The 71,162-nt window shown below is 52.7% G+C and overlaps 1 long non-coding RNA gene across 16 annotated transcripts; it reads right to left on the bottom strand.

Annotated features, from left to right (window-relative positions):
* Nucleotides 1-23,409: 23,409 nt before the first annotated feature.
* Nucleotides 23,410-52,899, bottom strand: LOC123635866. 16 transcript variants are annotated; one of them, XR_006734226.1, is made up of 10 exons: nucleotides 52,868-52,899; nucleotides 51,649-51,866; nucleotides 45,963-46,174; nucleotides 45,410-45,447; nucleotides 37,631-39,489; nucleotides 37,235-37,529; nucleotides 27,691-27,873; nucleotides 26,597-27,539; nucleotides 26,351-26,442; nucleotides 23,410-25,642 (listed from the first exon to the last, which is right to left on the bottom strand). It is a non-coding gene; the product is annotated as an uncharacterized LOC123635866 (long non-coding RNA). The 16 variants fall into 16 exon arrangements; XR_006734223.1 differs by lacking the exon at nucleotides 52,868-52,899 and adding an exon at nucleotides 46,861-46,976 and having other exon boundaries at nucleotides 45,963-46,162; nucleotides 51,649-52,069; XR_006734224.1 differs by lacking the exon at nucleotides 52,868-52,899 and having other exon boundaries at nucleotides 51,649-52,069.
* Nucleotides 52,900-71,162: the final 18,263 nt, after the last annotated feature.

The raw sequence follows: 71,162 nt of genomic DNA, 5'->3' as shown, positions 1-71,162 counted from the left end.
CGTGTTTGACTCAATAAAGATTGGAAGACACTAGGTCTAGTCCATGGATACCCGGGGAAAACCTGGGGATCATTCCCAGTCCCTCTGTGGGGCAGAGCAGGAACTAGACTCCAGGTTTCCTGACACCTAAGCCTGATCTCTGTTCAAGTTTCAGAGGCAAAACTAGCTTCTCCTCTTGGAACCAACAATGAATCATGTCACATAAGGGTGGCCACATGCCCTTTCTCAAACTTCAGCGATACCAGTTAATCAGGAGTGATGCTCACAGTGACAGCCATGGTGCCGGGATCAGCCCTTCTCTTCTCGCCGCCCCATCCCCACAGTGATGATCCATGTGGTAGAATAGCTGAGCAACTCCCCACGGTGATGATCCACGTGGTAGAATAGCTGAGCGACTCCCCACGGTGATGATCCACGTGGTAGAATAGCTGAGCGACTCTGCAGAGCTCCTGGTGGCAGGTAGGGCCCTCCGAGGACTGTTGCGCATTCCCTGTAATGACGTTCATTAGTCTGTCTGACATCAACATGTCCTCAGGTTAATATGTTGCACTTAATGAGGCATTTATTTTCACTTAGAAAACTCCTGGAGAAGCATGTTTGCTCCTGATGAGCTGAGCTGATGAATAGATTAATACCAGACTTGAAATAGTTGATTAAGAAAATGAATCTCACTGGTTTCTCCATCAGATACAGGCTGCACCTAAATTGCTTTGTGTTAAACTGCTCATGTCTTAGGGAGAGAAGTGGGAAGAAAACTGCGCTTGGCTCTGGGATTTGTCCTCCGAGTGCCTGTTTCCCTCCCCCACCCCCACCCCACCCCACGATCTGAGGATATGGAAATGCCAAGGACCAGCAGGTGGTGAGGGGAGAAAAGAGAGTCTGTGATTAAGCAGCCGGAGAGTCCGGAACATGGAGAAGCCTCACGTGGTGGCAGAAGCCACAGTGATGGTTTGACACAGCTGGGAGTCCGTGGCTCGTCTCCATCATTTGACAGCTCTGCAGGGTTCCCTGCTGTAGCCCCGTGCCCAGCACCTAGTGAGCACCCAGTAGGCATTTGTGGAACGGGTGAAACAGATGCTCAGCCAACGGTGGCTCTTACTCTTAGTCACAGAGCCACATGCTGTCGAGAGGGAGAAAATGCCTGATGTTCCAGACACATCTGACAGGTGAGCCAGTGTTCAGTGACTCCTGGCCCCAAAGCCAAAGATGACCCCAAAACCAACTTCCTTTGGTGACTTAAACAGTAGCTACTCCCACGTCACTCTCCCCATGGTCACTTAGGGCCACCACGAGCCAGGAGCGATGCCAGCCAGTGTGCACCCTCCTCCCTCCTGGGAGTGGGCTGCCAGGCCAGGCCAATTCAGTTGGCTGCCTCTGCCCCAAACGCAGAGAAAACAGATGGGATCATCACCCTTTCTGTCCCCACCCTCCCTGCCCATGAAGCACAATTCCCTCTGAGGGCAACTCCAACCCGGATGGAAACAACAGAATGTGTGTGTGGTTGGTGGCGAGGGGCGGAGGTAATCTGCAGAGGAAAAATCGTGGGCTTTAAACAAAACAGGGAAGTTTTCATATCTCAGTCCTGCCACTTGCCAACTGTATTAGTTGTCTTTCGCTGCATCACCAATCACCCCAAATTTCACAGCTTAAACCACACCCACTTAGCACCTCACAGCTTCTGCAGGTGAGAATTTGGGAGGCAGCTTAGCTGGCTTCTCTGCCTGGGATTTCACATGGCTGAAGTCAAGGTGTCCTCCAGGCTCTGGTCTCATTTGTAGGCTCAACTAGAGAAGGATCTGCTTCCACGTTTCTTTAGGTTGTCAGAATTAGTTTCCATATGGTTGTAAAATGCATGGCAGCTTCTTCCAAACCAGCAGTGAGGAGAGAGTCTACAGCCTCCATCGTCTGGCCTGTAGACCTTTTTTAAAAGGCTCACCTGATTAGACCTGGCCCACCCAGTATGACCTCCCTTTTGATTGACTTAAAGTCAACCAATTAAGAGCTTCAATTCTATCTGCAAAATCCCTTCACTTTGACCATATTCTATTAGTAAAGCAAATTACACACCCTGTCCACACTGAAGGAGAAGGCATTCTGCAAGGCCATGGGCCGATAGAGGTTATGTTGGAATCCTGCCACCACACCAACCAAGAGGCCGGGGGCAAGGCTCTGCCTCTGAGGCTCCATATCCTTAGTCATAGGTGGTGGTAACATTGCTTTCTTTAGGGCTTGTGAAATAATTAAATGGAATCACATATATAAACGGGTAGCACAACACAGAAGACGCTCACAGAGAGTGTGTTAAATTGAAAGGTGAAGGAGGTGATGTCACTGGGACTGTCTGGAATTTAACTTTCTGCTCTCCAGTTTCCAACTGCTGCCTATGTGTTCTCTGATTCCATCTGGTTCCAATCTCCCAGATCTTAACTCTGGAATTCTCCTGCCTTCCTGTCTTAGTCCATTTGTGCTGCTATATAAAAAACAAAATACCTGAGACTGGGTAATTTACAAATGATAGAAATTTATTTTTCACAGTTTTGGGGGCTGAAAGTCCAAGATCAAGGCACCAGCAGGTTCGGTGTCTGTCGAGAGCCCTGGTCTCTGTCCCCAGGGTGGCACCTGGTTGCTGCGTCCTCACGTGGCGGAAGGCAGAGGGCAGGAGGGGTCTCACGTAGCTCCCCCCGGCCCCTTTGTGAGGCACTAACTCATTCACGAACGTGGAGCCCTCACGACTTAGTCACTTCCCCAAAGGCCCCACCTCTTAGGGCACCGCAATAGAGATTCCTGTTTCCAGGTGAATTTTGGAGGGGACATATTCAAAGCACAGCACTTCCTTTCCCAGGCCGCCCACATTCCTAGTGGTCGCCCTGCTCGCTGAATCTGCTCCACTGGGGTCCTCACAGTCAGCCCATCTGAGATCCTGGGCAATAACCTCTCTGTGGCTCCTGGATGCTCCTCTTACCTCATCTACCCAGCACCTGCTGCGCGAAGGCCCCGCCAGTTCTCCCCACACCCTGGAAAGCCAGCCTGGTTATCCCCCAGCTCCGCGGACGGAGACGGCAGGGCTCATCTCTGATGCTGCACCTCCTCCACCTGGGACGGACGTGGCCTCAGGCCCTCCCCAGGAAGGATCAACCCCATCAGGCCACCCAACCACCACCTGGAGAATCCTGTAGACCTCTGTGCTACTGTCCTGTCTCCCAAGGTGCCTGCCATCTCTGGTTTCCAAGACTCTGGGGGGAGAGGCGGGGCAGGATTAGGGGAGGAGAAGACAGTGGAGGGAGTGGCAAGAGGATTGATTGTAGCAGGGAGGGAGAAATTTCCAGAAGCCAACTGTATCCTCTTCCCCTAGGCCTTAAATGCCCTGGGGCAGGGCGGGTCCCTGGGTCTCTTCAGCACGGTTGGCAGTGTCCACAGAGCCTTTGGCTCTGCAGCCAGTTTGCGTGTCCTGGCTTTTATGATGCGAGGGCCAGTAGACTCATCGGGGGTTACCTTGTGTAGCAGTCACACTCCTCTTACGGGTAAAGAAATCCCAGGAGAGTTGCAGTGAGAAGGGACTAGAAGTGGATCTGCTGTGTGACCTTGAATCACCTCCCTTCTCTGGGTCACAGCTCTAAATCCTATGACGCTAGGACGCCTGGTTCGAGAGGAGTGATGCAGTATCTATGAGCAACGCAGCCCAAATGTGAGCCTGCACAGGGAAGGACCAAACGGGCTGCGAGCCTCGTGACCTGCAGTTGTATTTATGCTTCCAAGCACTTCACCCTCCTGCTCTCCCGCATGGCAGCAGTTTGGCAAACGACTAACCCACGTGTGGCTGGGTGGACAGACACCAAACTAATGAAAGGGATTTTATTAAGAGCTTCTTTACTGAGGGCCTCGTGAAGCATCGAAAAGTCTTCCAAGTTGAGGAAGTAGCTCCTGGACCCAGAGAAGGTTTTAGAGGAGAAGTTTTCACACCTGTTCCACCCGTCCCCTTTCATCCTACAAACGAGATTTCTATTTTTCTATCCTTTGGATTTTTCCCTTTTTCTGCTTTCTCTTGGGTGAATTGATCCCTTATCATTATTCCCTTTAATCTAGTCTTACTTGTATTTTTTGTAGTTTCTGTAGGGTTTACAATATACATTCTTAATTAGAGTTCACCTTTGAATATTATACCTCTTCATGTGTAGTATAAGGGACTTAAATTATAATCCCAATTTCTCCCTCCCATTCTTTGTATTGTTGTTGTCATATATTACATTTTTATATATTCTATAAATACAATTTTGCTTTAAATAATTACTTTTTAGGGCAGTTAAAATAAGCAAGAAATGTACTTACTATGTTTAGTAATGTACTTACTGTGTTTCCTTGTGTAGATCCAAGATTCTGTTTAGTATCATATTCCTCGCGCTTGAAGAACTCCTTTTAACATTTCTTACAGAGTAGCTCTGCTGACAACACATTTCTTCATCTTTGTTTGCCTGAGAAAGTTTTTGTTTCCACCTCATTTTTGAAACCTATTTCTCCTGGGGTTTAGAATTCTGGGTTGACAGTCTTTTGTTTTTCTTTCAACACATCAAAGATGTCGCTGTGCTGTCTTCTGGCTGCATGGCTTGTGATGAGACGTCTACTGTGATCCGTTTCTTTGTTTCTCTCTGTGTAATGTTCCTTCTTTTCTCTGTCTGCCTTCGAGATGTCTCCTTTGCCCTTTTTCTCCAGTGGTTTAAATATGACGCACCCAGGTGTGTGTGCCCAGGTGTGTGTGCAGGTGGGCGGAGGGGCATTTCTTCTGCCTCGTGGTCTTTGAGCGTCTTGGCTATGTGGTGTTTTGTGTCACTAACTTTGGGAAATTCTTGGTGATTGTTTGTTCACATGCTTTTTCTGCCTCTCTCCGTCTCCTCTCCTTCTGCAGCTCCAATGACACCCGTATGAGACTGTTGGATGTCATCCCACTGCTCTTGGATACTCTCTGTCACTTTTTGTTTGTTTCTTTTCCTTCGCTGTGTTCTTACTGTGTTTCTGTTCGGGTCTTTTCTACCCATCCAGCTTCGCGTTTGCTGACGGGTCCTTTCCGTGCTGTTCAAGTCTGCTGAGGAGCCTGGGGGAGGCATTTTTCATCTGGTCTTGCATGGCGTCCTTTAACATATTAATCGTAGTTAGTTTAAGTTCCCTGTGGGGTAGTTCTAGCATGAGCGTGACGTCTGCGTCTGGCTCTGACGATCCCTGTGCGCCTCACGTGCCTCACGGTGCTTCTGTGGCGAGCTGGACCCTTTGGCTGGGACAGCAGGGACTGAGGAAAACGGATCTTATGCCTGGAATTGGACACGCCCTTCCTTCTGCTCAGCCCGTGGTGGTGGGATGGAGTCACTCAGTCGGAAGCTGGGTGTGAGATCTGTTTCTGCCACAGTGACCCTGGGTGCAGCACGGGCGTCACATCCTGCGGCAAGACCCGGGTTCAGGCAGAGGCTGGCTTGCCGACACCACGACTGCCACGTGCTGTGGGCCTGGCCTCGAACCAGGCCTCAGAGAGGGTCTTACACACTCGCTCCTCTCTGTCCCTCTCCCTGCGTCACTGTGGACTCGCTTGTTTCATGAAGCGTGTTGGCTTGGTGCTGGGAGTGCATTTGCTGTTGCTCTGGTGAGTTTTATTCTCTGTCTTAGTCAAGCGGTTTCCCTGCATCTCAGGGTGTGGCCTTCTCGATTCTCCTGTCCCTCCCCCGGTGCAGCTCTAGGCCCCGTCAGTGTTCCCTTCCCCTCCCCTGGGACGAAGGACCCCCTCTTCCCTGCCCCCAGCTGAAAGGGGCTTCCGCCAGTGCCTCGGGGACACTCACTCCCCTTTCCAACCTAGATCAAGGGGAGAAAGGTCTGGGCAGAATTTCTCTGCAACTCCGCAGTGTCTGAACTGCAACAGACACTTAGGACTCCTTTTGACCTTTCCCGCGAGCGCCCCCGGGGTTCCAGAAAGAGCTTTAGAGTCAGTGCAGACTCCCTGATTTCTACGGCTTCCCACCGTCCAGCCATTCTGCACTGGGCCTTCGCCAGCTTCTTCATTCCTCTATTCTAGCTGAACTCTTCTCGTCCCCCCAGGTGAGGGGCTGCCTCTCTCCTTTCTCCCTGCAGGCTCCTGTCCCTTCTTAGATTTGGGGCCAGTTGTTTGTTCCTTGGCCTTAGCTCTTTGATGGGTTCAAAGAAAAAAAATCATGAATTGAAAGTCAGTTCTTCATTTAAGGGTGAGCATGTGTCTTTTAGGGCCGAGGGAATGTGTAACTTCAGGCAATGTAGAGCCTCGTTTTTATATCCTTTTCAGCCAGTGTCTGCAGAAGTCCTGTCCCCACGAGTCACCGGGGCTCCCCTCAGAGGAGCCAGGGCTCCCAGGCCTGGGCCAGCTCCCCAGCAGAGTGGCCCCATGGGAAGGACCGATAGCAGGAGGCCTGGGCTGGAGTCCAGCTCCGGCCTTGACTCACCATTGACCTTGGGCGACCCCCTGCCCAAGCTGGGCTGCCATTTCCTCTGTTTATTATTATTATTATTATTATTATTATTATTATTATTATTATTATTATTATTTCAATGTAGTCAGTTACTTCTAGGAACCAAAAATAACTGAATCCATTTGTTCAGTTAAATCACAGCTGAACCTTCCTCTGTGCTCATAGCTGCAGCAGCTCTCACCTGCCTGGAAGTAGCACACGATTCATTCCAAGAACCCAGCCAAAGCCCCACTGGGCACCAGGCCCTGTGACGGGTGTGGGGATACAGGATAGGTAATGATCCCACCAAGTGACACCCTGTGGGCATCATGGGGAAGGGAGGCACAGAGTGACGTCCACGGCACGGTGGGAAGAAGGCCCAGGCAGGGTCAGCACAGGGCCCCACAGGGACCCAGGAATCTGTCCATTTAGGGTGTTCCGGGAGCTCCCCGGGAGCCTGGGCACACCCTACCCACTCTGTGGCCTCAAGACCCCCCACCACTTACCTCCTGCCGGGCCTGGGGAGAACCATCCAGTCCCTGGGCCTGTCACCTGCTCTGTGAAATCCATGTCTCAGCTCAAATGCCGCCTCCTGCAAGAGGCTTTCCCAGGCTCCCCACCCGGAAGTGGCCACACAGTCCTGCTTTACTCTCTTCACTGCACCTGTCACTCCTTGATATCATATAATTTATCTGTTTCATTGCTTTTTATCTGTATGCTCTTGATCCCGTCCACACCAAATGTGAACCTTTTATCCACTCATGCAGTAAGTATTTACATACTAGGGACGGGTGTTTGTCAGGGAATGAAGAGACAGACCAAGGTCACTGCCCATGCAGAGCTCACAGTCTCGAGGTGGCGGCCAGTAAACAAGGCAGAGAAAGTCTATAGACGATGCCAGAGAGCAGCCAGTGCGGAGGGTGCACACTCGGCAGCAAGGGGGGATGAGGGGGGTCAGAAGGTTGGGGTGCAGTTCTCTACGGGTGGTCAGGAAAGGCCTCCCTGAGCAGGACTCACTTGGGGACAGCCCCTAAGAGCTCAGGCCATGAGCCATGGGGACACGTGGGGAGGACAGCACAGGCGGTGGGAGCCACAAGTGCAGAGGCCTGGAGAGGGGATGAGGGTCAACAGGGAGGCTCGAGGGGCTGAAGCAGAGCAAGGGGGGCTGAGAAGGTGAGGTCAGAGGGGCCATGGGGGTTCTGGAGATCAGTAAAGAACTTGGCTTTAATCTGGGGAAGGTGGGAGCCATGGAGGGTGTGAGCAGAGGAAGGCAGGGGTGGCTTCTCCTGCTGCTCAGTGGAGAGGAGACCGCAGGGGCAAGATGGGATCGGGGAGCTGGCTGGGCGGCTCCTGCAAGGATCCAGGCAGTGGGTGACGGTGGGTGGAGTCAGGGTGGAGCCTGAGGGTTAGAGATGACCCTGACAAAGCACCTGAGCACCTGGCGCACAGTAGGCCCTCAGGAGATGGTAACTGGACGATCAGTATATGGAGGGTCCTGGGAAACCTGAATCGGAATCCCACGCCGGCCGTCCCTGAATTCATCTCTCGAGGAGATGGAAAGGGCAGGATTATGTAAGTGATAAAATGCTAACATTTCACGTGTTCCCTACAAGCTGAAATTACACACATTCAGATATTTTTTAAGGAGAAGGTAACCTTTAAAAGCTATTTTCTTTTTCATGGTTAAAAATATATATAAAGAAGGTTAGGCAGCAAACTATGTCTGTGATAGCTTGAGTTTTCTCAAATCAAACCCCTTCTTCCGGTAATACATTCATCTGACGGGACTCTGAACTAGAAGTAATCCCACATCCGTAGGGAGGACAGATCACGTGTTTTCTTTTGGAGAGAAACTGATAGCTGCTTTAGTTTTTTAAAATATGGCTTTTAAGCAGTGGAGGTACTTCTAAAAAGAAAACAAACAAACAAAAACGCAGCCTTAGGGCAAATTAGCCTCCAGCTGTGGAAATCCAGGCTTCCTGCCTTTTGATCTTGGTGAGAGGAACCCACCAAGAACCTAAGGCGAGGCCACAGGAGACCCAGGGTCCCAGAGGCAGAGGTGTGTGAAGCAGGGACACCCTGCTGGGTGGGGGTCAGGCTCTGCCACAACTGCCTTGGACACCATGCACCCATTGTCTCTCTTCTGTGACTCAGTTTCCCCAATGTATAAAACAAAGGGGTTGGACTAGTCACACTCTAAGGTTCCTTCCAGGGTTAAATTTTTAAATTAGTCAGAAGTTCGAGGACAATAAATGAGGGACAGTGAAGGGAAGCGTAATGTTGGTGAGTTTGGGATTATTTAATTTAAGGAACAAAAGTGAGGAAAAACACCATCCTGACTCTTTTACAGTGAAATGAGAATGACTAACTCCAATATATGCAAAAGGTCAGAGTTTGTTAAACATCCTCCTATCCATTGTTTCATTTCATTTCATCCTTCCCTCTATCCTAGGAGGCAGATATTGTCACCCAACTCATAAATGCAGCACCCCAGACTCAGAGAGGGACAAGACCTGTAGAGGTCACCTGCCAGAACTGGGACTGTAGGTGTCCTGGCTCCAGATGACATGTTCTCTCCCTACGGCAAATACCTCAGTTCACGGGGAGAGCGAGTGGCCCAGGGGCAGGTCTGTGGGCAAAGGTGGGTCTCACACAACGGAACTGTCCATTGGGAAAACTGTCAGTATGTGCTAGAGCTGAACTTGCGCATAACCTTTACCCAGCAACTCCACTGCTAGGCGTGTGCCCCACATGAACACATCCCTCTGGTCACCGAAAGAATGGGCATAGCAGTACTGTCCATTACGGCCCACAGCTGCCAAGTATCCAAATTCCACCTGGAGTTGAATGGATAAATGGTTGCGTGTTCATACAAGAGAACACTGCCCACCAGTCAGAACAAACAATACACGGCTCAATGCAACAAGCTGGGTACGTCTCAGGAACACAGGGGTGCTCAAAGGGACCACGCGTGCAGGAGCACAGGCAGCGGGAGTCCATTTGCTCAGACACCTGGAACAGGTGCAGGCGGGCTTCGCTGTAGAGTCAGGGCTGGTTCCCCACAGAGCGGCAGGGACCGAGGAGGGTACAAGGACGGTTGTTTGCAAACTTCTTTAGTTCTGCAATTGTGATTTGTGTGCTTTTCTTTTTACATACTATGTTAGACTATAATAAAAAGTTTATAAAAAGGGCCTTTGTTATTAAATGCCCAGAATGTGCTGGAGGGAAGGTGTGAAATCACATAGGACCAGACACACCCAATCCACACTGTCACCACCACATCACACGTGAGTGTTGAATGAATGAATGAATGAATGAATGAATGAATTAGCAAGTGTGTAAACTGGTAGATACACAAGTGAACAAAAGCTGACGATGAACGCCCGAATGGGGTGATCAGTAAAGGAGCACAGCCAGGAGTGAGCGAATGGATGAACCAGTGACATAAAGGGTGACAGAATGAATCCCTGGTGACAGTGACTGAGGAACTGAGTGCACTGAAGGAAGACAGGAGGAAGAGTGAATGCAGGAAGGAAGGAATGCACAAATGATAGAAGTGGGAATGGATGTGATACAAGCAGAAAAAATTAACACAAACGTGTGACAAATGAAGGCAGGAAATAATAAAGGAATAAACAAAAACGATCTGAGGGGTGAATGAACAAATGGACATAGAAGCATGAGAGTTAACAAGCGAGTGGACACGGACACACAGTGCCCAGGGCAGGCGAGGGGAAGTCACTGAAGGGCAGCAAGTCCCCCAAGGTCCGAAGAGAGTGTCTGTCCCGAGGCATTCAGGCCAGGGCCTTGGGGACTTGGTGCAGAAGTTCCCAAGGTGCTAAGGATGAGAATATTTACAAAAATCAGGCGAAGCTGCAGAGTGTGTGCCCGAAGCTGCAGAGTGTGTGCCCGGCAGGATTAACTCCGGTTTGGTGGAAAGAGCTAAATAGAATTGACTATATTGTTTTCACAATTAGGCCAAAGATAATTACCTATTATGTAGCAAACCCCAGGCATGATTTTGCTAATCACTATTTAAATAACACATTCTCACCGTCTCCTTACAAATTAACCTCCGGGAGGTGTAATTAATGTCGGTGTGGGAGGTTTGCTGCTGCGTGGCCTGGGAATGAGGATGGGTCGAAGCCCTCGCTGTGACTGTCTGTGAGTCCCCCAGGCTGGCTGATGCTGTGCACAGAGGTTGGGTTTGGGGACTTGGAAGAACTGCGTCCAGGACAACAGACAAGTCCCTCCCATCTGGGCCCCAGTCACGGTCACCTCCCTGTTAAACTAGGACGGTTCCCAAATTCCCAAACTCACTAGCATGTCAGCAGATCTCAATTCAAGCCTGGAACAGGGTCGGTGTTAGTCACACACACCCCAACCATGTCCCCACAGTGAGGGCACAGCCCTCATGACAGGTAAGAGCAGGGGCTTCTCTTACCGTGCACGCCCCAGATCAGGGTGGGGCCGGGTCTCGCTCCTCGGTGCATTCGGGCCCCAGCGCGGGCCTGGCTCGCAGCAGGTGCTCAGCAAGCGCTGGCTGAGGGGTGAGTGATCCCGCTGTGTGGTGCGTGTTTTGGCAGCCACTCCCAGGCCCTTTCAGAACAACCGCAGTTTGCTCAGCAGACCCCTCTCACCCCGTCCTAGAGTCGCTTGTCACCGAGCCCTGTCTTCTGTCTGACACCCCTCCAGGCTGTCACTTGTCCCCTTCACTTCACCAGCATCCATCCGATTAGACCCCTCCTGCTTGCTGTGCCTCTAGTGTCAGGTGGGCCTGACAAGTTTGGAGACAAGCAGGGACGAGTGTGCGTGAGGAAGAACCCACGGGCTCTGAGCAAGGGGCCGGGCTCTGTGCTGGGCGAAAGTCCACGAGGAGATCACACGTCTCCCGGGCCCCACACGGCCCCTGACACGGGCGGCACTGACAGGAGGGCAGCATGTGGGTCTGACCCGCAGGGATGACAGGACACTTGTCTGGGTCCCCCAGGGAGCACCTGGGGGGGCTGGGGGAGAACCTGGGTCCTTTGACAACACGATGCCATCCCTGCTGTCCCTCATGGGGACTGGGTGCTGCGTATGAGGTTTGCATCTGTGATTCTGGGATGTCTTCCTGCTCCCAAAAGTCTGTTTTCCAAAACAGTCCATCTCATTCAACTGTCTTCTCTCTCGAAGGCTTTGAAAACTGCACCTAACTCTGTCCCGCATGTGGGGACAGTCAGCCCATCGTCCCACATCTGTGTCTGCTGCCCCCACCCCGACTGGACTGTTCACTTCTCTGCCCAGCACTCACTTCTTCCAGCTTGGCTGACAGTCACCCCTCCCCCAAGAGGCCCAGTAGAATTGGCCCAGCCAGAGGGGAGGGGACAGAAGGCCAGTCTAAGAGGGAGACAGGAGCCAACCGCAAAGGGCCTGAGAGCCACAGACAGGAGCATGGTCTTCAGCTTATAGGCCACGAAGACAGCCCAACAGTCAGTTATGTGCGGCCAGACTTAGCAGGGCCTTTGTCCAGGGGTTCAGGAATCTGGAGGTGACCCCTGATGGGTCTAGGGAATCACGTGACCACTAGTTACCTTGAGGTCTGTCACCTGCAGGAGCCTCTAGTGGTTCCAGGGCCTCCATGTCTCCCCACTTCAGTGGATGGCCTTGGGCAGAGAGATGCGGTGACTGTCCCTGGCCTGTCACTGGCACAGGCTCTGTCCAGCGGGGCCATTCTGGCTCAGACTCCTCCACACCTTCTGTTCTCCCTCAGCAAGCCCAGCCTCAGGGGCAGCCCCAGCACGGTCCCCGGGACTGGATCAGGGATCTGTGCTTACCTTTATGGATAACCAAGGACACCTCCAGGCCACCTCCAGGTGAGGAAGCCACAGGTGACCAGGGCCCCTGTTCTTATGTTTGCCATGTTCTTCAGATTGTCCTTAGTCATCACAGATTGCCCCTAGAGATATAGGAAGAAGTTGTTTTCAAGAAAGAGAGGGAGAAATATTAATAGGTGGCCCTTATAAAATCAGATCAAGTTTCCTTCTACACAGTTAAACATGGGCATTTAAAATGCCCTTTGTCACAAGGCACTGGCGCCTGTTAGAGGAGAGTATTTGGTCATGAAGGGACTAGCGGTTTCTGGGAATTTAAGGAGAGAAAAAGCTGAGGGCTTCAGAGTGGGACAGAGCGGGATGGAGGAATGTGGGCAAAGCAGCCCCTGGGTGCTGCAGACGCCCAGAATGCGGTCACCGCTGCTAGACATTAAGCGCAGGACAGAGACAGAGTAGACCTGTCTTGGGAAAGGCGCTTCTTGCCTCTCTGTCCCTTTGGAAATGTCCTTAATGGACTGCTTGAGCCAGTTTGGTAATCTCTTCAATAAAATAAAGCTTGACTGCAGGAAGAAGAAAAGAAAAACAATGACGATCACACTACAAGGTCCATAAAATCCATTCCTTACCCAAGATGCTGGGGCAAAGGGGTGGGGGCAGCATCTCCCAACAGCTGCAAGGGGGTGTCATCCTCCCATTGTGCAGATGAGGAAACTGAGGCCCACAGCAGTGACATCACATCAATGACAGGCCTTTACTGAGCACCTACCACGCGGGACCCAGCAGTGAACAAGACAGAGTCCCTGCTCTCGTGGAGCTGGCGCTGTATGGGGGACGTGGCAGACGGCAGGAAGTGCTAAGGAGACAGACACAGCAGGAAGCCGGGTGGCCTCGTCTGTCCTAATGAAAAGCTTACCCGTGTCCTGACGCCACGAGCTTCTCAGAGCCGCTCTCTGCTGGGAAGGCTCCTCGGCGTGAAGAACGTGCTGTGGGAACAGTGGATGGTGGAGCAGGATCCCAGGACACTTCATTCATTCATTCATTCATTCCCCAGCCCCAGCCCTGGGCATGAGTCAGTGAAACCAGATGGACAAGCCCCTCCCGGAGCTCACACTCCCGCTGGGGCCTGAAGCCTGCAGGGCAGCACAGATCGGCCAGGTGACGCCAGCTCTGGGCCTTCTCTAGGCCTCGGGTTCCTCGTGTGCCACGGAGGTGAGGACAGCAAACACCGGACTCGGCGGCAACGTAGCAAGAGCCCCGTTTGTTGCCCGTGCTCCCTGCTGGGAACGGGGCCCAGGGCTCACACGCTTCATCTCTGCCCAGACTCATGACCGCCCTGTGCACAAGGCACAATTGGGAAACTGAGGTCCAGAGAGGTGACCTCGGTTGCTCAAGGTCACAGGGTCAACACGTGGCTTCAGATCAGAAGACTCCAGTGTGTGTCCAGGCTCAGCCAGTCCCCAGCTGCGTGACCTCAGCAAGCATCTCACCTCGGGGCCTCGGTTTCCTCATCAGTACAACGAAGATGACAGTGGTTCCTGCCTCATGGGGCTGCTGGGAAGATTGGGCAGGATGGCATGGGATGCACATAGAACTGCGCCTGGCGCAGAGTGACGTGGTGACAGTGAGAGCAGCTCTCATTGGTGCTTCCTGAGTTTGGTCCTCCTGGCGGCTCCTACGTGGAACGTGCTGTCACAGCCCTGTAACCAAATGTGCTGTTATCCCTGGGGTACAGATGAGGAAATCTAGGTCAGAGAGGTGATGTCATTAATTATTTTCCCAATGTGTCACACAGATGTGAAAAGCACAGTCGGGATTCTACCTTCTTATTTTGTGCTTTGAATTACAAAGGCTTTTCTGTTTCCTTTTGCTGTTATTCCCGGTGTGAGTCTGTGTTTCTGTTTGGCCCTCTTCCTGACACCCCGGATTGATCAGGGTTTGTTTATCCTCTTTTCCCTCTACTGGTTTGGAAATTACACATTCTATTCTTTAATTGATCAGCCTTAAAACTCATAATAAGCACCCTTGGCTTAACTCAGTCTAAACTAAAGTAAATCAATATCTCTCTCCTCTCTGTGGAGGACACGCAGACTGTGGGATGCACTCACTCTGATCTCTCTTTCCACCCCGCTGCCGTGTGGCCCAGATGCCTGGTCTTCCTTCGTACCCCACACCAGTGGCGACTGTCATCGCCGCTGCTCCCTGCGTGTTCCCTATAGTTGGACTCAGATTTACCCACCTCTTCGCTCACCGTTGTTGGTGTGATTCCCTTCCTTTCTCTGCATTCAATATCATATCCTTCTTCCTGAGTGATTTTTTATTAGTTCTTTTAACAAGGGCCTCCAAGTGCTTCTTGCCTGAGACGTCTTTCTTCCTCCCTCAACTTTGAATGATAATTTATCTGGGTCTAGAATTTTACTTTGCTTATTTCATTTGACACTAAAAATATTATTCCCTGGCTTTCTATCCCTCATGTTGCTGCGGAGAACCTGCTGCCTGGTTGTCATTCCTTGGTAAGTGATCTGTCTTCTCTCTGGCTACTTTTTGAAAATCTGCTCTTTTCTTGGTGTTCTACATTTCGTGGTTTCAATTTTATCTGTCCTGCCCAGGGTTTCTAGAGATGATTAAAGGAGGAAGAGCCACTGGCCCAAGGATTGTAGGAAAGAAGTTTGCCTAATAATATCAGCATGATGTTGACATTAATATTAATATTAATTAATGACATTGTGGCTAACAGAAGTGACTAGAAGGGCTTGCTGTGTGCCAGGCACTATTCCAAGTGCTTTATATATAATGTATCCATTTTATCCTCAAACGACCTCACTAGGACAGCACTAGCATCAGCCCATTTTACAGATGAGGAAACTGAAGGACAGAACAGATGCATTCACTAGAGAAAGGGGCTGGGGCTGGGTGGGGTGGACGGGACTTGGGAGTTAGGCAGGTCAGAGTTCAGACCCTTGTTCAGCCCCTCAGCATCTGTGTGCCCTTAAACAAATGACTGCACCTTTCTGAGCCTCAGTTTCCTCCTCTGTCAATTGGGAGGAGGGGATATGACCCCTGCAGGACCTGGGGGTGCTAGGGGCTGAGGAGAGAGGATGCTAGTCTCCTTCACTGGAGCTGGAGTCAGGGACAAGTCCCTCTGCTGGTTCCAGGCCCATTCGGGGCTGGGGACGCCCAGAGAAGGATGGTCCCTTAGTGAAAGGGCATCGCCTGGGAGTTGTGCGGCCCGGCAAGACCAGGACCAGTCCTGGTGTTGCTTCTGGGGCTCGTGCCCAGGCTGGCGGGCAGCGGCAGACACTGGATGCCGGCACGGAGCCTCGCTGGCACAGGAGCTGAGCTCTGCAGACCGGGCTGAACTCCCCAGTGCAGGGATCGCCTTCATTACTTTTTAATGAAAAACATGCTGTGTCCAAGCTGAAATTATATTGTCAGCAGTTAATTATCACTTGTCAAACAAGTGCGTGCCTGGATGGCGGGTTTGATTTCCACATGGGTTTGCAAAAGCCTCGTTCCTCTCCTTTGATGAGGCCTTTCTGAACGTGTCTGGGAGAGACACGTGTTTATTGTTGGAAAGAGCGCTTTCTAAAAAAATCAGTTTTTTAAATAAGCAGGTTTCCTTGGTATCTGAGTCAGGGCTCTTTGCAAGTAATAGAAAAGCACTCAGAGTAGTTGAGGCAAAAAGAAGTTAGTGGGTGGAGGGTGTCACGGGTCCAGGAATGTGTCATGGAACTCAGGGGTCCCTGGGCCTGGTCAGGGCCTGAAACTGGGACAGTAGAGAGTGCTTTGGAGTGAGTGTGGCCACTGGGAGGACGGTGTCTGTGGTCAGGGCCACCAAGTGGAGGGCAGGGCCTCTCGTGAGAAGGGACACTTGGGAGGGGGAGGTGGCCCATGCAGGTTTGGGTGCCTTGAGGTTGGGGGGCCTGAGGGACGTGCAAGGCGAGGCACTGGGGGCAGGCGTACGACCCAGCGAGGAGCTGGACAAGAAGTCTCTGGGCTGAACGTTCCCCAACTCAGCCGGGGCCCCACGCCGCCTTCTCCGAACGGGCCACCAGGGGGCGCCGCGCCGGCTCGCACGAAGGCCCCTGCGCACCGCGGGGAGGTCTCCGGCTTTACCCGGGGCGGTGGCCGGGCCCGGGATGTGGAGACAGAGGGCGGGGGTCCCCGAGGGCGAGGAGGAGGCCGTGGAGGCCGGTGAGCAGAGCAGGCAGGGAGGCCTGGGGCCCGGGCGGCCGTGTGCCCGGGTGACAAACAGGGGCCTCAGCGGAACCTGCTTCCTAGGGCTGTTGTGAGAAGCAGCAAGGCCATACCGGGTTTAGGACAGCATCTTGCACACAAAACGTCTCCCGTGCTCAAGTCACTCGCCTCCTCAGCAAATGGTCACCGAGTGCCCACGGTGGGCAGGTGCTGTCCTAGGCACAAAGCCCCCTGTGTCAGGAACTCAGATTCTAGAAGGAGATGGACACAGAGTGTTAAATGGGGAACTGCAGGGAGTGTAAATTGGAGATAAGAGCCTTAGAGGCAAAGGAAGTGGGGGGAGGTTGGAGGGTAGGTCACAGGTGTAAATAGGGAGTCAGGAAGGGCCTCTAGGGCAGGTGACATCAGGGAAAGGCCCTGAAGGAGGTGAGGGAAGGAGAGGGCAGACATGGGGACAGGTCCCAGCTAGAGGAAAAGTCAAGGGCAGAGCCTGGAGGCAGGAACATCCCAGGGGAGTGAGTGAGGCTGATGGTGTGAGATGGGCCCAGAGCTGACAGGGCTGGGGTCTGCAGGGCCGGGGCCAGGCCACTGTCAGCTTGCACTGTGCCCAAGTGAGGCAAGAGCCTGGGGCCCTGGAAGCAGAACAGAGGGGGCTTCTCCCTGAGTCTCATAACATCACCCTGGCTACAGCAGGAAGAGTGGACAGGGCCCGGGCAGAGGGAGGGACCTGTCAGGAGGCTACTGCACCAGTCCAAGCAGCATGACAGTGCGGCCAGGGTGGGATCCTGGAGGGGGTGAGAAGATATTAGATCTGGGTTTACATTAAGGTTGAGCAAATGGGTCTTGAGAATTATTTACTCCATAAATATGAGGCATTATTACTTTTTAAAACTTCATAGTATTTCCCTCAGCATCTCCTCATGTTAATAGTAGGCTGTTCTAACCTTTGTCGTTTCTTAGGGATGTGTTTGTTGTTGCATCATATCCTAACCTATCCCGACAGTCACACCAGTGTGAAAGCAATTATAAAAATATATTCTTGCATAGGATTAAAAATAGAATGAAGAAAAGTATTAATAGGTGAAAACTACTATCTTTGGGAGAAGCTATCAGATGAAATCTTCTATGTAAGTGTCTGCGCTTGCCAAATGCTTCGCCGCAAGGACGCATCGCTGTGTGAAGGGGGAGAGATCAGTGTCATGAGCAAGAACACCTGGGCCCCGGCCAAGGCCGTCCTTGTCCCCAGCTGCGTTTTTCTCTCCTTCATCTCAGGCTCCTGGACACTTAACATCTGTCCTGCCCAATTAGCCCCTTATTATAGATCATTTTGTTCTCTAATTGTCTGCCCTGCATAATTTAGCACAGTCATATACTGTATTGTTGCCAAACGTTTAATTTAGTGTCTCTTGGCCTCAGTTTCTTCATCTCAAAGTGCAGCGGCGGCAGAAAGGGAGATCGTTCGAGGCCCTTCAACCCCACACTCCTTCTGGGCCCGGAATGATCAAAGCTGGCGCTGGCTCGGCACTTACCACGTGCCAGGCGCTGTGCTCACACTTTTCATGCATTAGTTCACTTAATTATTTCAAGAACTCTGTGAAGGAAGCCCTGGTGTTATCCATCCCTCCCCTCTATTTTCCCGATGAAGATACTGAAGTTCAGAGAAGTTCGTCCCAGATCACACAGCTCAGAGTGGTGGAGCCAGACTTTGAGCCAGGCAGTCTGCTCCCGGGTCCCTGCTCTTCCTGCTCTGGTGGCATCAGGCCTTGACTCTGCCCGGACCCTGTGCCAGGGGCTTGATGCACAGAGACGGGACAGGGTGTTTGCCTGCAAGCAGAATGATAATAATGACAGTGACAACGCCAGTTAGTGTGTGTCAGGGCTCACTGTGGGCCAGACATTTAACACACATTAGGTCCTGGAGTCCCCCCGGCATCCTACACAGCAGAGACTGTCACAGTCTCCCTGTTAATGATGAGGATCAAGGGACAGAGAGACCCTATGTTTTTCCAGAGTCCCACCCCAAGTGCGCCCTGCAAGTGTCATTTGAGCCCAGGAATCTGCCTCCAGCTGATGTACCCTCACAAAATCCTCACAATAACCCTATGCAGTCAGTATTATTGTGCCCATTTTACAGAGGGGAAAACTGATGAGACTCACAGCGGTTAAGCTGCTTGCCCAGGTCGCGCATCGAGTGAGCGCTGGAGGCTCAACGTGAGCCTGGGGCTGTGGGGTCCGGGCCCATTTTCTCCTCACGGCTCCAACAGCGAGAGGCCCAGGCTGGGGGAGTGACCAGTCCCCTCCAGGAGCAGGAGCTGCTGCCCTCCTGAGTGCTCCTGGGGCCGGAGAACCTCCAGCCCTGACGCAGCAGAACGGGAAGAACAGAATCCTTTACTGAGCCTGTCACATGTGCTGCCACACGTAATCCTGGCCCCCACCCCAGAGGTGGATGCTACTATTTTATTCAACTTGCATTTGAGGGGACTGAGCTCAGAGAGGCACAGCGAGGAAGCAGAAGAGCCAGGGCTGGAAACCAGAGTGGGCCAAAGCCTGTGGTCTAACCAGTGGGCGACACTGTCTCCCTGCGCTGTGCCTGGGACTCGGAGACCAATACCCAGGACTGAGTCACGGGGGTGACTGGTGGTGGCCCCTTCAGCAGGGGAGGCCCTGACTCGCTGTCCTAAATCCACCAGTTTATCCCCCAACATAATTGTTCTCATTGCCACTGTCAGGGCGGATAACATCATGTGACGGCCATAAACTCACCAAGTCTGAAGTGGGTCCCGGCAAAGGGAGAGGCCTGGGATGGTTGGGACAGGACTTAAGAGGGAAGCAGCCGGGGACCGTAAAGCCTGGGAGACTCAGGCTGGGGAGTGACAGAGGCCACACTCACCGAATACAGGAATCAGAGGATGTCGGAGTTGAAAAGCAAAATGTTGCAAGCTTTAAGATCAGAGAATTTGTTGATTGCCCCTCCCCCCAGAACGCCCGCTGAGCACCCACTGCCTCTATCAGAGCCTGGCAGGCAGTAGGCTCCAGGGTGAGTGGATGAATAAGCCTCAGTTTCCCTGTTTGTAAAATGGGAAAGTTGACTCTAAGGTCTCTCCCAGGTGCACCTCTTCCTCCCACCTAAGGCCGCCTCTCTGGGAGCCAGGAGGGCTGGCAGGCGGGGTGGGGGTCGGCAGCAGTGACAGCCGGGGCCTCCCCAGCAGGGCTGGGCTGCAGGTCTCGTGTCCCGCTTGGAGCCCAGGCTTCCCGTGTGGTGCCGGCGAGCAGCCTCGGGAGCGGTTGTTAAACCGAGATGTCCCCATAGGTGTGGAATTGTGGAAGCCGGTTTTGCATATTTTGGTAAATCTATAAATATGGAGTGTAATTATCCATCATTAGCATCTGCTCTCATTCTGCAGGAGGGTGTCCTGCCGCCCAAAGAATAGGAGTTGCCAACTCACGACCACATGCAGTCACACCAGCCTGGCTGTCATGTGTCCCCACTGCTGAGGACACGGAATGTGGTGGGGGAGGGCAGCCAGGACGGTGGGCGAATCTCCCCACGCCACAGGCAGGTCTGGGGTCCTGGAGCACCAGGAGGGACAGAGGACAGGGTCGGGAGAGAGGTCAGCCCAGCTGCTGGCCTGGAGCCAGGTGACGTCAGCAGGGTGGGGAGGGGTCACCTGGGCACCTGCCTGCACCAGCTCCAGCCAGGGCCCTGCAGTGGCCCCCTGGAGCCCCCCTGCCCTCACCCCACCTGGGGTCACCTCCCTGAGCCTCGGTTTCCTCTGACATAAAAGGGATGAAAACAGCTCCCTCCTCCTGGGGGCTGTGAGGGTGCAGTGAGTGAGTGCAGGTAAAGGTGCCTGAACACGCAGGAAGTGCTCACACCTGTGAACCCACATTCCTGCTGTTGTCACTCCCATGGGCCTAACCACTGCAATAGCCGACAGGTGTTATCGCCCCCACGCGCTGGGCACCTACACACACGACCTGTGCAACCTCCCTACGCAGCAGGTGCTGTCATGGTCTCCACTCCAGGGGGGAGGAGGCTGTGCCCCCCATGGGTCAAGAACTTCCTGGATCATACAGCCTACAGGGGTGAGGGCTCACAGCAGGGCTTTCTGCTCCCAGGGCCAGGCTTGGCCCCCACCCCGGACCCCACACTGCCCGGGACAACTGTCAGCAAACTCTGACGAGAAGGTGGGGGACACTAGGGACTGTGTCCCAGCAGCCCAGCCCTCCTTCCTCACCTGCAGAACCCCGGGTCTGTTCTGCAGCTACAGGCTCAGACCTGCGGGGCTCTCCCGCTCCTGGGGTGAAGCCAAGCCGGGCGCCCCTCCCCCTTCTCCAGAGACTGGGTTAGGGGTGGGCATGTGACCCAGACCTGGCCATTAAAGTGTAAGCGGAAATCTGCTGCTGGAGGGAGTGCTCTGGGAAATACTTTTCTGCCTCATCGCACAACCTTCTTCTCCACTTGAATGCCATAGTGTGAGCCGTGATGTTTGGAGCTGCAGCAGCCATCTTATATCCACGAGGCAACGAGCCAAGGACGAAAGGCCAACGCAGCCAAGGACGGTGAAGAGGAAAGAGAAGGCGCCCAGGTCTTTGTTGACATCCCTGAGCATCTGACCAAGTGGAACCACCTCCCTCCAGACGGGTTATGCAAGAGCATTTCATGTTCTAATCGCTTGAGCCACTGCTGTTTGGTTTTCTGCTACATGTTCCCCAACACATGCTAACCAATGGCAGTACCTACCATGTGCCAAACATGCATCCGCCATAACCTTCCTCACATCAGGTCTCAGCCCTCTGTCCACACCCCATCTTCCCCTTTAGCTTCTAGACTCCTGAAGGTGCCACACAGGGAGGGTCCTGTAGGTCTTTGTAGTTCCCAAGCACCTCACAGGCCAGACCCCACAGTAAGTCCCGGTCACCATGGCATTAACACTATGAAGGGAGGAAGGAAGGACAGAACAATTGATAAATGATCGTGCTGAAGTGCTTTGCACACTGTAAAGTGCCGGGCCCAGATGCAGGGTTGGGCTCTGGCAGGTGGACCCAGACAGCGGGTGGAAGGAGGTACGGGGCAGGGATCAGAGAAAAAGCAGCAGCCCCTATCAGCCCCCCACCTCTGCTCAGCAGGGACGAGGGCGATGTCATCCTCCAGACGTCCCTCCTGCTTGCGCAGAGGTGGGGGCTGTGAATCCCGCCTGCCCCGTGCAGCCCCTGCTCCTGTTCTTGCTGGTGGAGACGGTGAGCACCTCCCTCCCCTCCCCAAACAGACAGCAGGAGATAGGCTTTGTGCTCTGTCACCGTCCCCCTAAAAACCTGCATGAGAAGCCAAAGGTTGTCATTATGCCGGCTGCAATTCACTGTATTATTTTTTAAAGGTGGAGGAGGGGTGGATGCCAGGAGGGAGAAATGGAAAGAAACTTTAGGGCAAACAGCTTTCCAAATTCAGCTCCAGGTTTCACAGGGAGCCTGGATTAAAGTATCATTTCAAATGCATTTTGCCATCAGAGTGAGAGATCTGTCTCCCCCAAAATGCTTTACTTTGACAGTTGGCTTCAAGGGGCTCGACAGAATTCATTTTTCCCGCAGACAAGAGCGATCAAGGTATTAAACAAAACACGTTCCACCCCGAGAACTGTGTTAACTGCTTAACTGAATAGAGGTGAGATCTTGGCAAAACTGGGAAGTCATTTTTTTCTCCTGGAAAAGGGTCTGTGGTGGAGGCAGTTGGAAGGCAGGGGACAAGGTGGAGGCAGGACAGGCCCTGCCTGGGCCCTCCCTGGTCTGCCCGAGGCTCAAGGCCAGCTGCTCCTCCACTTCCAGCCTCGATGTCCCCTCTGTCACTCGGGATGGTGCCCTTTCCTGTAAAAGCTGCCATTCCTGGAGGGGCAGATTTCCTACGTTATCTCATTTTATCCCCACAGCCACCCACGAGCACTTAGCAGAGTCTGGGCTTGGCCTTCGTCACTCTTCCACTCTGAACCTAGGGTCCTCCCCTGGGGAAAGGACAGCCCTGGTGAGATTTACCTCCGAAGGAGCTGCAGGTTCTGGGAGCCCACAGGTGCCAGAGTGCACAGATGCGCCGGCACACAGCGGGCCTCTGGGATAGTCCGCAGTGCCGGCTCCCCCAGACACTGTCAGGTCCTATTTTCAGAAAGAATAAGAATGTACATGGTGCACGTGACAACTTCATCTCTAAAAGCATCACACCCGCAAATATCACCACAGCAACATTCAAGTCAGGTACCCCCTGCCTCCTGCCAAGGGGCATGTGCATGCGTGTGTACATGTGTGTGTGCAGGTGTATGCGTGTGTGTGTGCATGTGTTCATGTATAGGTGTGTGCATGTGTGTGTATGCATGTGTGTGTGCAGGTGTGTGCATGCATGTGTACGTATGTGTGCATGCATGTGTACGTGTGTGTGCATGTGTACATGTGTGTGCAGGTGTATGCGTGTGTGCATGTGTTCATGTATAGGTGTGTGCATGTGTGTGTGCATATGCAGGTGTGTGCATGCATGTGTATGTATGTGTGCATGTATGCATGTGTGTGTGTGCGTGTGGGGGGCATGTGTGTGTGCATGTGTTCATGTATAGGTGTGTGCATGTGTGTATGCATGTGTGTGTGCATGTGCAGGTGTGTGTGTGCACACATGTGTGCAGGCCCACATTCTCCAAGGCTCCAAACGTGACCTCTGGCACTGTCTCTAAGAGGTTCTCCCCACAGCCCCAGGGACATGGGGACAGGCAGGAAGAGGGGGGACTTCATCCAACAGACTCCCACATGTGTCCCAGATCCCGTCCACTCTGCCTCGGGTGGGGAAGGAATGAGATCTTTTCAAATAAACCTTGTGATTCCCTGGTGAATCACACATCATACATTTCTTGATAACAGTGTTAATTTGTACAAGGTAAATATTTAATGTATATCCTACTGTCTGTGACTCTTTTTTAATATTTCTTTATTTTTCAATTTTCTGGGAGCCACAAAACAGGGAAGAGGCCTGGGCCGCCCTGGCTCTGAAAGGCTGGTGGGTGGACACGGCGCACCACGCGGCAGCCGTGCACGTGTGCACAGGTGTGGGCCTTGTGTGGTGCCTGCAGACACGCGAGCGACGCCCTGTCTTCTTACCCTCCTGCCTCGTGGAAGGAAGAGAGGAAGAAAAGAAGGGAGGGAGGGAGGGAGGGAGGAAGAGAGGAAGGGAGGGTTAAAGAAAAAATTATTCATGATACTTGTTAAAGCAAGAACAGCAAGGAAGACTTCGTTCAGGACCACTGATAGGTACGGGGTCCACCACAACAGGGTCTTGCAGGGGGAGGAGAGATTGGGCCCAGCTCTGAACACAGCTCGGGCAAGTGCGGATTTATAGCCAAGGAGCAGCGTGGGGGGAAGTGGGTGGGAAATTACTACGAGGAAACATCCGGGGTAAGGGGAGTTCTGCTAAAATGACCTAACAGGATTCTTGCTGAAGACAGGCCAGCGTCACCAGACATCACCTGAGGGCTGGCGGAGGACAGGAGACATGGTCAGATATCAAGGATGGTCGGATGTCGAAGATGAGGGGTTCTGGCCAAACTAACTAAGCAGGTTCTTTTGCTAAAACTGGAGTTCACACGGAAGTGCACAGGGGGGCCGAGGAGAAGGTTCAGGAGCCTGGATGAAGTTTGGCCAAGCAGAGAGTCTTTGTCAGGAGGAAGGAGAGAGGCCCGGAGGGTGACGGCCTCCCCACTGGCAGGGTCCGAGCAGCAGCCACTCCCGTCACGCCCAGCAGCCAGCCAAAGCCTGGGCCGTGGTGGCCCACAGAGAGGTTTGTTGAATGGATGACTCAGAGCCTTCCGAGGGGTCCCTGCAGGTGGTCGCCAATGGGAGGGGGGCAGCTGGAAATAGTAATGTGAGGCTGTGGTCGGGGCAGGGCTGGTGGGTAGGTGGCAGGTGGTCCTGGCGGGACCGGCTGCCTGCAGGTGTCTTGTCTGTGTGCTCTGGGGTGAGCGGCCAGGGGGTGGGGACAGGCTGCTTTATAAGGGCCAGGTGGGCAGACACCCCCACTTTGCCCCACCCTCCCTGTTCTCACCTAGAGTCCCCTTCTCTCCCTGCCTGGCCCTGTCCCTCAGCACAGTGGCCTGTCTGGCCCCACACTGACCCCCAGGCAAGGAGTCTCTCCTGGCCAGACACCCCCAGGCTCTGCCCACCCTGCATGGCTCTCCTGGCTGCCCATATTGTCCCCTCCCCAAAGTGCGGCCCCTGCTCCCTGTCCTGCGGGAGCGTCAGTGGGCAGGTGGAGCTCTGCCACCCGGTGCTGGCTCTGTGCGGGATCGGTGGAGCCAGGCTGGAGCCAGGCCGGCGGCTGTCATGAGCTGACTCCACGTGGCCTGGAGGGGCAGAGAACACTGGGCTCCTCTGTGATTCGGTGAGGTGGCCCCTGCCCTGTGCCTGCCCCCAAACTAGTAAGTCCTACAGGCCAGCTGTTGGGGTCTCCAGATGTGCCACTAGCTCCCAGCGCAGGACAAGGGAGCCCCCTTGAACTTCCGCCTTGGGTAGCCTTTGTTTACTGCCTCAGTAGCAAGGGACAGGCAGGGCAGACCCAGGCACGCAGCCCTGGCTGGCGCCCAGCGGCCCGTGGGCACTTCACTCTCCTTCTGGACGGAGCCAGGCTCGAGGGCAGGTAGAGGTAAGTGAGGAAAAAGTTCACCTCTTGCAGGCAGGAGGCCCCTAAACTGGGTGCAGAGGACTTCAGAGGAGGGAGGAGGTCTGCAATGCTGGGGCATCCTGGAAGGCTTCCTGGAGGAGGTGTGATGGGCACTGAGCCCAGACAGAAGGTGGGATTAAGCCCAGGGACAGGGATGAGGTGGGGAGGGGTGTCAGTGAGGACGATAACTCCACACAAAGGGTGAAGCATCAGGAAGGTGTACGGTGCGTCTGGACAGCAAGCGTCCAAGAGCCCGCAGCTCAGAGAGGTGGGAGGAGGTGCAGGGACAGCAGGAGACAGGTCACCGGGGCCAGAATGCTGGGCTGGAGTTGGGGCTTCTGATGCTACCAAATAGTGTCAAATCTGGGGTAGCAGCAGCTTCTTAGAGATGGGAAATGAGGCGAATGCAGCCGGCGTTTGCTGAGCGTGTCCTACATACCAGGCACTGCAGAGCTCGTGACACACAGTCCTCACTTATTTTTGTGACACCCCTGTGAGGTAGGTATGACAACCCGCAGCTGAGAGATGAGGTAACTGCGGTTTCAAAAGGATTTTAAAAACAATCTCACTCTGGCTCACACAGCTGGTGAGGCACGAGGCCGGCAGAGGCCCTGGGTCTGCCTGGCGCTAAAGCCCCACTGGAGAGATGGCCCGTGGGGGGAGGGGACCGGAGGAGGGAGCACAGAGCGGGGGAGTCACTGGGCTGCCTGGACGTCCAAGGGGACATGACCAAGCCCAGACAGGGCAGAGGCTGTGGGGTTGGGGGCAGAGGTGGAGGGTGAAGGTTCAGCCAGCCATGAGGGCCACAGGGGCTCCGCAGAGCAGAGCCAAGGGCAGAACAGCCTTTGGGGAGGGTGGCGTGGGGGTGGGAAGACTTGGGCACATTTCCTGGCCACCAGGACTGTGGCTAATGGTCCTGGCTCCGCCTTCTGCTGCAGGTGCTGCCGGGGTCCCCAGGGGAAAGCCTAGAGCAGGAAACTCAGTGCGGCTGACAAACTCTGCCCCTAGTCAATTACCGATCCTCATTAGGACTAATTAACTGCCGCACAAACTATCGCACTGTGTAATGATGTGTCTGGATAAACAATCTCAGGAGTGCTGAGGGGGGCTGGCGGGTTACTGGAAGAACCCAGGACCACCCAGGGAGGGGACTTTGGGCTTGGTGAAACTGGGTGCCCATCCTGGTTACAGGCACTTACTGTCTCTGGGACTTTGAGCTTAACCCGGCTGGGCCTCAGGGTCCCCATCTGAACATCAGGGCTGATGACAGTGTCTGCCTGAGTTAACAGGACTAAAGGAGAGAACCTGTGTCAAGGGACCACTTCCCGACACCAGTGAGCACCAGCAGGGGAGCCCCTTCTGCCCCCCAGCCCCCCGACTGCCCCCCAGTCTCGACTTCCCTTCTCCCAGAGGGGGTGCACAGTTACACGAACCCCGACACCTACTGGGTGCTGTTTCCAGGACCTGCCCTCAGCTCTCCATAAACAAGCTGTCATTTCATCTTCCCTGCAACCCAGTGAAGTGAGATGGTGACGTTTTTATTAGTCTCCTTTTACAATGAGAAGACGCAGAGAAGGGACGTGCAAGCCACACAGCGAGTGGGGGGCAGCAGCGAGACCAGAACCCACACCTGGGCAGCTCAACACCCGCGTGCTTTTCACCACACCCCGGCAGGCGCAGCTCGGGTCTGACCCTTCTGGCGGACCCTGCTGTGACCGTCCCTGAGCAAGAGCAAGATTCCTGCCCGTACGGGGAACTGTACCTTGGGGCAACTGCCCCGACCCCGCCCTGGATTAGCAGCCACCCCTTCCCGGGTACCTACGGCTACCGACAGCACTGGGTGGAGCCACAGGCCTGCCCTGGCCTCCACCTGTGGTGTCCCCAGCCCTTTAAACGCAGCATTTCTGGCCTGACAGGCAGATCTGTGTGAGCTGCACCAAGATCAATCCCAGCGCTTCCCCCGACCAAGACCGTGCACTTGAGTCTCCTCCCCCCCGGAGAGGCCTGGGTGCTCTGCCCTCCTCAGTTACCCGGAGGCCACGACAGCCTGCCCAGGCCTGTCCCCTCACACCTGGGGCGTGGGGGCCGAACGGTGGACTGGGCCATGCAGGCCGTGGGCTCCGCCAGCTCCTCGCCTTCGGTTCCAGCTCTGCCACGTGACCTCTCTGTGCCTCAGTGCGCTCATCTGAAAAATGGAAATAACAACAGCACCACCTGGCCCTGCTGCCGTGGGGACCACGTAAGTTAATATACGTACAGAGCTCAGGCCAGTGCCCAGCACACGGTAAACAATCAGCATGTTCCTTACGGTTAGACAGCAGGAGACTTCGTTCTTCTCTCCCTGGTCCCCGGTGCGTGGCCTGGCACGTGGTAGGCACTCAAACTGGGCTGGGTGAATGAACGAATGAATCATAAATGAATGACATATTCATTAATAGTATCATTAATGCCCTCCCCCGGCTCCCCCACCCCGGCCACCCCCATGCCCCCATCTCTACCCACCTCGCTCCTGGTCGCCTGCCCCCGGCCCCACGTGCACCTGCTCACAGAGGCTGCGGGGTGAGACCTGGGGATGCGTGTGGTCCTCAGGGGCCTCTGGAAACCCGAACAGCCCTCGAGGCCCACAGGGCTGTGTCCTCAGGAAGAGCAGCTTCGTCACCAGCTCCTGCAGGGACGATGGTCTGACCGTTCCAGGGCTGCGGAGCTCCCTCCTCACTGCCATCTGCAGAAGGACCTGCCACTCTGACCTTGTCCCTCCCCTGCCCCCCAACCATCCATGGCTCCCCAGCACCGGCCTGATAAAGTCCAAACTCAAGTCTGCTATGATCCTTCCCCCACCTTCCCTGTACCTCACCCTCTTGTCCCACGGCCCCCAGGCTTCAGGTCCAGCCACACCAGCCCCTGCCCCCAGCCCAGCACTCTCTTCATGCTTCCCTGCCTCTGCCCTGCTCCCTCCTTTCCCCCCCTCACCCCCCCACCCCCATGCCCCTGCCCCACCAATGCAAGTCCGCTTCCAGGCTCAGCTCAGGTGCCACCTCCTCCATGAAGCCTTCTCTGATTCCCTTGCTGCTGACTTGGCTTGTCCCTCCTCCGTTCCCACAACAGCTGTGTCCCTCTTAGAGAGCTGGTCTCACCCTCACCACTAGACCATGAGCTACTCAAGGCGACAGGAGATTGTGTTCTTCTCTCCCTGATGCCTGGTCCATGGTCTGGCACATAGTAGGCATTGGAATGGGCTGGATGAATGAATGAGTGAATCAATGAGTGACTACTACCAGTCTCCATTCACTCAGGGCCCACTGCATAGCAGGCACTGTGCTGGGCGTGTCACAGGCATCGTTTCACGTACTCCTCCCCACAACCCCTGTGGTGTGTACTGACATGTGCCCATACTATGGACGGGGAAACTGAGGCCCGGGGAGATTGGGTCACTCACCTAGGGTCCTGCAGGGGTAAGCTGAGGCAGCAGCACCCTCCCTGCTCACCTGCCTGCTCACCCCCTCCTGAACTGAGCCCGAGCTACACGACCACATCCAGGGCGTCCCTGCCGGCCCTGCACTCACTGGGGACCACGATGGCTGCTTGGGCTGAAAGTCACGATCACAGACGTGCGGCCTCGGCTCCACAGCAACAGAAGGACCCACCGTGAGTGTGTGCCCCAGGGGCTCTGCACCCACGGAAACCCTCCCAGTCCCACTCACAGACCCCACCCTCAGTGGAGACCCCCCCCAGGCCCACGTGGACCCTGGCAGGTCCCTCTCCGCAGTCCCAGGAACGTGGTTTATCAGTCACGGGGACACAGGGACACAGGGACACAGGCTGTAGCACCAGGATCTAGTGTGTCTCTCCAAAAAGCAGGGGCCAGGGAGCCATTCAAACCCCAGCGATTCTGGGGAGGAGGAAAAACGCAGACAACAGCAGAAGGTGCAAAGAGGAAACAGAGATAGGCCAGGGAGATTAATCCAGCGCTCAGACACGAAAGAAATATGCTCAATTATACTTTATTGCGTTTCATTTGAATGTGCACATCGCACGTAGCTGCCTGCAGGGCTGGGATTACCGGAGAGAAAGCAACAATGGCAGACGGGAGAATTAAAACACAGACAAGGCCGGGCGCGGTGGCTCACGCCTGTAATCCTGGCACTCTGGGAGGCCGAGGCGGGAGGATCGCTCGAGGTCAGGAGTTTGAGACCAGCCTGAGCAACAGCGAGACCCCGTCTCTACTAAAAATAGAAAGAAATTATCTGGCCAACTAAAAATATATATAGCAAAAAAAATTAGCCGGGCATGGTGGCATATGCCTGTAGTCCCAGCTACTCGGGAGGCTGAGGCAGAAGGATCGCTTGAGCCCAGGAGTTCGAGGTTGCTGTGAGCTAGGCTGACGCCACGGCACTCACTCTAGCCAGGGCAACAGAGTGAGACTCTGTCTCAAAAAAAAAAAAAAACACAGACAAAAAATGCTCCTGCAACTGGAATCCCAAAGAGAGAAACAAAGGCCAGACTTGAGGCAAAGAGGCTGCTTGGCACCGAGGCCCTCCCAGCGCTGATGCCAGGTGTCCGTGCCCACGCAGCCCAGCACCAGTTGCTGCCCATCTGTCTGTCCTGATTGCCCAGCATCAGAGGAAGGCCCAGGCCAGAGTGAGGAGGCTCGGGCTGTCCTCCTAGAGCTGCTTCCTACTTGCTGTGTGACCTGGGACAGGTCACTGCCCCACTCTGAGCCTCATTCTCCAGGGGTGAAATGACAAGCTTGGACCAGACACCCTCAGAAGTAATGGGGGATGGGGGAAGGTTAAAGCATGAAGGAGTCACATTGGACCCTGTTGCAAGACTAAGGGAACACCGTAGACATCCCCTGGAGGTTGTGAACCCTTGTTATGGCTTGAATGTGGCCCCTCACAATTCTGTGTTGAAGTCCTAACCCTCAATGTGAGTATATTTAGAAATAGGGCCTTTAAGGAGGTAATTAAGATTAAACGAGGTCATAAGGGTGGGGTCCTAATCCAATCGGATTGGTGCCGTTATAAGAAGAGAAGATGTCTTTTTTATAGGGCATCCAGGAAGTTTTGTACCCATGAGCCCAAGACTACTCCCCTTCCAGAGACACCAGGGCCCTGGACAGCACCAGGAGGAGGGTCCCACCACAGCCCTTCCCACAGAGAGACACCCAGCAGGCCTGGGGAAGCCCCTTCTGCCCCTTAAGGTAGCCCCAGAGGGACCAGCGAGAACCATGGCAGCACCAGATAAACCAAGCAGATCAAAATAATGACTCTGACAATTAAACTGCCGTTGCGACCAGGGCCCATGGCAGTAGGCCAAGAACCCACATGCTAAACCCAAATGGAGTGACTTACTGTCAAAATAAAAGATTTAAATAGGCCCAGACTCTCCTAATATAGTAGAGAAAACATCCAGGATACAATAAAAAAATTATCCATCACATTAAGAACCAAAAATCACAATTTGAATGAATGAAAACAATCAACTGATATTAAACACCAAGAAAAATCAGATCCTGAAATTATTTGACAAGGATTTTAAAGTGGCTGGCATAAAATGCGTCAACAATCAATTACAAATTACAAAATTACAAAACACTGTCAACCACAAATTTGATATCTCATGAAACTATCTTTCAGGATGGAAGGGAAAATAAAGACATTCTCAAACAAAGAAACATAATTTGTTACTGGCAGACTTACTCTTTTTTTTTTTTGAGACACAGTCTCACTCTGTTGCCTGGGCTAGAGTGCCATGGCATCAGCCTAGCTCACAGCAACCTCCAACTCCAAGCGATCCTACTGCCTCAGCCTCCCAAGTAGCTGGGACTACAGACATGTGCCACCATGCTCGGCCAATTTTTTCTACATATATTTTTGGTTGTCCACATAATTTCTTTCTATTTTTAGTAGAGACGGGGTTTTGCTCTTGCTCAGGCTGGTCTCAAACTCCTGACCTCGAGTGATTCACCCACCTCGGCCTCCCAGAGTGCTAGGATTACAGGCGTGAGCCACCACGCCTGAGACTTACTCTTAAAGATTGGCTAAAGAAAGTTCATCAGACAGAAAGAAAATTTTAAAAATAAAATAAAATAATCTTGCCACATCAGGAAAAATTAACTGTGTAAAGAGAAGAAATATGAACACATACAATAGACTATTTTTTCCTCATAAGTTTTGTAAGTCATATTTGATGATAGAAATTATAAGACCATTTGATACTCCAGTAATGATGTTTAAAAGTAAGGAAGGTGAAAGGACCTAAATGGAAGTGAAGTTTTGATACTTAACTTGAAATGGTAAACTGTTAATACCTATAGACTATTATAAGCCATATATAACATTGTGACTTATAAAAGTAACAACTATGAAAACTATACAAAAATATGCACTCAAAAACACAATAAATAAATCGAGGTGGAATACTAAGAAAATGTTCAGGTAATTCACAGGAAAGCAAGAAAAGAGGAGTAAGAACCAGAGGAAATAAACAGAAAATATGTAATAAAATGACAGACTTAAGTGCTAACATTTCAATAGTTACTTCAAATGTAAAGGGTCTAAATACACCAATCAAAAGACAGAAATTGGCAGACGATTAAAAACATGACCCAACTACATGCTGCTTAGAAGAAACTCACTTCAACTTCAATGATATAGGGAACTTAGAAGTAAGAGGATGGATAAAAAGATTAACCCCCCAAGAAAGTATAACAATCTAAAACGCATATATACCAAACAATAGAATCTCAAAATTTCATGAAGCAAAAACTGATATTCTCCCCAAATTGATATTCAGCTATAACACAATTTTCAACAAAATCTTAGGAAGGTGTCTTATAGACATAAACAAGCTTATTCTAAAAGGTATATATAGAAGAGCACAGGCCCTGAAAAAGCTAAAACAATCTTGACAAAAAAACCAAAAAGAATCAAGTGAGAGGAATTACTCTACCCAATATTAAGGCTTATAATAAATGTACATTAATCAAGATAGCACAGTATTGAAGGAAGGACAAACATACAGATCAATGGAAAAGAAATTGAGCACATAGATGCTCAACTTATTTTTGAAAAAGTTACAAAAACAATTCAATGGAGCAAGGATAGCCTTGTCAACAAATGGTTTAATGGACATCCATGGGCAACAAGTGAACTTCAACCTAAACCTGATACCTTCTTAAAAAATTAATGCCAAATAGATCATGGCCTTAAATATAAAGCATAAAACTGTAAAATCTCTATTAAAAATCATAGGAGAAAATCTTTGGAACCTATGACTAGGAAAAGAGTTCTCGGATTTGACACCAAAAGCATGACCCATAAAAGGAGAATTAAAAACTTTTGCTCTATGGCAACTCACGTGATGAGAATGAAAGACAAGCTACAGACTAGGAGAAAATATTTGCAAATAGCATATACAAGAAAGGAGTATTATCTAAAATATATAAAGAACCCTCAGAATTTAACACTAAAAACAGCCCCTGGGAATTTTACTTCTAGTTTGTGGCCCAAAATGAAGTCATCACTCCTGTTCTCACAACAAGAAAAAATGCTGAACAAACTGAAAATCAAAAACTTTTCTTAGATCTGTCAGAGCACTGAGGTCCCAGGCAAATTGGTGCCTTGAAGCTGGAGAGACAAGCAGGTGCTGAGAATCACGCTTACCAGGGACAGAAGCCCACAGTAGGAGCCAGTGTCTCTAGGAACACTCTGAACTGGGGGTGATGCATTGCTGGAGCCTCCGTGTAGACGAGCTTGGGAGTTAAACATCCCACGGTTGCCAAGGGGGGCCCCCACACTCTTGTGAGTTTTACCTCCAGGAGACCCACCGAGTTCTCAGTGTGAAGATAAGAAAAAATCCCCTCCTGCTTGTGGCAGGGGGAGGGGGAAATAACCATTTGGAAATACACCCAGAACATTCTGCTCTCCCTAGCAAGGCCTGGGTCCCCAGCTCAGGCTCTGTGAGAGACTGAGACCTGATTCTAGGACCTCAGAACGCTTCCCCGCCCCCGGCCTCACCACCGTGTCATCAAGGCTCCTTCCTGTGCAATCGCAGGGGTTACGGGTGAAATCTCTGCAAGCCTCAGACCCTATGCAAGGAGTTTCTAGTACAACCCAAAGACAACAGGGGAGACAAAGACAGGGACCCCAGAGGAAACTGTAGCTTCTGAACCATAGCTGTAGCAAACAGTAAGCACATACGGACTCCCAGCCAGATGAACACTAAAGGCCTGTCTGCCTCAGTGACTTCGACATAACACACCATGTCAGACTATCAGTGAAAAATTACAAGACAGGCTAAAAGGTAAAACACAGCCTGAACAGATACAGTAGGCAATCACAGGATGTGACACAGATGTCCTCAGAGGAGCAGGAGGAGGGTACACAAGTGTCCCAGTGAGGAACTGATGCTGTTTTCACAATGAAACAGGCCCAACGAGCAATGTTCTACCCTGATGCTAGTTAACTTGAGACAGGATTCTCATTAAAAAGCACATCAAGAAATATTTCAATCTGGAAATCAATGGAAACTCACGGAGAGAATGACTCACTGCGTAATGAGGAAGGACGAGTCGATAGCACTGAGGACGCGGCAAAGGAGAAAGCCACAACTCACCCCTGATTACAGGGTCTGCTTCGCCGAATTGGTAAAACCATGATGTTGAGATATGAGAAAACATGCAACCTCTTAACAACAGAGACAGAACCAGCTAATGTGACAACGAACGATACTGGGGGGACATCAGAGCCTGCCGCCTGGCCTGGGCATTGTCTAGCCACGTGAGTGACTCAGGAGCACCCCACCTGTGTCCTGAAGTGCTCACACACTCAGAGCTCGCTCTCCTGACACCTTCTCTGGCCCAGAGGCTGGTGAGTCCTGCCCACCTTTCCACCTTCAATGCGTGGTCCACCCCCTGCAGGAAGTCTGCCCTGATTACTCCGTGCCTCACAGTCACCTGACTCCAACCTCAGCCTGTCTTCCCCCTGAGCAGCAGGTGATCACAGACCCCCGAGCCATGTGCTAACATTCAGTAATGACGTGGGCAGGGGCATGTTCTCACAGGTGAGAACTTGGACCCTGGAGTCGGGGAGACCTGTGTCCATGGTCCAGTTTGCTGCATGGCCCTGTCCAGGCGGCGTCACCCTCTGAGCCTCAGTCTCCTCATCTGCGAGGTGGAGTCACGATTCCCACCTCCCAGCAGATTCTATGAAATGCTGGATGTGAAGTGTCACGATGCCAGCATTTAGGTGGTGCTGGGGACGCATGGGTCACAGTTGTCATCCCACTTCACGGTCTAAGAGCCCAGCCACACCTGGGAGGCTCGGATTCTGTCTCCCGTAGAAGGGGACCACGTCTGGCATTGCTACAGCACGTTGAAGTTCACAGAGCCGTCCACACCCCTCACCTTGGGGGTCCTCAGAGCAACCCCAGGGAGGGCAGAGTGTGCCCTCTGGGGCCAGAATCCCTGGGGGCAAGTCCTGCCTTCCCCGCTTCCTAGTTGACCTTGAGCAACGAATTCCCTGCTTAAGCTTTGTTTTCCCACCTGGGAAACGGGACTAACCGTGAGCCCTGCCCTGTAGGGCTGTAGTGGGTTTATACACGGAAAGCAGGAAGCACCGTGCCTGGCAGGTCAGAATCCCTCCGTCATGCCTGACATCTTCACCATCCTCCCCATTTCACAGATGAGGAAACTGAGGCTCAGGGGTCAAGTAACTTCCTTAAGACCTTAAAGCTGGTGACGTTGCTGGGCCAGGATTCAGCTCTGCACAGCACCAGTTCCGGGAGTGGCTTTGTCTCCCCAGCTCCGTCAGCAGGACGTGGGCAGGAATCTGGAGTCCTCACCGTTGTCTACACTGGCCCAGGGCCAGGCCCACTGACCTGCCCGGCAGCACCGGCCACCTGGGAGAAGCGGGTCAGCAAAAGCGTCCAGTGAGGACCGACCACATGCCCAGCACGGTGCTAAGCGCTTGACCTTCCTTGTCCCCTTTAATCATGATGACAACTTTATTCCCACCTGGCAGAGGAGCAAATTGAGGCCGAGGAGCTGAGTCACGTGTCCAGGATCACACATATGACAGCTGTCAGAGTCCAGCCCCACATCCCACCTGCCATGCGCCAAGTGCTGTGCACTCCCTCCGCACACCTGTCCCACTTAATCCCACAGCAGTGCTTGGAGGGAAATCTCCTCCCCTCCCATTTCACAGGTGGGGAAACTGAGGTCCAGAGTCCCACAGCCAGTGAGTGGAAGAATCCCACAGAATGCAAACCCGGGACTGTCTGATGCCAAGCCCACAATGAAGGTGGTTCCCTCCTCCCTTCCTTGGTCTCAGAGCCTGCAGGGGACTGACGGCCCCACTGTGGGGAGGGCACTGCGGGGACAGGGGCCGGCTGGGGCCTGCAGGGAGGGCAGGTGGGACACCCAGCTCCCAGGTCTCTGGAGACTGCCTGACTTCTGAAGCTGCTGGAAATTTTGCACAGACTTCAATCCCTTTGCAAATCCAGAGCCTCCTCCAAGAGGCTGGGAGAGGAGGTAGGAGGAGAATCTCGTTTCTCTGGACCCTCTTGGCGTTTACAGAGCTGTGTCACTGCATCAAAAGTTACTTCTTCAAGGGCTTTGGGACAAACCCACAAAGATGGATTTTTCTTAACCTCATTATCTTTGCCTCCCCAGGGTCAGAGGTCAAGTCAATAACTTCCTGCCCACCGCCTCCTCCTGCAGGACCCCCAAGGCTGCAGACCTGCTTCAGCTGTAAATCCACCTCCCTCCCCCTGGAAATCAATTGGAAACCCAGTTGCTAAATCCACCCTCAATCCAGCGGTTCACACATCAAAGGCCTCTTCTGGGTGGTGCTGGGCTGGCCGAGGCTCCCAGGAGGCGCCAACTTGACCCCAGACTCCAGCCCGGGTCAGGGGAGCAGCAGGAATCCACCAGCTCCAGGCCCAGAACAAAGGCAGGGAAACCCCAAACCAGGCAAGTGGTCGCAGTCCCGGCGGCCTCCCCGGTGACCCTGTAGTGGACGCTGCTGCCAACCAGGCCCAGCTGCGCCTGCAGGGAGAGGAGACCCCAGGAGCGCAGAGAAGCCGCCCTGGGCGCGGGACTCCACCAGGCGGGTCTCGCTCAGTCACGAGCCCTTGCCAAGCGCGTGCTCAGAGAAAGCCCGGCTCTGAGGCTGCGCAGGAATTTGCCTCCAAGTTCATGGCTTTGCGGAGGCAGAGGGCTTAGGCAGAGACTCCCGCAGGTGGGGAGGGGCAGGTGGAGCTCACGCCCAGGACCCCTCTCCCTGTGGCTTCTGGAGGGTGGTGCAGGTGCCAGGCAGGGGAGGCTGAAGGTCACGGGCAATCGCTCTGCACAGGGCCCATGCACACCCTGCCTGAGACCATACAGGGATAGAGCCCGGCCCACTGCGCTCCTGAGTTAGTGCTCTAACCACTCACCTGCAGTCTGCAGCTTCCCAGAGGCTGGCGTGTGCTGCAGGTGGGCAGGGGCCAGGCCTGAGTGGCCCAAATCCTGGGACACACCTTGGCCCCTTCTCAGTGTGGAAGCTGGGGTGGGGGCGCATCTCCGAGCTTGCACCCCCACAGCAGAAGGTGGAACTAGTAAATTTCTCCCAGTAATGGAGATGTTTGCTTGGGGAATTAGGGAGGCAATAAACACAAGCCTGAGTAATTAATCACTAACCGCTGGGTTGAGCAGAGCCTGTCAATGCTGCCGCCCCTGCAGTGGCCTCCCCCGCAGTGAGCTGGTGCCACTGGGTGGTATCCGTCTGCTGGGATGAGCAGTTGACAATCAGAGAATCAAAGACCTAGGGAGGGGCGGGGGGATGCTTGGGAGACCACTGGGTATGACCCCCTCATTGGACAGGTGGGAGAACCAAGGCCCTGAGAGGGAGAGACACCTGCCCAAGGACACACAGCAGGATAGTGACAGAGGTGAGCTGAATCCAGCTCTCCTGGAGGCAGGTCAGGGCTGTTCCCAGCACACCTGACAAAGTACAAGGTCAAGGTCTTGGGGCTTGAGGGGAGGAATCTGGAAGGAGGAAACTGAGGCACAGAGAAGGTAGGTAATTTACCCAAGGACTCACAGCAAGTTAAGAAGAGGAAGGAGGAGTTGGGCCCCGTTGACACCTCTCAGTTCTGCTCCTCTGCCTTCCTCTCTGACCTTCTGGGTCAGGACTCCAGAGCCCGGGACAGGGGACAGGGCCGTGGTCCTGGCCAGAGAAGGGAAGCTCCCACTCCGGGAGAGGTCCGGAGGCCAGAACCCAAAGTGTGGGGTGGGGTCAACTGCCGAGTCCTGTTCCCCTCTTGATACGACGTGACTGGACGTGCGCATCCCAGCTAAGCCTCACAGCAACTCAGCAGCAAGGTGGTGACTGTCACCTTTACAGAGGAGGAGACCAAGGCTCAGAGGAGGGAAGTGACTTGCCCAAGTCACACAGTGGTGAACGGTACTGAAGAATGTCATCTGTCCATGTACTCACCTCTCAGCTCCAAATCCTCGGGTACCTGCTTGTGGCACTGGAACGTTCCCCCTCGCCAACCGGCATGAGGTTGCGTTTTGTCAGTAGCAGGGGTTGGAGGGACCCAGGAGGAGAAAGGGGCTTTTCTTCCTCGTTCCAGCTGTGCTCTTCTCTGCTGTTCCTGCTGCATGCGGTGGCCGGCACTGGGACACCCAGCAGTGTTCCCACTCCCGTGAGTACCTGCTGACAAGTTCCTGGGGTGGTGCCTCCCCGCGGACCACTCCAGCCGTACCCCAGCAAGTCCCTCCCCCTGCCAGGGGGCTCCACACCCTCCCGCTGGCCCAGAGCCTCAGCCCTGGTGGGGCTGGAGATGCAGGAGAGGCTCTTCCCAGTTTGTCCCTTAGATGGAACCCTGGATGCAGAGCGGGTCTTCACACCTGCACTCTTTAGAGTTCTTTCCCCCCCGCTAGGCATTCCTTGGCGAGAGCTAATCGTTATTTATTTATACTGAATTTTCCCTGTTCAAATTCACTGTGGTATCTGTCTCTTGTGTGGATCCTGGAAGATGGAAAGTTGGTGCAATCCCAGGACATAGACCCACCGAGATGAGATTCTTGGAAGTGGGTTGGTCGTGGCCCCAGGTTTGAGCACAGTGCTGACTGAGCTCTTCGCCAGTGGGAAGTGGGGTCGGGAATTCATGGCTCGCAGAGGCACCACCACGGATCGAACCATCACCTGTGGTTGATGGTGACAAAGTGTCAATGGAAGCAAGTGCCTTGGGAGCCCAAGTAGCTGCAGCCTTGACTGCCGCGGCAGCGATGATGACTGCAGGGACCACAGTGGCTTCTGCTGAGTGCACCGGAGCATTTGGAATAAAAATTCTAAGCTTAGTCCTTTAACTCTCAGCTATGACAGCCCTAAATAAATCTCTCATTTCTTGCAGCCACAGGATGTGCCCAAAAATCAAATACAAAATTAATCGTGCAGGTTGCAGAATTCCAACGTCTGTTGAGTTTACCGTCTTGCCAAGTTTCCCATGTGAAAGTCATGTCCTTGGCAAATTCTTTCTCATGGGTGAGAATGGGAATCTGAAACATGGAGTGGGAGCACCTGATAGGATCCACGTGAAGCCCAAATCTTGAACTTTCAATCACTCGGAGCATCCCTTGACCGTAGAAGTGGCTTTCTTCTCCTTGAAACCTTTAACTGGGTGCTCACTCACCTCAAGAGCCCCCACAACCACCCACGCTGCCAAGAGATCCACAACAGTGATGAAATGTCAGCCTGCTCCAAAGGGACAGGTACAAACTGTGACCCAAGAGGAAACCGTCTACACAACAAAAGCAAGACTTTGCTTGTACATGTTGAAGAAAACCTGGAAAACACAGAGGAGGGGTGGATTCTGTGGGTATTAGACCAAGGAGGAAATGTAACCCAAGAGGGAGGCAAGTTCGTGGGTAAGTGTGCACTTACCGGGAATCTGGACTTATTGTGTTAGCTCGTGCACGTGGAGGAGGCTCCAGCGGCTTGCTTGGTTGGTTGCCTGAGTCACATGTCATAGTGGCTGCATTTGAAATGCCAGAGCGTCCTGGGATGATGCAGAGAGCGAACCCAAAGGCCTCAAGAGATGGAAATGTTGGACGTGTTTCATCCTGTGCAACCCATACACCCACCCCACACCATGTTCTATGAGAACAGACAGAGGGAACTGAAGAAACCCACAGTGACAGGACCCCTGAAAAGCTCTGTGATTGTTTCATTTTAGGAAATTTATGGCCTCGGGTGGAAGCTACTATTGAGGTGGGCTCACCAACTTCAACGGGGATGATGGGACAGAGGGACACAGGAACACTTAGCTGCCAAAACCACGCTGGGAGCATCTGCAAAAAAGGACGGCAGGGAGGGACAGGTGAGCAGAACGCCTCATCCTACAGGGATCTTTGGTAGTGACTCACTGATCATGGTATCCCTGGGAAAGAGATGGACAAGCAGCCTCCTAGAGTATCCTGGTCTAACTGAAAAAAACAAAACACCCTGGGTCTGATGGCCTCCAAGGATCCGCAGACACAGATGCCCCTGCTGGAAGGCAGGCGCGGCACGCGGGAAAGCCTCTGCACCGTCCTGCGAGAGCAGCCGCCCGTCTTCCTCCAGGCTTTCTCCTGCGGGAGCAGGTTCATTCATCCGAGTGGATGTGCCCTGGGGAAGGGACCCATCCTGGAGATTACGAGACACAGGATTTGAACTGACACTAATTGCTGGGGACTCCAAGTGCCACTGTAGGCTGCCAGTCAGTGGTGGATCCTGTAGTGGTCGGTGACAGGTGCAGCTGGGCCCTGCTCACACGGGTACAGCCAGTCCGTCACCCTGTGCCTGTGGTGTCCCTTCACCCCGACCTCACCTTTGTAAACAGTCTACTTTCTAAGCTCTCCTCAGAAGCAGCTAGAGCCGTAAATTGGCAGGAATCCTTCAGTGGTCATTTGGAATGAAATTCTCGAGGCTGAGTGCAGACCAGTTTGAGAGGCCACAGGAACCAAGAAAACTCCTCCCCTGTTCTAGCAGGGAGGAGGGGAAGAGTGAGCCCAGGCTGTTCCCCATAATGAAGGCCTCCTCCCCAGGGGAAAAGACCTTATCACACCTAGGGGGAAAGGAATTTACCCAATTCCAGCCCTTTCTAGCCTTGCTATTTCACCTAACACAGGAAAGAAAAAAACAAATGAAGAAACAGCTGTGAAGGTCACAGCCCAGGAGCACGGTCCCACTAAAAGACGGAGATTTAACAATAACACTTCCCACCGCACACCCTACAGCCCTGTGGGCAGAGCTGCAGGACAACAACAGTAGATGATAGCCAGAGTGCCCCAAACATAGCTCTATCTGAGGAGGAGCTCTTAAGGAATCTTAAAGACCACAAAGGAGACACAAATGAGGACACTTGACGAACTGCAGGCCCCTAGCATCTATAGCTACATCAGACATCAGACACATTAAACATTAAATCTAACCAGATTAAAATAGTCATCCCCTCTTACCCATGGGGGATACGTTCCAAGACCCCCAGTGGATGCCTGAAACTGTGGCTAGTACTGGACCCCATATAAACTATATTTTTCCCTACACATACATACATACCTAGGAAAAAGTTCAACTCATAAACCAGGCACAGTAAAAGATTAACAACAATAACCAATGACAAAATGAAACAATTATAACAATATACTGTAATAAAAGTTATGTGAATGTGGCCTCTCTCTCTCTCTCAACATATCTTATTGACTATACTCACCTATTTTCAGACCCTGGTTGACCAAGGGTAACTGAAAACATGGAAAGCAAAATTGCGATTAAGGGGGGTCTACTGTAAAATTTCACTCTGAAGACTTTTTTTTAACCTTAGTTCCTATTACTCAATATATCAAGTCTGGCTTTCAACAAAAATTACAAGGCCCGCAAAAAGGTAAAAAATGAAAAACAAAAAAAACATGAAGCTGAAGAGACAAAACAAGCATCAGAAGCAGACCCGGATATGACACAGATATTTTGAATCATCAGCATACAGAGAATTTAAAGCAACTATGATTAATACATTAAGGGCTCTAATGATTGGAAAAACAGACAAGATGAAAGAACAAATGGGTATTGTAGTCAGAGAGATTAAAACTCTAAGGAGGAATCAAAAGAAAATGCTAAACATTAAAAAAGATTTAAAAAACTTAAGAATGGTTTTGATGGACTGTTTTTAAAAACTTTTTAAAAATTTTGAAATAATTATTGCTGCACAAGAAGTTGCCAAGATACTCAGCGCCCTCCCATGCATCTTTGCCTCAGCTTCCCCCCATGGTTACATCTTCGGTAACTATGGTACATTATGAAAACCAGAAACTTGGCACTGGTCCGATGTGTGTGCATCATTCTCTGCCTTTGTAATCAGATGTCTAGATTCATGTAACGACTACCACGATCAAGACACTGAACTGTTCCAAGAATGACCTCTTTTATAACAAATCTTTTATTAATAATTTTTTTAAATTTTTAACTATTATGGGTACATAATAGTTGTATATCTTGATAGATTCTTCAGTAGATTGCACACAGCCAAGGAAGGGATCAGTGAATTTGAAGATAAGCTAACAGAAACTTTCCAAACTGAAATGAAAAAAGGGAAAAAATGATCAAAGAAGAGCACAATATACAAGAACTGTTAGATATTTCAAAATGTGTGGCATAGGTATAACTGGAATACCAGAAGGAAAAGAGAGAAAAGAGTAGGAGGTAATTATCTGAAGTAATAATGGCCAAGAATTTTCCAAAATTAATGACAGATCTTCGACAAAAAAAGCAAGGCAATTTGATGGACGAAGAGTAGCCTTTGCAACAAGTGGTGCTTGAACAATTGGACATTCACGTATTTTTTAAATGAACCTATACACCAATCTTACATCTTTCACAAAAATTAACTCAAAATGGGTCATAGATCTAAATGTTAAACACCAAATTACAAAACTTCTAGAAGAAAATATAGGATATGTGTTTTTATATACAATAATAAAAGTCTGATTGATGAAAGAAAAAAATTAATAAGTTAGACTTTATTAAAGTTAAAGATTTCTTCTCTCTGAAAGATAGGTAAGAGAATCAAAAGACAAGCCATGGCCTGAGAGAATATATTTGCAAAACACATACCTTATCAAGGACTTGTATTTAAAATATACAAATAACTCATAAAATTCAACAATAAAACAATTCCAATTAAAATAAGGGCAAAAGATCTGAACAGGCACCTCACCAAAGAAGATAAATAAATAGCAAATAAGCATATGAAAAATATCATCATTTGTCATTAGGGATTTGAAAATTAAAACAATGAGATACCACTACATACCTATTAGAATGGACAAAATTTATTTAAAAAAAAACTAACAATACCAAGTGCAAGAGAATGAAGAGAAATAGGAATTCTCTCACTCATTGCTGGTGGGATGCAAAATGGTACAGCCACTTTGAAAGACAGTTTGGCAGTTTCTGACAAAGCTAACTATAGTGTTACTACATGATCTAGCAATCGTGTACCTACATATTTACCCAAATAATTTGAAAACTTATATCCACACAAAAATCTGCATGTGAATATTTATAGCAGTTTTATTCATAATCACCAAAACTGGAAGCAAACATTATGTCCTTAATAGATGAATGAATAAACAAGCTGCAATGCATCCATATGATTGAATTATTATTCAGTGTCAAAAATGAAAGGTTCTATCGAGCCACAACAAGACTTCGCTAAACCTTAAATCCATATTGCTAAGTGAAAGAAGCCAGTCTGAAAAGGACACATGATGTCTAATTCCAATTTTATGACATTCTGAAAAAGGCAAACTATTGAAAAGGCAAACTTTTCAATATCCAATTATGTGACATTCTAAAAAAGGTAAAAGGATCAGTGCTTGCCACAGGTTGAAGACGTGAGGATGAGATTTTTAGGGCAGTGAACCTATCCTGTACAATACTGCGATGGTGACCACATGACATTACGGATTTGCCAAAGCCCACAGAATATTACAGGACAAAGAGTGAATCAAGATGTCTACAAATGTTTTAAAAACCATTTAACCAATGGTTAAACCAATCAGAGGATCCCATGACAAGAAAATCTAACTGTATCGCAAATGTCTGAAACAAGGAAGGGGCCAGGGGAGGCACTACCCTAAGTCAGTTTGGAAATGAGCAGAGTCTATAAGACTAAAAGCAAAAGAAACTACATGATCACTGCACTCTGGTGGACAAAGCTGTTTCCCACCAGAGTCCGGGTCAACAATTCTGATACTATCATATATGTATACACTGGAATTAAACAATGAAGTACATGGGTAGCAGATTGTGGGAGCCAGGTTTCTTACTGTCAGAGCAGGATTTTGCATATAAGCAAGGAGAAGAGGCTAGAGTGATGCACATGGTAATTATCTAGATTTGGAGACATCGCATGAACTCATATTTCACTTAATACAGATATTTAACCTGGATGCTGGTAGCGATACAAAGGAATATGTGTGGCTATGTGTATGCACATTGGTTAGCACACACACATGCATATTCTTGCTCTGTCAGCTGAGAGGGCCTAACAGAAACACACCTAGTTCCCAGATGTTGGGTTCTCATATTATTCTCCAGTAAAAGGCACCAGGGCCTCTCGCAGACACGGCTGATTCCAGGACTGGGGCGGGAAGGACACAAGATGAGCCTGGATCATACTGTAGTGCCAGAAAATAAGGAAGCAAGGAAAACACTAAACCAGCAACAACCAAAAATGAAACCTGCACTGATGGGAGTGGGACGAAGGGACACAGGGACCAACTGAAAGGCCTTCCCACAGCCAAAGCTGGAGTAAGGAAATGACTGAAGTAGTATTGTCTTATAACCCAAGGTACAAAATAAATACTCATGAGTGAATATAAATAAATGCTTGAATAAAATAATAAGTGGGGGAGAAGAGACAGATGTCCTATGAAGAAGAATTCCAAGTCATGTGTGTAGCTACTCCACCCTAACACAGAGCACTAGTCCCCCTCTCCGTCACTCCCTCAGTGTGGGCCGCCACAGGGCTCCTTCCAAAGGGCACGGAATGGAAGTGGGGGGCAGGGGAGAGTAACCATACAGTGGAGAAACCCGACAAACAATATCTCAGCCAGGCGGTCAAGGTCAACATCACAACATCAACAGCGATAAGTCACGTTGATAGCAAGCACCCTTGGTATGACATGACGAGAATGTTTCATCTCTGTGGTCTTCCTGCCAAAACCTGTAGCCCCAGTCTCATCATGAGAAAAGCATCAGACAAATCCAAATTAAGAGTCATTCTATAAAATGCCCAACTGGTATGCCTCAAAACTGTGAAGGCCATCAAAAACAAGGGAAGGCTGAGAAGTTGTCACAACCAAGAGGCACCCCAGGAGACATTATGACTAAACACACTAAAGTATCCAGGGTAAGATCCTGGAACATGAAAAAGACATTAGGTAAAAACTAAGGAAATCTGAATATAAAGTATGGACTTTAGTTGATAATACTGTGCAAATGTTATTTCACTAATTGTAACGAATACACCCTAATAATGTTAGACGTTAATAATAGGGGATGTTGAGTGCAGACTACATGGTGGTCTCTCTGCCATCCTCTTAATTTTTTGGTAAATCTAAAGCTGTTCTAAATAACAAAGTCTATTTTTAAAAAAGAAAATGAATAGTTAAAACTAAAAAAGAAATGTGTATTTTCAGCACTGCAGAGACAACTGGTTTTGACATTTTGGCTTTATCGCTTCTAACATTCTTTCTTTTTGGCTTTTTGGACATAGTTATTATTGATCCGTATGTATAATTAAGTTTCCTGATGTCTGTTTTTGGTTTTGTTTTTGTATTTTTAACTTAACATTAAGTCATTAAGCAGTTGCCCTGTTGTTATGAGTGTAATCGCTGTTTTTATTCACTGTGGAACATTCTGCCAAGTGAATGAGGCTGAGTTAAATTAACTGAATCCCTCCTGTCGAGCTGATTTGGTTGTTCTCAAATGTTTGCTGTTATAAGTAACCCCAGAGCCTAAAGCTTCTGGGGAGAGATATATGGGAGTCCCCAAACCTCATTTTTTCTCAAAATTGCACAATAAATATGTCACCAATTCATTGATTGGGCAGAATCTGATGGGGCACAAACAGGACGTGGCATCAATCCCTCCAGTGCTGCCTTCCATCCAGCTGCCTCTGAGCCGCCTAAGGACACCACAGACACACAGCCTTGGCTTTGCACTCACCTTCACCGGTGACAGCATCTGTGTTCAGTCCTGTGCACCTGGCAGCATTAAGAGGTCCAGTCAGGTCTAGCCACTCGCCTGTCCCCTCTCTCCAGCTCAGGTGTCACCAGGGTTCAGGGTCCCCGTCTGGGTAAGGGGTGAGGAGGTGGGGTGTATGGTCTGCCCACCCCCTCTTTCTCCCCCTCCAGGCTCCCAGCAGAGGACAGGAAGCCCGAAAGGAAAAAGGGAAGCGTTTTTCACTTGGCTGGTGCTGCCTGTGGTCCTCCCCTCAGAGTGGAGGCCCTCAATGGCAGGGGACGTGCACATGCCAGCTCTTTCCTGCGGCACACAGGGCTGTGTTTACTGGAAGTGCAGTTCCTGACAAAGGAGATGCTCCCTCTGGCTGACCTGTTGTGCCCTATTCCATCCAACCCCAGGGATGCTCCTTGGCACCCCACCTCACTGCCCGGACCCTTCTCTCTCAAGAAGAGGGGCCCAATAATATTGCTCAAGGCTCTGAGAAATCCTAAGGCTTCCACGTGATCCACAGAAAATCCCTGTCCCCCCTGCTCACCGGGCGCTGGAGCACAAGCTGCCCTCCCCTGCCGTCTCATCCATCGCCGCCCAGGTGACAGCCATGGCCAGTCTCCAGCCAGCCTCTGACCTTCCAGAGCCTCCAGGCCTGTTTATTCGGGGACTGTATCTCTCATTGCCACCGGTGAGAAAACTATCTACATGTAACAGAGAGGCTCGACAGAGCCAGAAGTGTGCTCTCTGGAAAAAAAACTTAAAACAGAAAAGACTGGTAAGATTAAATAAAAACAAAGAGCTAACAAGCACAGATAAACAACATAGGCAATGGGAAACAGACATCACTATACAAATTATAGGGACAGAATACAAAGGAAAATTGTTTGAACTTCTTTACGCCAATAAACCTGAAATTTTAAGTTAGTTGAATATATTCCTAGAAAAATATAACTATCAAAACTGACCCAAAAAGAATTTTAAAATTCTCCATAATTTTATAACCCTGAAAAAATGGAGTCAATAATAAAAATCTTCCCCACAAATAAAACACTTTACACAGGTGGTTTTATAAGTGAGTTCTCTCACCATTTATGAGACTAGCAAAACCTGGAATCCAAAGTGAGACCAAAAATGGAAGATTACAGAGCATATGCACTCAAAAATGTAAAAGCAAAAAGTCTTTTAAAAATTTAGCAAGAAAATCCCAGCAATGAATAAATAACATATTATGGCCACTTTTGGTTTCTCCTAGGAATATGATGGTAGTTTAGGATTAGTATGTTAATTAATGTAATTAACCACATTAGGAGATCTATTTAAAGCATATGATCATCCAAATAGATGTAGGAAAAGCATTCGATAAAAATTGGCATCGATCCATGATAAAACTCTGAGCAAACGAGGAATGAAAGGAATAAAAGATACTCTCCAAAAAAGCCTACAGCAACATCCTGTTTCATGGTGCAATGTTGAAAGCTTTCCTTCTGAGAGCAGGAACCACACAAGGACAGCTGTCACCACCCATCACTCTTCGACATGGGAGGTCTTTTCTAGAGCACTTAACCAGAAAAAGAAATGAAAGGAAAGGAACAGGCAAAACTCATTATTTGCATATGCTGTGATTGCCTCTTTGGAACCCAAAGGGTTTACAGATAACAAGAGAGGTTAGCATGTTGGCTAGATTCAAAATCGATACATGGAAATAAAGATGCCATTTACACTAGAAAAAAATTATAAAGTTTCTAAAATAAATAATAAATCTAACAAAAGTTGTGAAGTTCTTTATGCAGAAAATTAATATGTGTGATATGAGCTTGGCACACTGTAACATTTCATTAAATGTGCGTACCTGTTTTCCCCTTGCTTCATACCTGAGGTATTTGCATTTTCATCCTAAAGAAACGCTAGCAGATTTTTCAGAATAATTTCTGCCTATCCAGTCTTTCTGACCTAGTGCTACTTTAAAGATGAATATTTGCATAATGCATTTGCCAAACGCTGTCGCACTCATTATCTTTTTCCCAAGAGTTCGGAGAAATGGATAGTAAAAATCTCATTTACATTGGAGGAAAGTGGCCTGCAGGATATAATAAGTTTGGAGTCAGGTTTGGGTCCCAGGTCTGTCTTGTTTCCGAGGCACCTGCCCTGCACCTGCTGACCCAGAGCTCATTCACTGAGTAACTGCAGGGGTCCTCACTGAGCCTCGTGCCAGAAGCAAGGGGCATAGGTAGTGATGTGCATGAAGGACACAAAGCTTGCCTCTGGGGAGCTCCTGTCTACTGGAGCATCCAGGTGACCACACGACTGGATGATGCTACATTACTTATGATACCAAGCTCAGAGCAGGGGAGCAAGGGGGCTTTCTGGAGGAAGGGGCATTTAATTCCAAGACTGAAGGATGAGTTACCAGGTAAAGAAATCAGGAGTGAGGGCAAGGCAGAAAAGAGACAGAAAGGTATCCAGGCCGAGGAGACAGTATGTGCCAAGACTTGGAGGAGAAAGAGAATGGCCCGCCATGGGACAGACAGAAGTTTGGTTGGGCCAGAGTCTAAGGTGTGCAGGGGCAAGGGGTGAGAAACATGGCAGTCAGGAGCCAGCCCTTGCAGGACCCCATACACCAGGGTCCTGAGAACAAGGAGTAGCTGCCCGAGGGTAAGCAAGGGTGTGCAAAGCTAGCTCTGTGCTTTAGAAAACAGACTGCCCCCCACGCAGGGTGTGACACAGGAGGAGATGCTGAAGTCAACCAGCTGGTCTGGGTCAGAGGAGACCCTTGTAGGTACCCAGAGGACTCACTTTATGTCCATGAGGAACCCTCATGACCTCATGAGTCCACTCCCAGGATCCATCAGGACTCTGGGCAGCAGCCACAGACCCCAGCCCAGCAGCTGAGGCCTTTAGAATGGAGAAGAGGCTCCAGGGCTGGGGAGGAGGTTCGGGAGCTCTTGGGACAGGAGAACAGCCAGAATCAGGGTCTCCATGCCCTAACAGTCTCCTCTATGCCCATCTTTCATCTCTGCCTCTTTCTCAGTGACCTCAGTACCCAGGGCATGCCCCGTGAGAACAGAGAGGTAGCCCCAAGCAGCTCTTTCCGACTCCATGATCCCAAAGGCAATAGGAAGCTTCCCCCAATAGCTCCAGGAGAAAATTCCAGGAGGGGCCAGATGACTTGTGGTGGGCATTCTGTCCAAATAGCTACATAGCCAGGCGATCTTACCTCTTTTACAAGAGCAAACCAACACTGCAGGAGCTGGCTGCGTCAACAGGAGCTGTCCAAGAACTTGGCCACAGACAGCAGACTATTAGATAAAGGACAGATCCTTCTCATTTTGCCTCATGCTGCAGCAAACAGCCACCTGGGACCCAGACCCTCCCCAGCCCCTGTGGCCTCACTCAGACAAGACCTGGCCTGGCAAACCCTTCAACTCAGCCATTCCCTGTCTAGGTATTGCTACCAGAAAAAGGCTCCCACATGTACCCACTGGAGCATGCACAAGGGTACATGCTGTACAAGAACATTTATATAGAGAACAAAATGAACAACTTGAACACTCATCAGTAGGGAAATGAGGAATGGTGAAAGGAGGGGAGGAAGGGAGAGAGAGGGAAATAAAGAGGGGAAGGAGAAGGAAGGAAGGAGAAACATCTAAGCCTTTGAATGTGACACATGGCTTCATTAAAATGAATGTGGTCCCCCTGCATGTACTGACATAGAAAGATGTCTAGCATATTGTTAAGTGATTCAAAAGCCAGATGCACAAATACATTTGAAACCTTTTATCTGTTTAAAAGCACACAGAGCAGGACATATATAGCTAAGCATGCATATAAATGTGTATATAAATACACACAAGTATGTGTATAAATGCATAGATACAGGTCTGTGAGGGCAACATACCTCACTGATAACAGTGGTTACTGTGAGGGTGGGGGAAATTTGGAGACAAGTTGCTGGGGAGGGTAGCACAGAGATATGTTTTCTTGCTTGAGTATATAATAAGAGTGTGTGCATATAGCACTTGTATAATTAAAATTAATTTAAAATGAATGAGGGAAAATAAAATGGCAGGTAATGTTGCTTGTAATAGGAAAAAGCCCCCTAAATACTGAACACAAATACATCTAGAGGAAATAGACTAAAGCAAATGAGGGCGTCTATTGCAACAGAACACCAAGCAGCCATTGAAAGATGGAGCAGATTTACATGGAGAGATATTCCCAAGCAAAAAGCAAATTATAAATTAGCGTGCATCAAATATTCCTATATTGTAAAAGAAAGAAAATTTAGAACATGCATAGAAAAATGCAAGCCATGGTGGAAAGAGTGTGGGCTTTGGAGTCATGCAGGCCTGGGTTGAAGTTGCTCAGAGTTACCAGCAGAGAACTATGAGGGTCACTCCATGCTCTCAGCCTCAGTTCACTCATCCTTAAAATAGGAATGGCAAGTGTCTACCTCATGGGGTTGGTGTGAAGTTTAAGTGAGCTCAGGGAGTCAAAAGGCTTATCACAGAGGACACAAGACAACAGGATTATTATTATTAATTATTATTATTTCCAGAGTTTAATCCGGGAAGTGGGTTTGGGACTAAGGAAAGGGAACACGGAACTTTTACATTTTTTGTATATTTAACAATGAGATTGTGTTACTGTCTGCTATGGACTGAATTGTGTCCCCTCCAAAATTCATATGTTGAAGCCCTAACCCCCAGTGTGTTGGTATTTGGAGGTGGGGTCTTTGGGAGACAATAAGGTTCAGCTGAGTTCATAAGGGTGGGCTTCATGGTGGGATTAGTGCCCATAAGAGGGGATACCAGAGAGTCCTCTCTCAAGCTCTCTCCGCCCCCACCCCAGTAGGCAGCTGTGTGCAAGAGAGGCCTCATGGAACTTGACCATGTTGGCACCCAGATCTTGGACTTGCAACCTCCAGAATTGTGAGAAATAAATCTCTCTTAAGCCACCCAATCTTATGGTATTTCGTGATGGCAGCCTGAGCAGACTAAGACATCCTTAATTTTTTAAAAAAATACTAATAAAGATTAAAAGAGGAAAAATAACCATGGCCCAGCAGCTGCCTGCCATGTGGTCTGTTCTGATGGGCTCCACATCCTGGCGCTGCTCTGGTGGGAGGCTGCCGGACCAAGTGTTCCGGTCACCACTGGCTACAGCTGGTGGTGAGCGATCCCAGCCACATCTACTGTAATCTTGAAAAAATCACTTGCAGTGCCACAGCAGTGATTACTGAGGAGGGCCAGGCCCTCAGACTACAGTGAGACAGGCAAAGATGGTCCCTCCCCACTGGGGCTTGAGAGCCGCAGGACAGACAGGAGGTTGGTGACAAGTGTTCTCCTGTCACCTGTCTGCGTGCTGTGATTTAATATAGTTTTGACATTTCCCCAGCCGAGTGGCAGCCGGGGCTCCAGCTGCATAAAATTGGATGGATAAAAGCTGGGGCAAAGGGCACAGAGACCTTGACTCCCTGTCATTTTGCCACCAGCTCTGCTACAGACAAGCCGGCATGCTAAGCGGCTGAAGTCAATAACAAGAAGAATCAGGGCTGGAGGAAAAAAAAGAGATTGAGAATCTCATGAAATTGTTCCTTTCTTGAGAGTCACGTAGATCTGCTGCTGTCTCTTTAGGAGAAGCGGCATCGGGGAGGCTCCACCCAGCTGTGCAGAGTGGACCCCAGGCTGCTGGCAGTGGGGTCTGGGGGCTCCAGTCCCAGGCACTGAGTAGCTACCATGTGCCAGGCCAGGGCAGGCCCCAGGGACACCAGTGAACAAGACAGGTGAGGTCCTGTCCCCATGGACAGTCATCCCCATAATAATAATAATAATAAATAACAGTCCTTTATGCTCACTATGTGCCCAACCCTCACAACCACCCTATGAAGCAGGATTATCAATCAATTTTACAGAAAAGGAAGCTGAGGCTCAAAAAGGATAAGTCACCCACCATGGCACCACCTGTGGAAAGGCAGAGTTAGGACCTGAACGTGGGTCTATCTGTGCTGAGTCTACGCCCTGACCCACTGGTGTGGCATCTGAGCATCCACTGCAGAACACTCTAGCAGAGAGCCTGTGCCCAAGGCCTCACGGGAATAAGGGACAAACCCCAAGTGAAATCCCTTACACACATCCTGGTGGGCTGAATGAAACTTAACTCTAATGTTCAAACCTGGTACCCTGCCCAGCCCTCTTCCCCCTCCCCCCATGCAACCACCCAAACACACTGACCTTTTCAATCATGTTTTAACTGTTCATGTATCCGTCTTCCTGATTCACCGTGGGGTCTAGGGGCTCATCGACGGAGCACCCAGAATGGGCCTGGGGCGCAGTAGGGCAGCATGGCCGCATGGTTCTGCACCTGGCCCTTGAGTCAGACGGGCTGGGCTTGCTCTAAATGTGGCCTGGGGCAGGTGACTTTGCTTTTATGTTCTCAGTTCCCTCAGTTCCTGTAAAACAATGACAGCATCGTCACCCCCTTGAAGGGTTGCTGTGCAGATCAAATTGACATAACAGGTGGAATACAAAACAGGGCCCAGCACGTACTGTGTGTGCAATAAATATTCATTTTTATGATGATAATGATGATACTTATAACAACTACTTAAATGCAATGTAAAAACAGAGATTGCTACTTCCTTCTGTTTTGAGACTTATGTTCTCTGTTAACCTGCCTTCCTTCGTTCCTTCCCTCCCTCCATCCCTCCTTCCTTCCTTCCCTCCCTCCTTCCTTCCTTCCATCCCTCCCTCCCTCCTTCCTTCCTTCCCTCCCTGCCTCCTTCTTTCCTTCCTTCCTTCCCTCAGTGGGCACCGTCCATGGCCCAGCGGTGCCCTCGGCCGGGACCACAGCAGCGAAGGGGGCGGACGGCTCCCGCCCTCCGGGCGTTGATACCCCAGTGGGAAGAGCGCTGAGAATCAAGGAACCCGACGAATGAATTAAGCCATCACAGGCCTGACAAGCAAAGCAAAACAAAGCAAAACAGGATGCCGTAAAAGAGAATAACGATCTTCTCAGAAAGATCTTTCTACTCCGCGTGAGAATGGGAGCCAAACGACGCACCGCCCAGCACACCCAGCCCCGCCCCGGCCCAGCCTGCCCCCGGCCCCCTTCACCGCGGGGCTCCCGGGGGTCCCCTCACCCCGTGCCTCGCACCTGCAGGTCCAGGGCCCCAGTCCGAGCTGCCCCCCCTCTTGGGCACGCCCCCAGTCACAGCAGATTGGCTCTGGGGTTGACATGTGACCCAAGGAGGACCAATCAGATTTGGGGTTGGTCTGGGTGCCCTGCCCAGTGCCCCCCTGCGGCTAGGAGTGGAAGGAGGGAGGCCCCCGGGGGATGGCACTGGGATGAGATGAGCAAGGAGGGGCCCCAGCTACTCCCTCCCCAGGGGGCCTCCGTCCCATCCCCCCACTGGGGGTTTGTGCCCCTCACCACCAAAGACCCTTGACTCACCTCCCCCTGCCACCCCTAAGGCCATGGCTCTGGGAGAGGCTTCCCGTCCCCACAGGCTCTGCCCCCACTGCTCCAGGGGCTTCTTGTCACTGGCCAGGCCTGGGCTCCTGGTGGGTCCTCAGTCATGTTTGCTGAAGGAATGAGTGAATGAGTGAGCCAGTGACAAAACCTCAGAGGGCGCCCACAGTGGAAGAGCCGGGCTGGATTCCGGCCCTGCTACCTCCTGGCCCCAAGGTCGAGGCCTGATCTTCAGCCCCCCTGAACCCCCACCTCCTCACCTGCAGCGTGCGACGTGGCTGGCGCTTGGCAGGGGATGTGGGAAGTGCCCGGCACACAGGAGCCACCCAGTCAATGCCAGCTGCAGTGAGACTTGTGGCTCAGTTTTCTTTCTTTCTTCTCTGTGAGCATCCCAAAATGCCATGTTCCTAGAGTCCCCCCGCAACCCCCACTGCTGCGTGAGGAGACTCGGAACCTGCACAGCCACTGGACACCAGGGCCTGGCTGGCCACTAACATGCACCTGCTGCCAGGAGGGGGCACGGGGACGGAGGGGACACCGCAGCCCCATCTGGAGCACCCCTGGGCTCTGGTCTCCCCCAGGAGGCCCAGGTCTCCCCTGTTTTTGCCTCCAGGCCTGTCCTGTCAGCATCTGCTGGGGAGTGTCACCATAGAGATGGGAAGTGCAGGAGGGTGAGGGGCTGAGCAGCCACACGGCTCCTGATTCTCTGAAATGAGACTGCAGAGGCCACGCTCTGGGGAGGGAGGAGGAGGCGCAGGAGAGAGGAGGCAATGAGAAGGGGTGGGGAGTGAGGAAGGTGGAGAAAGAGCATAATGGTCTTTTAGATGCAGAGAGAACTTAGCCCTTTAATTCAGCGTGCATTTTAATATATCTACAGCTCATCAACTTGATAGATTTCTTTTAAAATTATTATTATTATTTTAAAATCTGAAGGGTCTAAATCTCTTTTTCCAAGGGTTCTGATTTCAGCCCCCATATCACGTACCTCCCCGGGCCTCACCTGGGCAGCGCTCTAGGCTGCATCTGGGGTGGGGGTGGGGCTCGTGGGACAGGTGTCCATAGCTGGACCGAGGTGCCCTGTGCTTTGCCCTCTAACACCCAAGGGACTGAGCAGTCAGCTGGGAATGAGAAAGTGGCTGCAAGTTTACAGGCTGGGTACCTGGGGAAGTCACTCCACCTCCATGGCCCCAGTGTCCTCGTGTGTATTTAAAATGGGGAAGACACATTCTAAGAGGAGTCCGGGGCAGGGGAGTGGGGTGCTATAATGTGGGAGGACACTCGGAGCCACAGAGGACCTGGCTTCTCTCTCCTCCATCGCTCTCTCCCCACCTGCTCCAAGGTCATGTTCAAGTCTCACAGAGTTGCGTCACATCCCCTCAGAACCAACCCTGTGGCCATAGCAAGTGGGAAGTTCTGATTGGTGTGGGCCTGGGTAGCCCCATCTGGTCCTGGAGGACTGACAATGGGGACAGGGAGTTCACCCACAAGAAATCAGAGCTTTTTACCTAAAGAAGACTGGAAGCTGTACAATCCCAGGAAGTCGGGGTATCTCTGTGTCTCATTAGCACCGTGTGCGAGCAGTAGGAAACAGTGGCAAACGCTGACATGGTGCTCATGATGGTGTCAGCACCAATCTGAGCGCTTTACAGGTACGAACTCATTTAATCCTCAGACTGACCTGATGAGGCTGTCTATCATTATCCCCATTTTACAGATGAAGCAACTGAGGCTCAGAGAGGTTAAGTGACTTGCCCTGAGGTCACATAGGCCAGCAGAGGAGCCAGGATTCTGTTCCAAGTGCTGCTCCTAGTCACCATGCTGCACTGTCCCCTTGGAGGGAATAAGAGCTACAGCGTTAATAACACGAGAGCCCTGGAGCTGACGGAGAGTCAGTGCAGAGGCCCTCCCAGCGAGGGCAGTTCCCTCCTCTTGCTGCTGTTCCAGCCCCGCAGCGCCACCCCCTCGAGGTGCTCACATGGGCCTGCACGCGTCAGGGCTGTGATGCCTCCTGGCATTTCTGTAAAACACACGGCCCTGCATCAGCCTCCCTCCCCTCTCCTTCCCCTCCCTGCTTCTCACGGCCTCTCTGAATCCACACCTGCCTGCATCAAGGAGAGACACAGGAAGACAAAGCCGAGCTCTGTGGACAGGAAGCCCAGGGGCACCCTGCGTGCTGGGGTGGGGGAGTCGCAGGGTCTGAGCCCAAACAGGCAGGTGCGTTTCTCTGGGCAAATGTATGTCTCCGGGCAGGCAGGCGGGACCACAGAGGGGCTCACAGCCCGCGGGGAATGGTGTGCTGGGCGGTGGGGTCGGTTCCAGGCACCACAGCAAGGCTGTCATACAGCAAGAAGCATGCACCCTGCTAACAGGCAAGCGCTGCAGAGCAGAGTGGCAGAGCCTGGAAAGGCTCTTAGGGAGAGGTCCCAGGGGAGGCAGAGGCCACCCGAGCCTGGGCGGGGGCCCAGCCGCCTGGTTCCCCAGCTTCCTCAAGGGAGGCTCTCCTCTTCCCTGATCTGGGGCTACCTGACCCACCCTCAGGCCGCACCCCCACCATGAGCTCAGGAACCAACACTGTGGAGGAGACAAGATTTCAGAGGTTCCCATGGCCCCCACCCCTAGGTGACCACACCCCTCCTTCCCTTCTCTGAGAGCCTGGGCTTGGCTGTGTCTGTTACCTGGCTCTGGTCTGGTCCCGAACGGGGGCCTCTGAGATCAGCCCCTGCTGGCCTACAGCCCTCCCCCACCCCCAGCCCAGGCTCTGATGTCCCCTCCACCAACTCATGGGCTGACATTATGATCCCCAAATTACAGATGAGGAAACTAGGCTCAGAGAAGTGAGGCAGAGGACCCTAGTACTTTGAATTGGGAGTCTGACAACCTCCTCATTTGCAAGCAAATTAATAAATTAAAAAAAAAAAAAGAGAAAGAGAAGTGAGGCAGTGACGGAAGTGGGTCTTGAACCCACATAGCCCCAGGTCTATGTGACTGCCCCATCCGAGCTCTGCACACAGCCTGCTCTGCCTCAGCACTCCAGGGCATCAACGACCTGGGCAGGCCACACCTATGGGCAGGGAAGGTCTAGAACAAGTGCCATGGGGCTGATAGGGCCAGGCAGATGGCCAGCTTGGGTTCAAAGAGCAGGAGCCAGGCAGGGGTGAAAAAAGGCCCCAGCAATTGTGAAGAGGGGGTGGGATGAGAGACCCCCAAACCCAGCATTCAAGGACCTCCTCCACCTGCCCAGCCTCACCCCCGATCCGCTCACAACCCTGGACTCTGCAGCGCTTCCTGGACACTCTGTGCTATTTCCTGCCTCCACCACTTGGCACATGCTGTTCGTTCTGTTCTTCTCAAGATGCCCTCTGTATTTTGGTCACTTGGGAAACTCCTATTCATCCATCAAAACCCAGAATAGAGGCCTCCTCCCTGACTATTCCCAATCCCTGTGGTGTAAATCCTCTTCTCTTCTTTACTGCTTCTGAACTATATAATTAAATTGTGACTTGTTTATTGTCTACTCATCCACACAGCTGGATTAGAATGTTAGAAAGGTCAGCACGTCAACTGACCAGGACTTGAACCCTAATGCACACTGAGGCAGAGTCATTCCCATCCCTGGAGCAGCTGAGCTTGTGTCCTGGATACCCCTGGCTCGAAGCCTATGCCCTCTACTTCCCCAGTAGAGACAGTGACCGTGGTGTGGGAGGGAGAGGACAGCACTTGCATGTGGGGATTGTAGCTGTTGATGGATTGGTTTTTGAGTCCACATGAGACACCCAAGGGACTCCAGTTAGGGGAAAGAGGTTGCAAGTGACTGTAGTTCCCCCAGGTGCAGGAGGGACTCAGAGCTGCTGAGATCCACGTTTACCTGTCACACACCTATATTTCCATCCACAGTCTGGTGAGAGCAAGGACATTCAGAGACCTAGACACCTATCCTGGGCTGCCCAGCCCCCAACATCCTCACACCTGCCCACGCAGGCTGCCTGACCCAGAGTCAGGAAAACCACCTGGCCCATTAGGTCAGTAAAGGCCCTGGCGCTATCGGAGCCTGCGGTGGGCACCATGGCAGCCAGGTGCCAGGCTGTTTGCACAGAAACCCGCCACACTCCGCCTTCCCAGATCTGTACTCGGGACACGGAGAGCTTGCTGGCACATTTCATTTTCTGGGAACAAATCACAAATCAACTTTCCATTGTCGCTGAGCAGCGTGAAGATTTCTGTGCAGGTTTTATTGGTCTCACCAATAGTCACCTGCTGTTCCTTCCTGGGGACCACCTGAGGCCTGGCTCTGTGTGTCCTCAAAGTACTGTGCTTCCATCCCCAGCACAAACACAGAAGAGCAGTTTTCCCTCTTTCCCCGATTTTCCCTGTCACTCCTCCCGCTGCCACCCCCCCCCACACACACACACACTCACACACACACACTTCCTTTTCCTCCTTATCCCCCTCACTGTTGGGCATCTCTGAGGACGGGGAAATGCCATCTCAGAAGGTTGTCTTCCTGCAGTTAGGACCTAATTCCTTATCACAGAGCTCAGAGGTGGAGGTTTCCAAAGAAGCCAGGGAAGGCTCTGGTGGTAATTAACGTTTCCCTGCTGTCTGGAAAACAGGAATTACTCCAGGGTGTGGGTACGCAGCTCTAGCCTGGAAGACACTGGGAGGCCAGCGGTGGATTAGCAGATTCCCAGCAGGAAAAGCAGGAGTTCAGGAAGAAGGAGGTTGCCAGGCTGAGAGACAAAAGGGTGAGGATGGAGGCAGGGCTAGGGAGACCCCACAAAAGGGACTGGAGCCAGCCTGGACCCCTCTTCTGGGATGACAGGATGCTCTGGGCCTCCAGAGAGGGAGGGAGGCACCTGGAACATTCTGCAGTGTGAAGCCCCTTCTTGGTTTTGTAGCTTTCCTGACCTTTTGGTCCTGCCCACATTACCCAGCCCTGCTTTCATTAGACGGCCTCTTCCATCCCACATGGTGGGGGGAGGGTCCCACGTGGCTGGAATGAGGGGCGCTTTGGGGGAGCAGCAGGAAATGCGGATGGAGGAGGGTTGAGGTCAGCTCGGAAGGACATCCAGTGCTGGGCCCGGGGGTGTGGGTTTCCCTGCAGGGCAAGAGCAACCACGGGGCCTTGGGCTTCTTCCATCGTGTTTGTGTCTTGCAGTGTGAGCGCGGTGCGTGTGTGCTTTGGGTGACAGCTCAGTCGAGATGGACTGGAGGGAGCCCAGGGCAGGGGCGCTGGGGACTAGGATGTTACAGTGGTTGGGTGGGAGGTGATGGTGGTTGGACCCGGCTGGCACCAGGGCTGGAGAGAAGGAGACAGATCCTGTCACAAGGCAGCAGGTGGGGTACATGCGGTTTGGTGGCCGCAGCAGGATGGGGGGAGACGAGGGGACTGACTCAGGACTCAGCAGCCACTTCGCACCCACATTGTGCTCGCACTCACTGCTCAGCAGACCTTCTCGGCCACCTCGGTGATCAGTTTGGGGATCTCTGATTGTCAGACAGAGAGACACGAGGCAGTGCCATGTCCAAACCTGGAATAGGTCAAGGGACATTTCCGAGGCAGAAGTGACAGTCCTCAGTGACTGCCCAGATGTGGAGAGGGCTGGGAGCAGAGGAGGAGAGATGTTGGCATTTTACGACTCCCTCTTCTTCTCCTACACATTCTGGCTGGGGTCCTTCTGTTCCTCCCCGACATGAGCCACTCTGTGTCCTAACAGCAGAGCCCCCACCCCGGCCTCTTGGAAGAGCACTGGACTTGGAGTCCAGCAGTGCAGAGCTAGACCATCAGCCCCTCCCTAGTTGGTTGCCTTTGGGGAGTTCCTTCCTGTCTCTGGGCCTCAGTTTCCTCCTCTGCCAAGTGAGTTCATGCCCTTCCTCCCACACTCTTGGGGCTGCAATGAAATCATGGTGGCAAAGGAAGCCAGAAGTGGCCCAGCACCGAGGCACGGTGGACTGGCCACCCTGCCATCTGCAGTACGGTCCCTTCCCTGCCCTTAGGTGGTGGTGGTTTTACTGAATTTGAGGAGTTTTGCAATCCAGCACAGAGTAGGACCTTGATTAATAACTGTGTCATGCACTAGCTAATTAGTTAGTGGGTTTGATTTCTAGCTTTGACATTTAATAGCTGTGCGACCTCCCACTGGGGGCCCTGAATCGCTGTGGCTTAGAGCCATTTGCTCCCCTGATTCTAAGTAAACACTGCAGTTCAGCAGACCGGATTCGGGATTCAGGGAGACAGGGAGTCCGCCGGCAAAGCACAAAGATAGACCGTCGGGAGGAGGCCAGCTGCCGACACGCTGCACCGGGCAGGGGAGGCTCCTTCACCTCACATAACTCGGCGCAGAGCTGCAGCGAGAGCAAGGCCCAGGAAGTTTTCCATTCATGTTTCTCTGAAAGTGGGGGGAGGCGAGGGGCGGGAGCTGGGTGTGGACAGTGAGTGGGCAGCCCCAGGCAGGGGCCCCAGGGCAGGCCCCAGCTGAGTCGGGCGGCCCCGCAGGGAGGCTTGACGGGCATTCCACCAGCAAGTCGCCCAGCACTGCTCTCAGAGGGGCCTGGTTTGGAGTCTGGTGCTCTGCAGCCCCTGTCTTGAAATTCCTAGTGGTGTTTCAACAAGCAGCCACATATATCCATGGTGCCCTGGGCCGTGCAAGTTATGTAGCCCGAGATCATTTTGTACCACAGCAAGCCTGGGAGACGGGGACTGTCACCACTCCCTGACAGATGAGGAGACTGAGGTCTGAGTGGTGATGTGCCTGGTCCACGGCCCTGAAGCCTGGGCTTTCTCCTGCTGCATGTTCTCTCCCCCTTCCCCTCCCCCTTCTGAGGAACTCCTATGCATCCTTCAAAGCCCAGTCTACATCTCATAGGTGAGGTCTTTTCCAGGCAGAACTAATCGCTCCCTCAACTCTGTCCCAGAACAGCTAGTAGAGAAAATATTCTGAGCACAGAACAGGTGCCAGGCTCTGTCCTCACCTGTCATATGTGTCATCTCACTGAATCCTCACCACCACCCTGTGAGACAGAGGTCATTATTGTCTACTGTACAGACGAGGAGAGTGAGGCTCAGAGAGGCGATGTAACTTGCCTGAGGCCACACAGCCGGAAGCAGTGGAGCACCGGCCTCTCCACTTTTTGTAATTATCTGTGTGGTAGGTAACTTCTGACCTGGCCCCCAGTGACCTCTGCCTCCTATATTTGTGCCTTTATGCAATCCCTTCCCCTTACTGTAATCCAGTGTGGGCCAGTGACTTGCTTCTAAGGAATAGAATATGGCAAAAGCAGTGGGGTATCGCTTCTGAAGTTAGGGTACAAAAGGCTCTGACATCTGTCTTGCCGGTATTCCCTCTATACTATTCCTCTTAGCCTTTGTGCTGTCATGAAGCAAACTGCCACATTGGAGAGGCCCACGTGGCCAAGAGCTGAGGGAGCCTCTGGCCAACTGCCAGCGAGAAAGTGAGGCCGTGAGGCCTCAGTCCAACAGTCCACAAGAAATTAAATTCTGCCAACAACCGTGTGGGTTTGGAGCCAGAGCCTTCCCCAGCCGAGCCTTCAAATGAGGCCACAGCTCTGGCTGACACTTGGATTGCAGCCTTGAGTTCTCTTGAGCCAGGGGACCCAGGTAAGCCATGGCTGGATTCCTGACCCACAGAAACTCTCAGATAGTCAATGTGGGTTGTTCTAAACAGCTAAGTTTTGGGGTGACACATTGCAAAGCAAGAGATTGAAACTGTGCCCCACAGGGTTAATAAAAAAACTGGTAACTAACAGAGATCTTGAGCTTGTTTTGCAGGATGGCAGCTAAGAAAATAGTTCACAATCCTCTCCACTTACAAAACTGGCCAGAACAGATCAGAACCAACGTGGCTGTGTGGGTCTGCCCAGCACAGACCTGCTCACCCGATGGGTGACCTTTCCACATCACAGCCTGAACTTCCACCATGTGTGTCCTACCAACTGCCCCAGATTTGCACGTGCAACTGTGTAGAAGCTCAAAGAGACAACCCTGCCTGCCAGGGCACCTTCTGAACTCCCCTTCCCTCCCACCCATCACTGACCAACCTTGACATCTCTCCCCAGATCTCTCCCTTAAACCCACTGCTGTAAAGCCAGTGTGGGGAGACAGGTTGGAGCCTGCCTCCTGTCTCTGTGCTCGGCTGCCTGGCAATAAACCTTTCTACAAAACTCTCATGCTTCCTGTTGTGGGGTTTGGCTTCTGTTGCACCTGGGTAAGCGGATCCAGTTCAGTTAGATCACAAAGTAACTAATGCGACCTGTTTCCTAGTCCGGCTCCGGTTATAACCAGGCCTCTAGGAACTGTGGGCAGGAGTTGAGTCCGAGTCACTTGTGCTGCAAGTACCAGACACAGTGCCTCAGAGTGTGAATAAATGTATGCTGTTAAAGGAACGCAGCAGTCAATTAATCCCCACGTCCAGGCCTTTGCTCACGCCAGTCCCCTGCCTGAGAGGCTGTTCCCTTGCCCCTGAGGGCCTTCTGCACCCACGGCCGTCTCTTCAGGCACTGCTCCCCCAGAACAGCTCTGGGTGCCTCTTCACACGCACATGCACACATGGGAAGTGCCTCCCCAGAGGGCTGGGCCTGCCTCACTGGGCCACCCCCAAAGGACCTGGCCTGGGCTCCACGGGAAAGTGCTCAAGACTCAGCCAAATGGAAATGTGATCCTCCTAATTTAGCCACATTTGCGTCAGTGGCAAATCCCACCACGAACACCTGTTGTTCCAGCTGCCCCTGACGTACAAACCCCCACATTCCTCCTACACGCAGCCAGGGAAGAGCAGGGACTCTGGGCCCAACCAGACCTGGGTTCAAGTCCCGCTGCTGCCATTTATCGAGCTGAGTGGCCTGGGACAGTTGGTCCATCCTCAGGAGCTCAAACTCCTCTCTAGGAAATGGGGGACAGGAGAGGGTTGATGGGGTGCAGCATGTGCCTGGCCCTGGTGCACAGTAGGTGCTCAGCAAACCTCAGCACCCACCTCTCCCCGACAAAGCCGGGCAAGCTCTGCAAGGTGCATCCCGCTCTGAACTAACAACCCTGAGGAGCATCTGAATGATCCTGGATCAGAGCAGCCTGGACCCCCCAGCCCCACCCTCAGGGGCCCCAGCCAGGCCTCGAGCCCCATCAGTCCTGCTTCTCCTAGCAAAATCTGTGTGGGTTTTTGTAATTATATTCATTACACAGAATAAATCTTCTAGGTTGTTCAAATTTCAATTAAAAAAATTCTCCCCCAGAGGAAGGGCTGCACTCAGCAAAGCTCACACATAAAACACACCTTGTTGGACAGGGACAGGAGGTGAGGACTCACTGAAGAAGCAGTTGCGGTTCACGAGGGGAGTCTGAGTGAGCGGCACGGCTCCCTGCAGCAACCGTGTGCACCGTGTTTGCTGAGCGCTGCCTGCTGGGGACACGGAGCCCTGCATAGGCAAGAGCATTGTCACCCCCAGTGCAGGAATGGGGACCCCACAGGTGCTGAGAGGTGAAGGGACTCTCCCAGTCAGAGGTGGGGCCGAGATTTGAACTCTCTCTGGCTCTAAGGCCCCTTCTCCTCCTGGCCGCCTGGGAACGGGGTAGGGTCCCAGCAGGAAAGGGGAGCAGGGAAATCACCCCAGTCCAGGTGGAGGTATCCCATAGTTTGAGTTCAACTCACTCCTCTACGCATTTGCATATATTTGCATGCCATGGTGCTAGAGGCCTTAGGTACAAGCCAAAAAACACCCCAAAACCGAAAAAACGATCTATTAATTAGTGCAGCCCACTGTATGTCTAGCTGCAGGGTGTCCCAGAACACAGTAGCACGGAGAGCGATTTTGAAATAATCCGCCTTTGGGCTCTGGGGCGGCAGAGCCCACCTGGTCTGGGACCCACATCCTGCCCATCCTGCCCACCTCTTCCTCCGGTCAGAAGGAGGGACTCAGGGACTCACTCCATGTTTGTCTCTGCCCTCTGTACTTCTTCATCGTCACTGACTTTGTTCTGCCACCATGAAACAAGGCCATGAGCAGAGGATGGAGGACCAGCCTCTGTTCTCTGCAGACCGGCCAGAGGCAGAGCCCTTCCCCAACTTGGGGCCCGTGGATGCTCAGACACCCTCCTTGGGGGTGAAAGGACTTCCTGGGCAGAGCGAGGCCAGGTGGGCTGGCCCGGGTCACACAGACACCACTGAGAGGCAGCCCTGGCTTCCCTCGGGGTCCACCCTTTAGTGCCCAGTCCCTGAGTGACCTGGGAGGAGCAGGGAGTCACAGATCCTCAGGGCTTGAGGCCCAAATGAAGTCATGCGGGTTCCTTAAACAGCTCCCCCTTCACGGGCACAGGAGGGATCACGGCTGTTCACAGCGGAGGCCAGAGCCATGGTCACGAAAGAGCCAATCCCAGCCCCGACTCTCGTGGCCCCACGACGCGCCCATGGCTGCTTCCCCAGATCTGCCGTGGGCCGGTGCCGTGGCCGGGGCTCATCAGGGACTTGGCCTCCTTTATCCCCAGTTGACATGTGAAGTGGATTTAATAAAATCCAGCTCTTTGTGTCAGAGTAAAACCTTGCCAGGTCCTAATTTGCTCTAATGTTCCGGTGCCGGGTTTCAGGATCCCACCGTCCCATGTGCTTAGGGCTGGGACTTGGCTGGGAGCGGAATGTGTCTCTCTGGTGACTGCTGCTGATGTGCTTTAGTTTGTGCCTCTTTTCTGTCCCTGCCTGGCCAAAGGGGTCCCAGGAGACCAGCAGACTGCCCTCTGTCCCCAGGGTGAGGCCAGGCACAAAGGAGGTTGGGGGGGGTCTCTGCAGGAGGCCCCCTCCACCTCCTGTGGCTCCTAGCACCCTCACCCCACGGTCCTGGGCTGTGGCAGCCAGAGCCCGATGGCCCCCAGACCAGGCCTCCAGCTTCCCCCCCACATCCTGACACTCACGTCCTCTGACCTGTTCCCAGCTCCCAGGTTTGCACTGGCTGTTCCCTGTGCCCGAATGCCTTTCCCGTACCTTCTCCATCTGGACAAATCCTGCTCATCCCCCAAGGCCCAAGGATGGGGGAGCCGGGAGGGAGTCAATGCACTTTGCCCTGACCTGTGCCAAGGGCCGTGCTGGGGGGGGGTGAGTGCCCTGGGTGAGCCCCAAGGCAGCCCAGCAGCAACCACAGAGTGGGCTTCATGCACTCATTTTACAGATGGAGAAACTGAGGCTCTGAGACACTGAGTAATGCAGCAGTCCCCAACCATTTTGGCACCAGAGACCTGTTTCACAAAAGACAATTTTTCCACAGACCGGGGGTGCAGGGTGGGAGAAGGCGGAAGGTGGAGCTCAGGCAGTGATGGCAGCCTGGCTCCTAACAGGCCACTGACCAGGGCCCGGGGGTGGGGAGTAAACTGCCCACAGTCACCAAGTCAGTGGCAGGACTGGGATAACTGACCAGCTGGCCCACAGACCAGCCTTGTCTGCCCACCCTGGGCTCTGGGCATCCTCTGGCCCTGAGAAGGGGCATCGCTCCTCCCTTCACACCGTCCTGGGCACGCTGGGCCCCCCGTCCCTGCTTTCATCTTGCTTGTCTCCATCCCCCCCTCATTCACTGGTCACTCGAGGGAGGGGCCCCTCGCTGCGTCTCCAGGATCCGGCCTGAGTCTGCTGCTCCTGCCTTGGTGAGCCGAGGTGGGCTGACATGGGCTGAGTCACCCGCTGTGTCCCCATGAGGAAGACAGACCCCTCCAGCCCAAAGGTCAAGCGGGCCCCTGTGTCTGCCCAGGAGAAACTCAGGTTGGTCAGTGGTGTCAGGGTCACCAGTTTCCACATTTAGCTCTTCCTGGGGTGGGTTGGGTTGGGGGGAGGCGGGAATTGGGGGCAGAGGGGTGGGTGGGGCATGTGGGGTCACATTTAAGGGCAGCCTCAGCAGATCTGTCTGACAGTAGGACTCCCCCGTCAGGTGGTGACCTGCCCGGCCCCAGGAAAGTCCAAGCTCTTTCTCAAGGGACAGTGAAGGGAGGCTCCGTGCCTCACCAAGGTGAGGTCACTTCCTGAGCTCAGATTCCGATTCCAGGGTGTCTGTCTCAACCCCACGTTTCTCTGGGCTGATTCTGTGACTCCAGGGGTCCAGCAGGCCATGGGTGAGGTCCCACGTCTGCTGCAGAGACTCCTTCATTCTGTCACTCTTGGGGCTGTGCGTCCACAAATGATTCTGTGATCCCAGAGCTCCAGGATTCTGCGAAAGGGACCAGATGCTCAGATTCTGTGATTCAAAGACTTCATGAAAGTGTCTTTGAGTCTGTGAAAGCAGCTCTGGTTCCAAGGTTCTGTGTGTCGCAGATGTCATGGAAGGGACCGTGAGACCTGACAGTCTTCCCAGACCCTCCCCCCACGTCGGCTTCTGCAGAGGGAGGACGCCGGGCCGACGACCTCCAGGCTCCCCTCAGTGGGAGAACGTGGGGTCCCGGTCCTGGCCCCTGCTCCCCTCTCCCCGCTCACCCGTCTCTCCCGCCGGGACCCCACAGGCCAAGCGGGTGAAATGGGCCCTGAAGCCCCAAAGCCCAGGGGCCCCGCCCGGCAGGTGTGTCCCCTGAACACTGTGCTGCTGCCGCTGCTGTTGTCCCAATGTGTTAATTGTGAGGAGCGAGATGGGGACTCGACCTTTGCTGAGTGAAGTTTTCTAGCACATCTCCCTCCAAATGAGCAGCTTGGGGACCAGGAGCCACCGTCATGTCCCATGTCATGTCTGTTTGCTCTTCTGAGGGACTCGCCCCGCTCCCCCCGGAGGTCTCCTCTCAGTGTGTAATCTGCCGTGTTCCCAGCGGCTCTGAGCAGCGCTGTCCTGCCAGGGTCAGTTCTGGTTTCTCCGGGAAGGAATTTGGTTCCCGGGCAGGAGGGACAGGGGAGAACAGGCAGGGAGGGGCTGGAAACCTGGAGGAGGCTGGATCTGCGCTGGGTCCCCCAGGACACCCCAGGGCGGCCCCCTCCCCATTCCCAACCTCAACCGCCCCTGAGCAGGAAGGTTGGGGTCCTGGGGCGCCTGCAGAGAGAGGGAGCAGGAGCGCAGTGCTGGGCAGACTTGGCCATCAGGAGGGGACAAGTCACTCCCCTCTCTGTGCCTCAGGAGCCTCCCCTGAAACAGCCCCGAGCTGGCCTGGCTGGGCCTGCGAGCTGGCAGGGAGGCTCTGCCGTCACCGGGGAGGAGGGACAGGGCTCCCGCAGGCTGTGCAGACCCGGGCTCTCCCTCAGACTCTTCCAGCCTTCTCCAGCCTGAGGCTCCGGGGCCTGGCAGGCCTGCGCACTGGCTGGACCAGGACCCGAAGGGGCTGCTCCCACCTCTGTGTAAGGACAGTCCCTCTCCCCTCCCCGCCTTGACTGGGGCCCCTCGAGAGCAGGGACCTTGTCCTCCTCGCTCAGGGCCCTGTTCCCTCCACAGGGGCCTGACATGGTGTGAATGGGGGGAAGAGCCCTGGGGGATTCTGTTTTCTGCCCACCTGCCCGGCCCTCCACCCACACACACACACACACACACACACACACACACACGCACACACACACACACACGCACGTGCGCAAACACACACACACACACACACACCCCTGTGCCCCATCAGGGCCTCTCCCCCAAGCTGCTCTCTCTCCTGCCTGTTTATGCCCCTCCCCCATAGTGCCATGAAAGACCAGCCTCCACGGGCTTCGTTCCCCCAGCATCGGGCATAACCCCCTGCTAGTGCACATGGACTCTCTTTAACCTCCTCCCTCCATGGTGCCCCGCCGGGGGCATGTGATAAATGGCAGGAACTCAACAAGTGGTGGGGAAATTAATGACAGGTAACGAGAGGAAGGAAATGCGTGATCCTGGGCACCTGGACACGCACCTGTGCGGGAGCTGGGCGGCTCCCCCTTCTGTGGGGGGCTGGGCAGGAGGTCGGGGAGCATCAGCCCTACCCACTCCTGCGGTGGAAAGGCAGGCCCAGGTGTGCGGCCACGGGAGGGGAGGGGACTCCAGGGAGAAGGCGGTGGTCATAGATGGAGCCCCAGGCTCTGTGCTGGGGACTCGAGCGTCTGTGTGTGCCAGGCACTGTTCTAGTACTTCGGATACATCAGGAAACAAAACAAAGGTCCCGCCCTCCCGGAGCTGACTGTCCAGGGGGGCATCAGATCACAAGCAGTGAGCATGATGCATGAAAAAACTACATGCAGTTCTGGGGCATGTGGGGCACGTGGTTGGGGCAGGTTCAGAGTTACACGTGCTGGCTGGGGAAGCCTCGCTGAGAAAACAAGTTTTGAGCAAAGACTTGTCCTCTTGTTTCATCATCACAGCATCTCTATCTACACAGGAGGAAACAGAGGCTCAGAGAGGTTGAACATGGGCCTAAGGTCACACAGCGTGAGGTGGAGGCCAGACTTCTGCCCACCCCGCCCTGGATAGAAGGGTCCCCCCACTCTGCCACATTCTAAGCCCCATGGGCATGACCTCGGTGGGTCTCTGCACCAGCACTGTGACAGGAAGTTATAATCCCCACTTGAGCAATGAGGAAATGGAGCCACGTGACCAGGGCTTCACAGTGTGGAGGGACAGAGCCAGGCTTCAAACCTGGGTTTCCTGGAATGGAAGCCTCTTGTTCGCCATGGCCAGTCCCAAGGTGGGGTCTCGGGTAGCCTGGGGGTGGTCCTTCTCAGGAGCCTTGGCTCACTGCCAGATCCAGGCATTGAATAAAACCAGGCGGCAGCTGGTGCCAGCGACAGCGTGACTCACTGTGGGAGGATCAAGGAGGAACTTTCTGAGGCCCGAGCTACAGACAGACTTTCCAGGCCCAGTGTCTGGGCTCGGAGGCAGCTGGCCTTTGATCCAGGGCCCAGACACAGGCCGCCTCTGATGTGGAGACGGTGCCTTGTGAAGCCAGATCCCATCAGGGGGCAGATCAAAACCGTGCAACTCATTCCCGGTCTGACCTATTTTCCACTTCCTCTCGCTGGGAGCTGAGGTGCTGCTATAGTAACGGCACAGACGAGGTGACGGAGGCAGCTCCTGGGACACTGTTTTTCCACCAAAAGAAGAAAAAGCTTACGGGCCACATGAGGCAAACAGGCCCAGCTCTTCCTCTCCCCACTGCAGGCCCTTCTCCTCTCGGCCTCTCTTTTCCCTTCTATAAAATGGGACACAACAGCCCCTGTTCCCTGAGGTTGCAGGGATGTGACACTTAGCATGGGATGCCCTCGACACGTGTCAGCTCTCAGTCTTGTGTCACTGTACGTCGGTTACAGGCTGTGTGGAGCAGAGGGTGCAGACGTGCTGTGTGTGGCCCCAGATTCATTCATTCATTCATTTATTCAGCAAGTGCATTTACTGGGCCTGACACTGTGCCGGGTGCTGGGTGTGCAGACGGGCAGAGCAGGGACCATCTGGGAGGCAGAGTCGGGTCCACACTGGGCACTAGTTCACCTGCGCTCACACCCTCCCCGTGGGGCACCTTGGACAGGGCTGGCTTTTCTGGTGCTGGAGTCTTGGGGACGGCCACACTGTCAAAGCACCTACTGTGCGCGGGGCGTAGGCTAAGGCACCGCACTTTGTCAAGCCTTCCATGGGAGCCAGGGAAGCATCAACCCCACCTACAGACAGGACAAGGAGCAGCGGAGAAGCAGGGGACTCGCCCAGTGCCTCCGTGTGCCGGTGCTGGAGTGAGGCTCATATCCAGGCCTGGGCAGAGGCAGGGTGGCTGCTCAGAATCCCCCCAGTGTCTCCTGAAATGCCAGTTCCAGGGCACCCCAGTCATCTGAAGACAGGTTCTCTGGGCCAGGGCCTGGGAATCTGCACTTTAAAGTTCCCCAGGGAACCCGAGGTGCTACTAGAGGCCCAAACCCTAGAGGGGCAACAGCAGGGAGGATGTTCCACCTGCTGTAGGTTTTCCTCGAGGGAGGACAGGACAGCTCTTCAAGTGGAGGAGACACGGCCTCCTCCTTGGAGCCCTGAGCCTCGGCCCCTGGGCCCAGACCCGGTGCTGCCACAGCCACGAGGGTACAGTTTTGTCTTGAACACCGAGGGCATCTGGCCCATGCTCTGCACTTGACATCTGTCACCTCATTTCATAGTCTCCACCTCAGCGAGGGGGGAACTATTCTCCCCATTTCCCAGGTGAGCAAACTGAGCCTAGGGCTGCAGCCACCTGCCTACAGCCACGTGCATGCAGGGACAGAGGCACCCACACCAGAATTCAGATTGCAGAGCCTGTGGTCTGTCCACGGAGCCTGAGGGACTATTTGGGGCCCTTGGTCACCTCCACTTGGGCTTCCCAGCACCAGCACCACACCCAGGCATGGCTATATTTGTGCCGGGGGAGGCAGGCCCAGAGCATCCCTGCACGTGCTTGCTGAATGTGCCCGCTGTAAGGCCCAACTGCCCCTCATACTGAGCAGTTTCTTTGTCTAGTCACATAGGCCACTAAGCAAGTTAAGGGACCACAGTGTGACTGCTGGGTGCCTGCATACTGGCCAAGGGAGGGGCCTGACCTCCTTGCCGCTGGCCACCAGATGTGCTGAGCCCTTGGCCCGAGTTTCTGGGCTGCAGTGTGACCCGCTGCATGTGTAGTCACCATCTGGACTCAGAGCTGCTGCTGGTGGGACTTGGAGGCAGGGGCCTGGCCCTACCCTGCCACTGTCCCTGTTGTTTGCTGCGCTGTGAGGGACAAACTCTGCTGCTCTGACCCATCGAGTCTCCCGCTCAGCTCCTATGGAGTTGCGGTAAGTTACCTTGCTGACTTGGCGGTCATCTCTCCCTTAGAATGGTTACTTCTTGCCATCCCCTTGAGGGTGGAATTCTTCCCTGCAGTTTGGCTTGCAGACATTTATAACCTAATTTGGGGACAAAAACATGGCCATTTAAAATAGAAACTAGGGAGAGTTGGGAATAGAAGAGACTTCCTTGGGTGCTCCTGCTCAGCCCCAGCCCGCCCCCAGCAGCCAGGTCTGAGCTGCCACTCTGGTGTGCAAAGCTCTGGACAGCTGGAGGCCAGGAGCCCAAGACAGCACCTGGGGACCTTCACAGACATTCCAGAGTTAGGGACTGGTCAGGAGGGTGGCCCAGCTGGGGGAAGGAGTCACTGCCACCTCCAGAGTCTTTGGTGGGGGGAGGTTAGAGGGATTGATTCTGCCTGCCCATGTGCTTCAAGGCACAGGGATGAAACCAGCTCTGGTCACACCTGTGCCCTACCATGGCCTGGAGGACCCTTAATCCTGGATCATGAAGCCCCCCGGCAATGCCTGTTATTTCAGTGCCTCCCACCCTCCTTCTTCAGAACACAGCACACCAAAGCCTAGGGGGGCCTTCAAGTTCATCTCCTCTGGTCTGCTGGCCCATTTTACAGAAGGGGAAACTAAGGCCCAGAAAGCTTCACCAGATGGCAGGCAGCAAAAAGGGAGTGGAAATAGCACAAACTTTTGAGACAACAGGACTGTCTTCCAATCCCAGCCCCAGCTCGAGTGTCTTGGCCACTCTTGCATGGCTGAGTCTCCGTTTAACACCAGTAACATGTTCAGCGCCCCCTTCCCTACACCCAGCCCAGCGCCCCACACACATCTGTCTGCCTTAGCCCCTCCGTCTGTAGAGTGAGTCTGCAAAATGGATCACTGTGAAAAGCACCTCGCACATAGTAGGTGCCCCCAAAGCAGTAGCTCAATAGAGAACCAAACCTTTCCTGATCCAAATCCCCAGATATTCCATCCCTGTGAGCAGAGCGGCCCCTCCCCAAGCCAACACGTCTGATGCCAACAGAGCTCCGGAGGCCGAGCCTCCCAGCCACATGCGGCTCTGCAGAGGAGGCAGGTGCGGCCCCTGGCACGGAAGCCCCTTCCCCACGCCTGTCTTCTCCCGTATTAGCTGCATCCACACTTGGCACGGATCGGGCAGTTGAGTCTTTCTTTCCCTGTCTTCACAGAGCGTTGGTCCAGGAGCCAACCGTGTAATTGACAGAGGGGAAATGTAAAGCAGTTCTGTTACTGGGACTCCAGGCCACCCCATCTTCCCTCTCCTGTAAATCAGTTAGTGAGCTGCAAGGGCGAAGACGAACCCCTTGTTGAAACCTGGTACCCAGTTCACTGTGGGGCCACAGACTCCCGTCATAGTCCAAGGCCTGAGAAAGGAAAGAGAAAGTACTAATTAGTCTACTCTTGTTTATTGATGCAAAAAAATAAACATAAAAATATTGGATGCAAAGCAATTTGCCGGCTGCCAACAGACTGTGGCCGCCCCAGGGAGACACTGGTTTTCCTTCTTTCCGGGATTTGTTTACAACCTTCCGTTAATCAAGCCCAGAGCAGAGAGG

This window comes from Lemur catta, chromosome 3 (genome assembly GCF_020740605.2).
Source record: "Lemur catta isolate mLemCat1 chromosome 3, mLemCat1.pri, whole genome shotgun sequence".
Lineage (NCBI taxonomy): Eukaryota > Metazoa > Chordata > Mammalia > Primates > Lemuridae > Lemur > Lemur catta.
This window is presented reverse-complemented; position numbering and strand designations above follow the sequence as displayed.